This window comes from Lolium rigidum, chromosome 7 (genome assembly GCF_022539505.1).
Source record: "Lolium rigidum isolate FL_2022 chromosome 7, APGP_CSIRO_Lrig_0.1, whole genome shotgun sequence".
Lineage (NCBI taxonomy): Eukaryota > Viridiplantae > Streptophyta > Magnoliopsida > Poales > Poaceae > Lolium > Lolium rigidum.
In genome coordinates this window covers 299,252,669-299,324,757 of record NC_061514.1, presented here as the reverse complement: position 1 = coordinate 299,324,757, position 72,089 = coordinate 299,252,669, and the positions used below count along the sequence as shown (strand labels likewise).

Here is a 72,089-nt window from a genome sequence, read left to right as displayed (position 1 = left end):
TGTTCTTCTCTAACAATATGTATGCTCCAACCATTAAGGTGGTAGATCTCTCTTACTTCGGACCAGACGGACATGCATAGCAACTCACATGATATTCAACAAAGAGTAGTTGATGGCGTCCCCAGAAACATGGTTATCGCACAACAAGCAACTTACTAAGAAATAAAGTGCATAAGTACATATTCAATACCACAATAGTTTTTAAGCTATTTGTCCCATGAGCTATATATTGCAAAGGCGAATGATGGAATTTTAAAGGTAGCACTCAAGCAATTTACTTTGGAATGGCGGAGAAATACCATGTAGTAGGTAGGTATGGTGGACACAAATGGCATAGTGGTTGGCTCAAGGATTTTGGATGCATGAGAAGTATTCCCTCTCGATACAAGGTTTAGGCTAGCAAGGTTATTTGAAACAAACACAAGGATAAACGGTGCAGCAAAACTCACATAAAAGACATATTGTAAACATTATAAGACTCTACACCGTCTTCCTTGTTGTTCAAAACTCAATACTAGATATTATCTAGACTCTAGAGAAACCAAATATGCAAACCAAATTAGCAAGCTCTAGGTGTTTCTTCATTAATGGGTGCAAAGTATTATGCAAGAGCTTAAACATGAGCACAACAATTGCCAAGTATCAAATTATCCAAGACATTTTAGAATTACTACATGTAGCATTTTCCAATTCCAACGATATAACAATTTAACGAAGAAGAAACTTCGCCATGAATACTATGAGTAAAGCCTAAGGACATACTTGTCCATATGCTACCGACGGAGCGTGTCTCTCTCCCATACAAGATGAATGCTAGGATCCATTTTATTCAAACAAAACAAAAACAAAAACAAACCGACGCTCCAAGCAAAGCACATAAGATGTGGCGGAATAAAAATATAGTTTTAGGGGAGGAACTCGATAATGTTGTCGATGAAGAAGGGGATGCCTTGGGCATCCCCAAGCTTAGACAGCTTGAGTCTTCTTGAAATATGCAGGGGTGAACCACCGGGGCATCCCCAAGCTTAGAGCTTTCACCCTCCTTGATCATATTGTATCATACTCCTCTCTTGATCCTTGAAAACTTCCTCCACACCAAACTCGAAACAACTCATTAGAGGGTTAGTGGACAATAAAAATTAACATGTTCAGAGGTGACACAATCATTCTTAACACTTCTGGACAATGCATAAAGCTACTGGACATTAATGGATCAAAGAAATTCATCCAACATAGCAAAAGAGGCAATGCGAAATAAAAGGCAGAATCTGTCAAAACAGAACAGTCCGTAAAGATAGATTTTATTGAGGCACCAGACTTGATCAACTGAAAATGCCCAAATTGAATGAAATTTGCGTACATATCTGAGGATCACGCACATAAATTGGCATATTTTTCTGAGCTACCTACAGAGGGGCAGGTCGAAATTCGTGACAGCAAAGAAATGCATGAACTGCGCGATAATCCAAATCTAGTATTCACTTTACTATCAAAGACTTTACTTGGCACAACAAAACACAAAACTAAGATAAGGAGAGGTTGCTACAGTAGTAAACAACTTCCAAGACTCAAATATAAAATAAAGTACTGTAGCAAAATAAACACATGGGTTATCTCCCAAGAAGTTCTTTCTTTATAGCCGTTAAGATGGGCTCAGCAGTTTTAATGATGCACTCGCAAGAAATAGTAGTTGAAGCAAAAGAGAGCATCAAGAGGCAAATTCAAAACACATTTAAGTCTAACATGCTTCCTATGCATAGGAATCTTGTAAATAAACAAGTTCATGAAGAGCAAAGTAACAAGCATAGGAAGATAAAACAAGTGTAGCTTCAAAAATTTCAGCACATAGAGAGGCATTTTAGTAACATGAAAATTTCTACAACCATATTTTCCTCTCTCATAATAACTTTCAGTAGCATCATGAGAAAACTCAACAATATAACTATCACATAAAGCATTCTTATCATGAGTCTCATGCATAAAATTATTACTCTCCACATAAGCATAGTTATTCTTATTAATTGTAGTAGGAGCAAATTCAACAAAGTAGCTATCATTATTATTCTCATCATCAAATATAGGAGGCATATTGTAATCATAATCAAATTTACTCTCCATAGTAGGTGGCACCAAAAGACCACTATCATTATAATCATCATAAATAGGAGGCAAAGTATCATCAAAGTAAATTTTCTCCTCAATGCTTGGGGGACTAAAAAGATCATGCTCATCAAAACCAGCTTCCCCAAGCTTAGAATTTTCCATATCATTAGCAACAATGGTATTCAAAGTGTTCATGCTAATATGTTCCATGGGTTTTTTAATTTTCGCATCAAACCATCCATGTCTTAAATCAGGAAATAGAATAAGAAGCTCATTGTCGTCCATTATGCCAAACTAGTGTAAACAAGAAACAAAAAGATGCAATTGCAGGATCTAAAGGAAATAGCTTCGAGTACTTACAACGGCGAAAATAGCTTAGTAGCCGAGATCCGGAGTGTGAGTACCTTTTAGCTTTCCTCCCCGGCAACGGCGCCGAAAAATAGCTTGATGTCTACGGGTGCTTCTATTCTTGTAGACGGTGTTGGGCCTCCAAGAGCGAGAGGTTTGTAGAACAGCAGCAAGTTTCCCTTAAGTGGATCACCCAAGGTTTATCGAACTCGGGGAGGAAGAGGTCAAAGATATCCCTCTCATGCAACCCTGCAACCACAAAGCAAGAAGTCTCTTGTGTCCCCAACACACCTAATAGGTGCACTAGTTCGGCGAAGAGATAGTGAAATACAGGTGGTATAAATAAGTATGAGCAGTGGCAACGACACTAGAAAAGTGCTTTGCCCAGGACAGTAAACAAGCGTAGTAACGCAGCGATAGTAACGCAGTAAAACAGTAAACAAGCAGCGATAGCAGTATTAAGGAACAAGGCCTAGGGATTACACTTTCACTAGTGGACACTCTCATCATTGATCACATAACAGAATAGATAAATGCATACTCTACACTCTCTTGTTGGATGATGAACACCACTAATTGCGTAGGATTACACGAACCCTCAATGCCGGAGTTAACAAGCTCCACAATATTCAATGTTCATATTTAAATAACCTTAGAGTGCATGACAGATCAACACAACTAAACCAAGTACTAACATAGCATGCACACTCGTCACCTTCACACCATGTAGGAGGAATAGATCACATCAATACCATCATAGCAATAGTTAACTTCATAATCTACAAGAGATCATAATCATAGCCTACGCCAAGTACTAACACGGATGCACACACTTGTCACCATTACACCGTGCGGGAGGAATAAACTACTTTAATAACATCACTAGAGTAGCACATAGATAAATTGTGATACAAAACACATTGCAATCATAAAGAGATATAAATAAGCACTTCACTACGCCATTCATAACGGTGAATAAGTATTCCGTGAAATATAGCCTAAGAGACCCACACGGTGCACACACTCGTCACCTTTACACACGTGGGACAAGGAGTCTCCGGAGATCACATAAGTAAAACCCACTTGATTAGCATAATGACATCTAGATTACAAGCATCATCATATGAATCTCAATCATGTAAGGAAGCTCATGAGATTATTGTATTGAAGTACATAGGAGAGAGATGAACCACATAGCTACCGGTACAGCCCCGAGCCTCGATGGAGAACTACTCCCTCCTCATGGGAGACGAGCAGCGTTGATGGAGATGGCGGTGGTGTCGATGGAGGAGCCTTCGGGGGCACTTCCCCGTCCCGGCGGCGTGCCGGAACAGAGACTCCTGTCCCCCAGATATTGGCTTCGCGATGGCGGCGGCTCTGGAAGGTTTCTCGTACCGTGGCTTTTTCGTATCGAGGTTTTAGGTCTGGGACCTTTATATAGGCGAAGAGGCGGCATCAGAAGGTCGAAGGGGCGACGACACCATAAGGAGGCGCGGCCAGGGCCTGGGCCGCGCCGGCCTATCATCTGGGGCCTGTGTGGCCCCCTCCGGCGACTCTCGGGTGTTCGGATGCTTCCGGGAAAAATAGGAACCCGGGCGTTGATTTCGTCCAATTCCGAGAATATTTCGTTACTAGGATTTCTGAAACCAAAAACAGCGAGAAAACAGAAGCGGCACTTCGGCATCTTGTTAATAGGTTAGTTCCAGAAAATGCACGAATATGACATAAAATGTGCATATAACATGTAGATATCATCAATAATGTGGCATGGAACACAAGAAATTATCGATACGTCGGAGACGTATCAGCGACCTGCAGGATTGCTGCAGCCACTGCAGATTCCAGAATGGAAGTGGGACACAGTAGGAATGGACTTTATCACTGGTTTGCCCAAATCCAGCAAAGGAAATGATTCAATATGGGTAGTTGTTGATAGATTAACCAAGGTAGCCCATTTCATCCCCGTCAAGACCACATACCAAGGCCCAAAGTTAGCTGAGTTGTACATCTCCAGAATAGTCGCCCTGCACGGAACCCCGAAGTCAATTGTGTCAGATAGAGGATCTCAATTCACCTCAAGATTCTGGCAGAAAGTGCATGAAGGACTAGGAACCCGGCTGAATTTCAGCACCGCCTATCATCCGCAGACCGATGGACAGACGGAAAGAGTCAACCTGATACTGGAAGACATGTTGAGAGCATGTGTACTGAAATATGGATCCAAGTGGGAAGACTGCCTGCCTTACGCAGAATTCTCTTACAACAACAGCTACCAAGCCAGCCTACAGATGGCCCCCTTTGAAGCCTTGTACGGAAGGAAGTGCCGTACCCCTCTGAATTGGTCGGAAGTCGGAGAAAGCCAAGTCTTTGGACCAGATGTTCTTCGTGAAGCCGAAGAGAAGGTGCACAAGATTCGCGAGTACCTCAAGACGGCGCAATCAAGACAGAAGAGCTACGCCGACAAGAGACGCTGAGAGATGACCTTCGAGATCGGAGACTTCGTCTATCTCAAAGTATCCCCCCTGAAAGGAATGCAGAGATTCCAGCTGAATGGAAAGCTTGCGCCCCGATATGACGGACCCTTCAAAGTTCTGAGTCGCCGAGGCGAAGTATCTTATCAACTGGAGCTACCAGAAGAAATGTCGGCTGTGCACGACGTGTTTCACATCTCACTCCTTCGGAAGTGTCTAGAAGTGCCGGAGAAGACCGAAGTGTTCAAGAACATCGATCACCGATCGGTGGATATCAACAAGGACTTGACGTACCGCGAAGTGCCGATTCGCATACTGGAGGAAGCTTATAGAACAACTCGCACCCGAAGCATCAATTTCCTGAATATACAATGGAGCAACCATACCGAAGATGAAGCCACTTGGGAACGCGAAGACTTTATGAAGAAGGAGTACCCAGATCTCTTTAGTACCTCGAGATCTTTTGTAAGGGGGAAGGGTTTGTAACATACCAAATTTCAAATAAAGGAAGAAGAAGAATTTCCAAGATCCAAAATTTGGAACCAACAAAAACTGTTATTTGCATATAGTGCTATGCATTGTGCATTTTTGTGTGATATGCCATGATGAGTGCTTATGTGTTTATGTACTAAACCCTAAAGTGATCAAGAGAGGATCACAAAGCAAATCCAAGAAAAAGAAAAGAAATCAAATAAGAAAAACCCTAAAACCCTCACATATGGCTTATGCCATTTTTGCAAATCTTTACCCTAGACCAATTTGACTTCCACCATTAGTTGTAATATGTTACTAAACACTTATTACAACTTTTAGAATCAAAGAAATTCAAATCAAATCAAGTTTGAACTCAAATTGTGATCACATGGAATAATGGTCAAATCTGCCATTTACAATCTGGTCACTACTTTGAGCCCCTGGTTTTCAAAATTTTCAAACCAAACAAATCCAATTCTTTGCACCACCTCCAAGTACACATCAAGGTGAACAACTTTTGTAAAGACCACCATGTCAAATTCACCCTGGATCAAAATCTATGCTCATGCAAAGTTGAGACTTTTTAACAGATTCAACAATCTCACACTTTGCATTTTTGCATTTCTTTTATTTTTAAAATTCCACCACCACCTATGTTTGTCTCTGGTCATTTGCAACTCATCCAAACAAACCAAATTCAAATTTTGGAACCACATTGCATAGATCAAATTTGGCACAAATTTGAAATTGCAAATAGGATCAAATCTCAAACACTATTTCAAATAGTGTTTGGCCCAACCCTACTGCCCCACTTGAGCTCTACTGGTTCCCTGGTCCCCTCTCCTCCAACACCAACCATAGCAACCCTAAGAGGGAGAGCACACATGGCATAGCCATGGCCATGCCGGCCATGGGCACGTGCATGCCCCTCCCCTCTCTCCCTTCTTCACCAGCCAGGGCCACCATGCCAAACGTCGACACCTCACTCCCCTACACCAGCCTACGCAAGCCATGGTCGAGGAGGAGGCCGACACTCGCCGGGCAACGCACGCCCAGAACAGCCAGGACATGCCGATGGCGTCGCGCGTGCACGCCGCAGACGCCCATTGGCCACCTGTCGCCTGGCCACCTCGAGCATCCCCTGGACCCCCTCTCGACGCGTTGAGCATCACCGCGCCACCACGAAGCCGCCAGACACTCGCGCGACCACGACCCGTGACAGCCGCCGCCGGAGACGAGGAAGAAACCCCGCAGTTGCCGCGCCAGACGTCGAAGCAACCCGACCAAGTTAGGCACCGCCTGGGCTACCTAGCACCGCCTATCGGACCTCCTGGACACACTGAGCAGTGTGCCGCCCTCGCCTAGCCCAGTAGCTCGCCGGAGAACCCGCGCCCATGTCGAGTTCGCCGCAGCACCACGGCCTCATCGCGCAGCTATAAAAGGAGCCTTCCTCTCTTCGAATTCGACACATCACCGCTCCTCCCTCTCACGACTGATCAGTTCTAGCCACTCCCTCCTCCACATTGGCCACTCCCTCGCCGGAATTTGAAGCTCGGTGCCGCGGAGGTGCTGAGAAGGGCACTACTGGCGTGTAGTCGACACGTCCGTTGAGAACCCCAAGAGGAAGGTGTGATGCGCACAGCAGTAAGTTTTCCCTCAGTAAGAAACCAAGGTTATCGAACCAGTAGGAGTGATGGCGTGTAACTCACACGTTCGTTGGGAACCCCAAGAGGAAGGTATGATGCGCACAGCAGCAAGTTTTCCCTCAGAAAGAAACCAAGGTTTATCGAACCAGGAGGAGCCAAGAAGCACGTTGAAGGTTGATGGCGGCGGGATGTAGTGCGGCGCAACACCGGGGATTCCGGCGCCAACGTGGAACCTGCACAACACAACCAAAGTACTTTGCCCCAACGAAACAGATGAGGTTGTCAATCTCACCAGCTTGCTCGTAACAAAGGATTAGATGTATAGTGTGGATGATGATTGTTTGCAGAGAACAAGTAAAGAACGAGTATTGCAGCAGATTTGTATTTCGAGTATAAAAGAATGGACCGGGGTCCACGGTTCACTAGAGGTGTCTCTCCCATAAGATAGCATGTTGGGTGAACAAATTACGGTCGGGCAATTGACAAATAGAGAGGGCATAACAATGCACATACATGACATGATGAATATTGTGAGATTTAATTGGGCATTACGACAAAGTACATAGACCGCTATCCGAGCATGCATCTATGCCTAAAAAGTCCACCTTCAGAGTTATCATCCGAACCCCTTCCGGTATTAAGTTGCAAAACAACAGACAATTGCATTAAGTATGGTGCGTAATGTAATCAATAACTACATCCTCGGACATAGCATCAATGTTTTATCCCTAGTGGCAACAGTACATCCATAACCTTAGAGGTTTCTGTCACTCCCCCAGATTCACGGAGACATGAACCCACTATCGAGCATAAATACTCCCTCTTGGAGTTAAGAGCAAAAACTTGGCCAGAGCCTCTACTAATAACGGAGAGCATGCAAGATCATAAACAACACATAGGTAATAGATTGATAATCAACATAACATAGTATTCTCTATCCATCGGATCCCGACAAACACAACATATAGAATTACGAGATAGATGATCTTGATCATGTTAGGCAGCTCACAAGATCCGACAATGAAGCACATGAGGAGAAGACAACCATCTAGCTACTGCTATGGACCCATAGTCCAGGGGTGAACTACTCACTCATCACTCCGGAGGCGACCATGGCGGTGAAGAGTCCTCCGGGAGATGAATCCCCTCTCCGGCAGGGTGCCGGAGGTGATCTCCAGAATCCCCCGAGATGGGATTGGCGGCGGCGGCGTCACAGTAAGGTTTTCCGTATCGTGGCTCTCGGTACTGGGGGTTTCGCGACGAAGGCTTTAAGTAGGCGGAAGGGCAACGCGGGGGGCCACACGAGGGCCCCACACACCAGGCCGGCGCGGCCAAGGCTTGGGCCGCGCCGCCCTGTTGTGTCGGCGCCTCGTGGCCCCACTTCCTTTCCCCCTCGGTCTTCTGGAAGCTTCGTGCAAAAATAGGACCCTGGGCGTTGATTTCGTCCAATTCCGAGAATATTTCCTTTGTAGGATTTCTGAAACCAAAAACAGCAGAAAACGAGCAAGCGGCTCTTCGGCATCTCGTTAATAGGTTAGTGCCGGAAAATGCATAAATACGACATATAATGTGTATAAAACATGTAGATATCATCAATAATGTGGCATGGAACATAAGAAATTATCGATACGTCGGAGACGTATCAGCATCCCCAAGCTTAGTTCCTGCTCGTCCCGAGCAGGTAAACGATAACAAAGATAATTTCTGGAGTGACATGCCATCATAACCTTGATCATACTATTGTAAGCATATGTAATGAATGCAACGATCAAAACAATGGTAATGACATGAGTAAACAACTGAATCATAAAGCAAAGACTTTTCATGAATAGTACTTCAAGACAAGCATCAATAAGTCTTGCATAAGAGTTAACTCATAAAGCAATAAATCAAAGTAAAGGTATTGAAGCAACACAAAAGAAGATTAAGTTTCAGCGGTTGCTTTCAACTTGTAACATGTATATCTCATGGATAATTGTCAATGTAAAGTAATATAACAAGTGCAATATGCAAGTATGTAGGAATCAATGCACAGTTCACACAAGTGTTTGCTTCTTGAGGTGGAGAGAAATAGGTGAACTGACTCAACATTAAAAGTAAAAGAAAGGTCCTTCAAAGAGGAAAGCATCGATTTCTATATTTGTGCTAGAGCTTTTATTTTGAAAACAAGAAACAATTTTGTCAACGGTAGTAATAAAGCATATGTATTATGTAAATTATATCTTACAAGTTGCAAGCCTCATGCATAGTATACTAATAGTGCCCGCACCTTGTCCTAATTAGCTTGGACTACCGGATCATCGCAATACACATGTTTTAACCAAGTGTCACAAAGGGGTACCTCCATGCCGCCTGTACAAAGGTCTAAGGAGAAAGCTCGCATTTTGGATTTCTCGCTTTTGATTATTCTCAACTTAGACATCCATACCGGGACAACATGGACAACAGATAATGGACTCCTCTTTAATGCATAAGCATGTAGCAACAATTAGTGTTCTCATATGAGATTGAGGGTATGTGTCCAAAACTGAAACTTCCACCATGATTCATGGCTTTAGTTAGCGGCCCAATGTTCTTCTCTAACAATATGCATGCTCTAACCATTAAGTGGTAGATCTCTCTTACTTCAGACAAGACGGACATGCATAGCAACTCACATGATATTCAACAAAGAATAGTTGATGGCGTCCCCAGAAGCATGGTTATCGCACAACAAGCAACTTAATAAGAGATAAAGTGCATAAGTACATATTCAATACCACAATAGTTTTTAAGCTATTTGTCCCATGAGCTATATATTGTAAAGGTAAAGAATGGAAATTTTAAAGGTAGCACTCAAGCAATTTACTTTGGAATGGCAGAGAAATACCATGTAGTAGGTAGGTATGGTGGACATAAATGGCATAGTGGTTGGCTCAAGGATTTTGGATGCATGAGAAGTATTCCCTCTCGATACAAGGTTTAGGCTAGCAAGGTTTATTTGAAACAAACACAAGGATGAACCGGTGCAGCAAAACTCACATAAAAGACATATTGTAAACATTATAAGACTCTACACCGTCTTCCTTGTTGTTCAAAACTCAATACTAGATATTATCTAGACTTTAGAGAGACCAAATATGCAAACCAAATTTAGCAAGCTCTAGGTGTTTCTTCATTAATGGGTGCAAAGTATATGATGCAAGAGCTTAAACATGAGCACAACAATTGCCAAGTATCAAATTATTCAAGACATTTTAGAATTACTACATGTAGCATTTCCCGATTCCAACCATATAACAATTTCACGAAGAAGATTCAACCTTCGCCATGAATACTATGAGTAAAGCCTAAGGACATATTTGTCCATATGCAACAGCGGAGCGTGTCTCTCTCCCACACAATGAATGCTAGGATCCATTTTATTCAAACAAAAACAAAAACAAAAACAAACCGACGCTCCAAGCAAAGCACATAAGATGTGATGGAATAAAAATATAGTTTCAGGGGAGGAACCTGATAATGTTGTCGATGAAGAAGGGGATGCCTTGGGAATCCCCAAGCTTAGACGCTTGTGTCTTCTTAAAATATGCAGGGGTGAACCACCGGGGCATCCCCAAGCTTAGAGCTTTCACTCTCCTTGATCATATTGTATCATTTCCCTCTCTTGATCCTTGAAAACTTCCTCCACACCAAACTCGAAACAACTCATTAGAGGGTTAGTGTACAATAAAAATTAACATGTTCGAGAGGTGACACAATCATTCTTAACACTTCTGGACATTGCATAAAGCTACTGGACATTAATGGAACAAAGAAATTCATCCACCATAGCAAAAGAGGCAATGCGAAATAAAAAGGCAGAATCTGTCAAAACAGAACAGTCCGTAAAGATGGATTTTATCGAGGCACCAGACTTGCTCAAATGAAAATACCCAAATCGAATGAAAGTTGCGTACATATCTGAGGATCACGCACGTAAATTGGCTTAATTTTCTGAGCTACCTACAGAGGGGCAGGTCGAAATTCGTGACGAGCGAAAGAAATGCAGTAATCTGCGCAGTAATCTAAATCTAGTATTCACTTTACTATCAAAGACTTTACTTGGCACAACAAAACACAAAACTAAGATAAGAAGAGGTTGCTACAGTAGTAAACAACTTCCAAGACTCAAATATAAAACAAAATTACTGTAGTAAAAACATGGGTTGTCTCCCATAAGCGCTTTTCTTTAACGCCTTTCAGCTAGGCGCAGAAAGTGTATATCAAGTATTATCGAGAGATGAAGCATCAACATCAGCGGGGTTTGGAGTTTTCTCAACCATGCATAGTATATTGGATACATAAGTTTCAGCGGCTCCCTTTTCATTATTCTTGGGCTTGCTACTCTCATCAAACAAATTTTCAGGAACAAGCCAAGCATAGTTATTTTCTAGCGCTTCATTCATCGCTAGGAGCTTACATGGTATTGGTGCTTTGATTTCCCCACCATCATTAATATTATTAGTGTACCTTACTCTCTCCATGTCCATATTTTCAAGGATACTAACAAAATTGGTATAAGAACCAAGCATCTTATATTTAATAAAGACCTTTCTAGCCTCTCTTGTTATACCACCAAATTCTCTAAGAAGGGTTTCTAAAACAAAATCTTTCTTTTCCCCTTCTTCCATATCACCGAGTGTAAGAAACATGTGTTGGATTATATGATTGAGATTAACAAATTTAGTTTCCAATATGCGTACTAAAGCAGCAGCAGCAATTTCATAAGTAGGAGCAAGTTCTACCAAGTGTCTATCTTCAAAATCTTCAACGGTACTAACATGATTGAAAAATTCTTCTATATTGTTTCTCCCAACTATAGACCCACGTCCTACTGGTATGTCTTTTACGGTAAAATTAAAAGGAAACATGTTGAAATAAGTACAGCAAATATAAGTAACTAATTTTTTTGTGTTTTTGATATAGAGTGCAAGACAGTAAATAAAGTAAAGCTAGCAACTAATTTTTTTGTGTTTTGATATAATGCAGCAAACAAAGTAGTAAATAAAATAAAGCAAGACAAAAAAAAGTAAAGAGATTGGATTGTGGAGACTCCCCTTGCAGCGTGTCTTGATCTCCCCGGCAACGGCGCCAGAAAAAGAGCTTGATGGCGTGTAACTCACACGTTCGTTGGGAACCCCAAGAGGAAGGTATGATGCGCACAGCAGAAAGTTTTCCCTCGAAAAGAAACCAAGGTTTATCGAACCAGGAGGAGCCAAGAAGCACGTTGAAGGTTGATGGCGGCGGGATGTAGTGCGGCGCAACACCAGGGATTCCGGCGCCAACGTGGAACCCGCACAACACAACCAAAGTACTTTGCCCCAACGAAACAGATGAGGTTGTCAATCTCACCGGCTTGTCTGTAACAAAGGATTAGATGTATAGTGTGGATGATGATTGTTTGCGAGAGAACAAGAAAGAACGAGTATTGCGAGCAGATTTGTATTTCAGTATAAAGGAATGGACCGGGGTCCACAGCTCACTAGAGGTGTCTCTCCCATAAGATAGCATGTTGGGTGAACAAATTACGGTCGGGCAATTGACAAATAGAGAGGGCATAACAATGCACATACATGACATGATGAATATTGTGAGATTTAATTGGGCATTACGACAAAGTACATAGACCGCTATCCGAGCATGCATCTATGCCTAAAAAGTCCACCTTCGAGGTTATCATCCGAACCCCTTCCAGTATTAAGTTGCAAAACAACAGACAATTGCATTAAGTATGGTGCGTAATGTAATCAATAACTACATCCTCGGACATAGCATCAATGTTTTATCCCTAGTGGCAACAAGTACATCCATAACCTTAGAGGTTCCCGTCACTCCCCGGATTCACGGAGACATGAACCCACTATCGAGCATAAATACTCCCTCTTGGAGTTAAGAGCAAAAACTTGGCCGAGCCTCTACTAATAACGGAGAGCATGCAAGATCATAAACAACACATAGGTAATAGATTGATAATCAACATAACATAGTATTCTCTATCCATCGGATCCCGACAAACACAACATATAGAATTACGGATAGATGATCTTGATCATGTTAGGCAGCTCACAAGATCCGACAATGAAGCACATGAGGAGAAGACAACCATCTAGCTACTGCTATGGACCCATAGTCCAGGGGTGAACTACTCACTCATCACTCCGGAGGCGACCATGGCGGTGAAGAGTCCTCCGGGAGATGAATCCCCTCTCCGGCAGGGTGCCGGAGGTGATCTCCGGAATCCCCCGAGATGGGATTGGCGGCGGCGGCGTCACGGTAAGGTTTTCCGTATCGTGGCTCTCGGTGCATCGGGGTTTCACGACGAAGGCTTTAAGTAGGCGGAAGGGCAACGCGGGGGGCCACACGAGGGCCCCACACACCAGGCCGGTGCGGCACAGGCTTGGGCCGCGCCGCCCTGTTGTGTCGGCGCCTCGTGGCCCCACTTCCTTTCCCCTTCGGTCTTCTGGAAGCTTCGTGCAAAAATAGGACCCCGGGCGTTGATTTCGTCCAATTCCGAGAATATTTCCTTTGTAGGATTTCTGAAACCAAAAACGAAGAAAACGAGCAATCGGCTCTTCGGCATCTCGTTAATAGGTTAGTGCCGGAAAATGCATAAATACGACATATAATGTGTATAAAACATGTAGATATCATCAATAATGTGGCATGGAACATAAGAAATTATCGATACGTCGGAGACGTATCAAGGAGTCAAGGAACACTTGAAGGTTGTTGGTGGCGGAGTGTAGTGCGGCGCAACACCAGGGATTCCGGCGCCAACGTGAAACCTGCACAACACAATCAAAGTACTTTGCCCCAACTTAACAGTGAGGTTGTCAATCTCACCAGCTTGCTGTGAACAAAGGATTATATGTATAGTGTGGAAGATGATGTTTGTTTGCGAAGAACAGTAAAGAACAGAGTTTGCAGTAGATTGTATTTCAGATGTAAAGAATGGACCGGGGTCCACAGTTCACTAGTGGTGTCTCTCCCATAAGATAAATGGCATGTTGGGTGAACAAATTACGGTTGGGCAATTGACAAATAAAGAAGGCATAACAATGCACATACATATATCACGATGACTACTATGAGATTTAATCGGGGCATTACGACAAAGTACATAGACCGCTATCCGGCATGCATCTATGCCTAAAAAGTCCACCTTCGAGGTTATCATCCGAACCCCTTCCGAGTATTAAGTTGCAAACAACGGACAATTGCATTAAGTATGGTGCGTAATGTAATCAACACAAATATCCTTAGACAAAGCATTGATGTTTTATCCCTAGTGGCAACAAGCACATCCACAACCTTAGAACTTTCCGTCACTCGTCCCGCGATTCAATGGAGGCATGAACCCACTATCGAGCATAAATACTCCCTCTTGGAGTTACAAGTATCAACTTGGCCAGAGCCTCTACTAGCAACGGAGAGCATGCAAGAACATAAACAACATATATGATAGATTGATAATCAACTTGACATAGTATTCCATATTCATCGGATCCCAACAAACACAACATGTAGCATTACAAATAGATGATCTTGATCATGATAGGCAGCTCACAAGATCTATCATGATAGCACAATGAGGAGAAGACAACCATCTAGCTACTGCTATGGACCCATAGTCCAGGGGTGAACTACTCACACATAAATCCGGAGGCGATCATGGTGATGAAGAGTCCTCCGGGAGATGATTCCCCTCTCCGGCAGGGTGCCGGAGGCGATCTCCTGAATCCCCCGAGATGGGATTGGTGGCGGCGGCGTCTCTGGAAGGTTTTCCGTATCGTGGCTCTCGGTACTGGGGTTTTCGCGACGAAGGCTATAAGTAGGGGGAAGGGCGGAGTCGGAGGGCTGACGAGGGGCCCACACCATAGGGCGACGCGGGCCCCCCTCTGGCCGCGCCGGCCTATGGGTACGGCGCCTCGTCGCCCCACTTCGTAACCCTTTCGGTCTTCTGGAAGCTTCGTGGAAAAATAAGACCCTGGGCGTTGATTTCGTCCAATTCGAGAATATTTCCTTTGTAGGATTTTCGAAACCAAAAACAGCGAGAAAACAACAACCGGCTCTTCGGCATCTCGTCAATAGGTTAGTGCCGGAAAATGCATAATAATGACATAAAGTGTGTATAAAACATGTGAGTATCATCATAAAAGTAGCATGGAACATAAGAAATTATAGATACGTTTGAGACGTATCAGGCACCGTCGATCCAAGCCGCCGTTGGAGCCGCCGCTGCTTCCATCTGCTTCCCCATCGTCGACAACCTCTCCGCCGCTCGTCGCCGATCATCGCCGCGCCGCCGGTGAGCCTCCCACCCCCTAGCCTCGCCACGCCAGTGGCAGGATCTCGCCGGAGACGACGACGCTTGTCGTCCGTCCGATCCGCGTCTAATCCAACGGCGCGGAAAGGAGTGTACCGCTTCGCCTGTTAAGACCCGCTGATGCGTGGACCCCACGCTGTCAGGCGGCCCGCTGCGCTGGACGCACTGCTAGGCCGGCCCACTTCCTCTTCCACCGCGTAGCCCGTTAAATTTTCCCGCCAGGCCCTTTTAATTCAAATATGAATTTGCTGATTTTGTTCAAATTACAAACTAGCTCCCACTTTCAATTTAATTTCCGGAAGATCTACTTGGCCAAATTTAGCAAATTTGATATTGTTGGAAATCTAAGAAAAAGATCTACACAACTACACTGGTCTCACTGTGAGATTCTTTGTAGAAATAACGTGACAAAAAGAACAATTCAGGGACTTTTGCACTTTCAAATAATTATTAAAAATCAACCAAAAGTGATATTAAGTTGATTTCAACTCTCATAGCTCACATTTCACTTACACTAATTGTTTCTGCAAGAATATGGCATGGTTACTTTGAGTGATCATGGCCTAGTTTAAATATAGGACTATATGGCTAGTTTAGTCAAGTGATATTATCCAAAACCATTATGTAAATCATATGAAGTGTTTTGCTTCATTTAAATCTTGTCCCAAGTACTTTCATATGAAGTTGTGACCCTGGTCTAAATGCTCTCACATGAAATACTTGGTGATATTAAATCATAATTGGTATTGTTAAATGGTATGAGGTATTCTACCTCATTTAAATCATTTTCCCAAATAATGGTGATGAATGGTTGACTTAGGTCAACATGATTTCATGCATGATTGTTTGAGGAAATTAAATCTTAAGAAGATTCAATGAGAGGAAATTATTTCCTCAAAGAACTAAATGGAAACTATCATTTACATATGTAATGAGAGGAAATTATTTTTCTTTAAGAAAGAAAACTAAACTCAAATAATATGGTATGTGTGTCATGAGATTAGAATAGTTTGTGTGAAGCCATTGTGTGCTTAGTATAGCTCTTGAACCTTGTTTGGTGATTGCTACTTCGTATTCGTTTTTAGACGCTAGTACCGGAGAATACCAAGAGGAGGAAGGCTTCTACCAAGAAGAGGAAGAAGAGAACTGTGATCACTACCCCAACCAAGGCAAGCTAATATTCTTGCAAGTGCAAAGCCCTTTGGGGAAAGGCACCATTGATCTTACCTTACTTACCATGATCCCATCCCAAGTTTTTACCTTACAAGTTTTTACTTGGTTTATTAAGAAGTTACTTTTATAGTTAACTTTGGTCTAAGTTTAGAATGTTACTTGAGTAGCAAAGTTAGTCTCAAAGGTGGCCAAGCAAGATAGCACCCCTCATGATTAGTGCTAGTGCTAATGATTAAAATTGACTACTCTAGATGGGAACTTGTGTTTTGAAATGAATTTGAAAACTTTGGAATGATGAGTCATTCCATTGAATGATTTTTGAAGGTGAATATGACTTGAATGAGATGGTGAATTTTGACTAAAACTGATATTGGTTTGGATGCGATACCTTTCCAATTTTTGAGTACCCCCACAATACCTGATTATGGGTAGGGCTTAACTGGAAGTTTATACATCTTAGTATGGGTTCCCTCTGAACAAGCATCATAGGGGTTATGCCGAGGCTGCCTCCGTTGTATGAGAAATGATGTGAAATGAGGTGAATTGTACGGCCAAGCCCTGTGCAGTTCCCAGGTTGACAGTTGATCTTCACTGGGAGGCCAAGCTCATGGGGAGAGGTACCTATACTAGGGTATGTAAGTGAAAGGTTATGGTTGATGATCCGCGTACTGTGTTACGATGATTCGGGGTTATCCTCGACGGATGCAATCAAATGTTGTGGCACAAGTGTGCAACCTCTGCAGAGTGTAAACCTATTCGAATAGCCGTGTCCACGGTTACGGACGGTTGGAAAGGCCATACAGTTTCCGGTGTCAGATTTATAAAAATGTTGATTAAGTGGTTGGTGAATTGAACTGAATTGTTTTTGAATCACAACTGAGTTGTGGGAATGACACTAATGTTCCCACTTGAGTTAGTTAGCACCTGAAAGAGTCTTTATCAAATACTTGTGAACTAAAACTGGCTTTATGCAAAATAAACTAGAGCTTAGCACCCCAATACTAGAATTGATAGCACTTACACTAGTATTAGTTTACGAGTACTTAAAGTACTCACGGCTGTGTCCCTGGCTATTCAAATGGCCAGAATATGAAGAGGAGCAGAACTACCAAGGTGACGACCAGCAGGACGCCTACAACAACTAGGAGTCTTCCGACGTCAAGCGTTGGCCTGTGGACTAGAGAGTCCCCTTTTATTTACGCTTCCGCTATGAACTATGTTCGTTGATCAATAGATCAACTATTTGTGTAATATGGATCATGTGATCTGAGTTTGTAAGACAAGTATGGTTTGTAATGAATGATGACTTATGATATTCGACTATTATGTCTCGCAACAACATTATTCCTGGGATTGCGATGAATGTCATGATAGGCATCTGGACTTAAAAATCCAGGTGTTGACAGACGGGTTACGAAAGGCTCCGCTGGCGATCTCCCATGAGCACTTCATGCCTGGAGACTGCTGGATCGGGTAGGATTCGGTCGTGCGCACCCGTGTTTTACTCTGGCCGTTTGGTTTGAGAGGGAGCGCTTCGTAGCTCTTTTGGCTGTTAATATCATGGGGCACGTTCTCGTTCCATGGTGCTGGCAGAGAATGTCATGAAGGCAGAGATCTGAGGACTAGCAATGGAGGGTCCAATCTTTGGGGCGATGAGGAATTAGTTTGGTGATTCATGACTTGGAGCGGCGGCATGCAAGTGGGGGCGATTTCATAGGAGAAGACAAAAGTCATACCTTTCAGGGTGAAAATTCAAGGTCTGGCCTTAATTGGTTATGCCTGGCAATGGCCTTGTTGAAGACATTGTTTTGAGAGCGAGGACCTTCTTCAGGGTGAAAACACAGATCTTTGATCGGGCGACGACGGTGCTTGTGCACTATTCCCTTATTGAAGGCGCCGCTTTTGAAGAAGTTGGACTTATGGTGCTATCTTGGTGGTGATAGTGCTGTTGTTTCGAGGAATAGACCACCGTAGCGGGACTTTTATTTTTGTAATCCTTCTTTCTTTTTTGGCTGTGTGCATCTGTAATGCCGCTAGGACAATGCGTTGTTGCAGAGGCTGGGTGTAATTGGTATCTCCGCAATATTAATATATGCTCTTTGTCGAAAAATGTACCACATAATACAAACTGTCCCTATCGAAAAAATATTGTCTGTTATATGTGTTTAAATGGGTGTAATGGTGAATGTGAGATGTACATAGAATTTCAGTGGCATTTTTCGAAGGTTGAAAATTATAGTGGTGTTTAATATCCGAAAATTGTAGTGGCGTTTATTTAATTAACCCAATCTTAAACTTGAGATTTACATACTCTCCTCCTTTTCCTCTTCATAGAATTATATGGTTTGTTTGATTTCTTAGGCCTAAACAACATTCTTGAAAAATTTTCAAATCCAAACCTCAAGAGTGCATAGATCACTTTAAAATGGCAGAATGGATATTTTGGTTGCAAGCATTACAAAACATGTGAATAGGAAATGTGAAACATTGAGATGTTAGTATGTCACACAGTTCGTGATTTGATTGTGCAATCTTTCTTTTTTTCAACTGGGACTTCTTCCCATTTCCATTACAAATACACATCATTTGTTCAGTTTTATCACAAACAAAGCAAAGGAAACAAGGAAATGGAAAAGATGACTAACGCCCAGCTAAAGGAAAAACAAGATGGTAGGACAACCCGCTGCTCAACCTCGGCATCGAAAGATAAGCTACTGGGCAAAAAAACCTACCCTACACTACATAGTTCAAGGCATCAACTGCAAAACACATCCTACGAGATTAACAAAGTATATTACAACCACAAACACGAAACTGCATCCAACATTCAGGTTTTCAAGCACCCCCGTTTGTGAGCATCAGGACCCCCGGTCTTGCCTTTGGAGTCACAGGCGCCATAGCTGCATCGAAGTGAAGAGAAGATCAGCCCCGCTCTTGATCGTCCCATCGTCCTCGGGTCCGTACAAACCTGCCCAACAATGTAAGAAAGAGAAAATCGTAGCAATCGTTACCAAAGGGGAACGGACAACAACCTCATCAAAAGTTATTTTGTTTTTGCCATTCCAAATGCCCGAGCAAATGGTTGCAAGAAGGAGCATGTGAAATTACCTCCCATTTGGATAAAAACAATAAAACCAAGAAATACTTTGCCACAGGGAAGTAGGGTAGACCGTAGTTCCCAAAATTCTCCCCAAATTTCCCCAGACCACCGTGGCATTAGCACACTCAAAGAACAAATGACTTGCAGTCTCATGTTGACTACAAAAAGAACAGAGAGGAGATCCAGGCCATTTACGCTTTTTCAAATTATCTCTGGTCAAGATGGCTTTTTGAAAAGCTGCTAAAGGAAAATTTTAATTTTTCGAGGGGTTTTGGCCTTCCATATCCACTTGTTATGAGAACTTTACACATTTCTCTCGAGGTGCTGATATATGGTTTTAGTTGAGAATGCACCATTAGCACTCAAGCCATGGGCGGACGCAGCGGGTGGGCCGGGGGGTGGGGGGCGTGGCCCACCCAAAAATTCTTGGAAACCATTTTTTATACCACTGCTATTTTGCGCTAGAGTAGAGAGCCCAATCGGCTTGATTAGGGGTTTCTTCGTTTCCTGGTCAAAGCGAGGCACCGGCTCATCCAAGCCAGCACAGGACCCGACTTTTACTGCCCCGCCGCCATATTGCTCGATGGTCGATGCGACTTGGCCCCCGCGCTGCGCCGCTGCCCGTCTCCCTCTACCGCCGCTCGGCCCTCGGCGCCCTCTGTGGTCCGGTCGCCGATGTCCGACCATCGCTGCTCCCTCTCCCTATTCCCACTGCTCAGTTCGCTGGGCGCTCAAGAAAAAGCAGGCTTGGGCTCGGCCGCACTGTTGCAGTCCGCTCCCACCTCCCTATTCTCTATTTCTCTATGTTACGGTGTAGACTATGCTACCGTATGTGTTACCGTTAACTGTTAAAAACTAAAAATTGCCCTGATCTCTATGCTTCTGTTCAAATATTAGTAGAAATGAAGAGGAATACATGTCACTTTTATGTTTGAATGTCTATTGTGTAAAAATGATGAGAGATAGCTAAATTTGTGGCACATTTCGAGAAAAAATGAAGCAATTAATTTTTTTTTTTTGCATTTTCTTCAACACCTTTGTAGTAGGTGATGAACAAATCGAAGATGGTAGGCTTTCGTTGGTGTGCCTTGATTCTGCACCTTCGATCCAATTGTAGTCTTGAAATCAAACACTCTTAGATGCTTGATATCTTCGAAGGCGGAACATAGGGGCAGAAATACAAAGGATTAATTGTATTGAAATTCAATGTTGACAATCCATTGGCTATATATATTTTACATTTATCAAACTTTTATCACAAATGGGGGGCGATAAAAAAATTAAAGTGTGCCCAACCTCTTAACTTTTTCCTACGTCCGCCACTGACTCAAGCACCATGTAACTAAATCCAGGACACTTGACATGGGCCGATAAAGAGCATTGGTTTTAACAAAGTCCCACTGTACCACCATGTCAGGTAACAACCTTTTTCTAAAGGGAACGGGTAAACTCGCAATTAAGCACTTCCTCAAAAGTTCAGTCATGTCCTTGACAAATATCGAAAAGGGCCAGGAAAGTTTCGAACAAATGAGTATTATTAACCAGGGGTCAATCCAGAACCTAAATAGCCCCCCTTGTTTAGGATAATTTTCCTCCCCGTAAAATAGTGCTCTTTCACCTTTAAAAAGGTCTTCCAACTAGGGGAATCGTGCACACAAAGTTTAACCGAAGCAATAGATTTGGTTCTCAAGTTTTTGGCTTTCACAATTGGTTGCCACAAACCACTTTGTGTCTCTAACTTCCACCACCATTTACAAAGAAGACTAATATTTTTCTTCCTAAGATCCTTGACCCCTAACCCGCCTTTAGACTTGGAACGGCAAACTCTTGACCACTTAACCATATGATTTTTTTTCTTTTTTTCTTCTTAACGGTCCAAAAGAAACTCCTTCTATGTTTGTCCAGCATCTCCACAAAAAATTTATTCAATAAAAACATAGACATATAAAAGTAAGGAATACCAGAGAGACTAGAGTCCAGAAGGATTAAATGCCCTCCTGAGGTTGCAGACTCCCTAATCCAGGAATCAAGATTTTTCAACATTTTAGCGTCAAGAAAATCCCAATCAATTTTTTTTTTCAACTTTGCAAAGCTTACCGGCATACCTAGGTATCTCATAGGAAGTTGGCCAACCTGGCAGTTGAAGAGATCATAATAGAATTTCATAACCTCATTATCAGCATTGTTAGTAAAAATCTTGCTTTTAATGAACTTTATTTTTAGGCCAGACATAAGTTCAAACATGTAAAGCCACATTTTCATGTTCAAAGCGTTCTCAGGGTTATGTGCTAAACAAATGGCTGTGTCTTCAGCCTATTGTAAGATGGCAACACCATTATCAACCAGGTCGGGGGGCCAAACCACAAAACAAACCATTTTGTGGTGTCTGTAGCACCATTTTAGTCAAGGACTCACCCACCATGTTGGAAAAAAAAGGTGCCATTGGATCCCCTGCCTCACTCCTTTAGCACTCTGAAAATACGGTCCCACTTTATCATTAATCTTCACACTCACTGTTCCATTATGAAGCGACTGCCTAACCCAAGAACACCAAAGGGGACAAAAGCCTCTAGCCTCATGACAACTCAAAAGAAAATCCTAATTCATCTTGTCATAAGATTTTTCGAAATCAAGTTTCAAAATCATGCCAACTTGTTTCTTAACATGCACATGATGCATAATTTCATGCAGCGAAAATACACCATCCATAAGATATCTACTTTTTATGAAGGCATTTGTTGGACACTGAAAAGCTTGGACGAATATATATGGATCTAGTCTGATAGTTAGAGTTTTAGTGATCAGCTTATAAATGCATCTAAGCAAGCAGATAGATCTAAATAACGGATGAATTTTATTAGCGTTCCCCATCTTAGGAAGCAAGGTTATCACCCCATAATTGAGCCGCTACACATTTAGATTTCCATTATGAAAATTAAAGAAAAGATTCATCACGCCGCCTTTCACCACCTCCCAGCAATGCTGGTAGAACTCTATGGGAATATCATCCGGCCCAGGAGCACGATTACTCTCCATAGAAAAGAGAATAACTTTTACCTCCTCAGTAGTAAAAGGTCTGGTTAATTCGATATTGTCACCCGCATTCAACATCTCATTATCACTCCAAAGGTTTTGTGATAATCTGAACATGTTAGAGCATGTCTAACAGGCCCCGTATTTTTTAGCCCCTTAAAATGCGAGTAGAGGGCCCTGTATTCACTTTTCGCCGGCCAAAAACTCGGACGAGCTAGCAGACCCCGTATCCCTACCCCGTAAAACAGAATATTCTGTTTTACGGGGTGGAGATACGGGGTCTGCTAGCTCGTCCGGGTTTTCAACCCCTCAAAACAGGGTTTTTTGACAAATTGCATATTAGAACCAACACACCATTCACATAAAATAAATATTTTACATCACACAATAATCGTCATAATTATTACAATAATATTTTTCGGAAATGTCAACAAATGTTCTAATGGAAGAATTAAACAAATAACAAATGTTTCACACATACAACAATAGGAAATGAATGTTGCACACATACAACAATGGGAAATGAATGTAATAAATCATTGGCCATGCAACTGCCAATGGTGATCAATCAAATCTTGGGTGAGCTGGTGATGAGTCTCGGCATTTTCAATGCCTCGATGAGCTGCAAGAAAAGCTTCAATCCGATCAGGCTTCCTCTCGGGCTGCACTCGGGTGCCAACATTGTCATAGAAACATGGCAAGTTCAAACCTATTTCATCTTCAATGATCATGTTGTGAAGAATCACACAACATGTCATGACATCAACAAGAGTTTCCTTGTCCCAAAACCTAGCAGGACCCCGGACAATTGCAAACCTTGCTTGCAAGACACCAAAAGCTCTCTCAATATCCTTGCGGCATGCCTCTTGATTTTTGGTGAAGCAAGCTTCCTTTCTTGTCAAAGCCCTGTCCTTTTTCTCTTTTATGGACTTGACAAGGGTTGCATAGTTAGGGTAAATACCATCTGTGAGATAGTACCCCATGGTGTACTCATTGTTCATAACTTTGTAGTTACAAGGTGGAGCTTCACCCTTAACTAGTCTTGCAAACAAAGGGGGTCTATTCAAGATGTTGATGTCGTTGAGTGTCCCCGGCAATCCAAAAAAAGCATGCCAAATCCATAAGTCTTGAGAGGCCACAGCTTCAAGAGCAATGGTAGCATCACGGCTTTTGCCACAATACATTCCATGCCATGCTTTTGGACAATTTTTCCATGTCCAATGCATGCAATCCAAACTACCAAGCATCCCCGGCCACCCCCTCTTTTCATTGATCTCCATGAGCCTTTTTGTATCATCCTCATTTGGAGCTCGGAGATACTTCTCTCCATACAACTTGATCACCATCTTGGCAAACATACGCACGCAATCCGTGGTTGTTTGCACACCAATGCGAAGGTACTCATCGGTATAATCTGCTGGTATACCGTATGCAATAACCCTCATGGCGGCAGAATTTTTTTGATATGGGCTAAATCCCATGACTTGGGCAGCATTTCTTCTTTGCTTGAAATAATCGCAATTTGCCTCGCAATCTTTGACGATTCTCTCGAACAAAGACCTACGCATTCGGTACCGTCTACGGAAGAGGCGGGGAGGATAGGTCGGTATCTCGGTGAAATAATCTTGCATCAGCCGTTCGTGGCCGAGCGCGCGGTTCCGCGGAATGCACATACGCCCCATCACGGATCCTTTCCGCTGATCCATCAGCTTCATGCGGTCCTCCGTTTGCTTCAAGCCGAACAGGAGCAGCATCATCTCCGTCTCGTCGTCGTTGAGCAACTCGTCGATGTCCGAATCGCCGGAATCCGACGACGACCAATCGGTCGATGTCGCGTCCAAATCCGCCATGTGCACATCCTCCGAAGCCATCTACCACAGTGTACCATACATCAGCCCCAAATCCGACCAATTTACCGGCGGCAACGAAGAAGAACGCGGCGGAATACTCACCGGCGACAAACGGCGGAGAAGACCACAGCGGGAGGGCGGCGGCGCGCGCGGAGGGACGCGGAACTTCGGCGGGGGTGCGGCGGAGGTGCGGCGGGCATCGACGCAGCTCGGCGCGGCTCGGCGGACGGCGGAGGGGCGCGAATCTGACGGATTCCGGCGGCGGCGCGCGGGTGGCTGCGGCGGCGCGCGGGGGAAAATGGGTGGGGGGAACTGAAATGTCCGCGCGCGCTTTCGAATTGGGATACCGGTTTCGCCCACTATCCCCGCTCCCACCCCGCACAAGTAGGGGGCGACGACCCGCCCCGTACTCGAAAACAGCAAAAAAACGATGCGGGGGCCGTTTTTACGGGGCGTGCTAGACGGCCGGGTAGAGCCGAAACCCTCAAATCGGCGGTTATTATACGGGTTCGCCCCTTTTACAGGATCTGTTAGACCTGCTCTTACCATGGGCTGGCCCGAATGTTTCAATCTGAACGTACCAAGCCTAAATTGTTCAGCCGTGGCAACAGACGAGCATTTTTCCTAGACTTAGATATTTGTGTACCTGTTGTTTAAAAGTCTCTACGATATTTGATAAGCAAATTGCATTGTTCTGAAAGAGTACAACAAGCAGGACGCGCAGCCGTTCTACATACGCGCATCGTATCGTCCCACGCGCTGCGACGGCATCGGAGAAACACACGACGTGGCCAGCAGGCAAGTACAATTAGCTGCTCGCGCATGTATTAATCGCGCCTCTTGTCGAGGAGTCGATGCCTTCCGACCGGAATAATCAAGCTAGAACTCGTGATCGTGACCCGTTTACTTGGGTAGCTACTTTGTTGGAACCTTGCAGTTTACCGCTGACCGTGTGCTCAGCTCAGCTGCTGCTAGCTGCTCTGAATCTTCTTGCAAGAAGCTAGTGGCTTGAATCACTCTTACGTCTGCTATCACCATCAGCCTAAGCCCACGTACGTACAGCGTGTATGTGTATATAACAGAGGTGGTCATCACTGTTCCACCCACAGAATCGCCAAGGTAAACCTAGCCTGGATCGAACACAAACCTTTCCGAACATCCCCCCTCGATTGTTGGCATCTCACGAACAGGGAGCACCGAAATGAAGGTAACGAACTTCTTCGGTTTCTGCATGCCCCCTATTGCATCTAATTCATACCGTTCCCTTGCTTAGCAGCTTAGTTTTGAGCAATTACTACCTCTTCAACTGAACCATGCGATGGACTGATCGATAGCTTTTCTCTGCGTGCCCTTGTCGTTGGTGCGCAGCAAAAGATTGTTATCCAGGTGAGCGTGTCAAGCGACAAGAGCCGGCGCAAGGTCATGACGACGGCCGCGAAAACCACCGGTATCCACGCGTAAATTGATTCTTCACCACGATCTCCCTTGATCTGTGCGACTGTGCGTTAGTGGTCGTAACATGCATGCATGGATGCAGGTGTGATCTCGGTGGGGATAACTGGTGACTCGAGGGACATGCTGGAGGTGGTGGGCAACGACGTCGACACGGTGTCCCTCGTCGGCCGTCTGCGCAAGAAGCTCCTCGGCCGTCTTCTCCTCGGCCGTCTGCGCAGGAGGCTCCTCGGCGCACGCATCGTGAAGGTGGAGGAATTTAAGGACAAGAAGAAGAAAGAGGAGGACGAGAAGCTGCCGTACTGGTATCCCGGCTACTACTACCACCACCAATACCCCTCGCACATGGTCGTCGCCGACCAGCCCAGCTCCTGCGCAATCATGTGATTGCCTATTCTTGCCAGAGACTGATTTTACCATATATTTTGGTCAACAACAATATCAGTATTTACTATTATATATGAGTATGTAAGTTGGAGGAAATAAAGAGAACATGAATATATATTCGTATATGTGTAGGTCTTCAATTGGTTTCAAGTTAGATATCGAGCCAAACGCCAACACATTACTTAAAACTGTAAGCTGGGCTGTGTAGGCGTGTGTTGAGATGGTCTAGCGAGCGGAATGAACAGTACCACACGTGATGAACAGTTCCCGTGCCGGCTTGGTCAACCGTGTACCTACTTCCATGCGATGCTTTGGAAGGGCGAACAGCGGCAACCAAAACGCGGCGCTCCCTCATCAACCGCTGTTCCACTCGCGGGCTAGGGTTTCGTCTGTTGACGCCGCTGCGACGTCAGTTGGCACCGACAACTCCGGCGGTTGTTGTTCCGTCATTGAGGAAGAACGGGGTTCGTGGATTGGGTGGCTCTCCTCTTCTTCTTCCTGAGGAGATTGGGTGCGGAGACCCTTGCGGTGGTCTCGCATTGGTCGGGATCCAACAGGAACTACCTGGATATCTCTGAAGGTGAGGCACCTTTTCGATAAGCGTTCTCACCTTCTTCTTGGTGGCCTCACACCTTCACTTCCCCTCTTGGCAATCCTCGGTGGCGAGAGAGAGGGTGGCGGTGCATGCGTTACTGCGGTGGTGTGGAGGTGGCGCTGGAGGCCCGTGCAGTATGCGACCTTGGCAGCAGTTCCCAAGCGGCGGCGAGCTTCTGTCGCCGCTAGCCGTGGCGATGAGGATGGCCTTGCTGTGCTTGGCATTGTAGGCTCGAACTCTTTCTTCCTCGTTTAGTGGAGGATCTTCTCCGATCTCGATGTGGCAGACAGCACTACTGCTTTCCCAAGTGGTTTCGTTGCCAATGGAGGTGACGTCGGTTGTGTCTAGAGGTCCAAGTTCTTCGGTGTTTGTCTTGATTGCATTTCCGTGCTTTCTGCGATTTTTAGTGGGGTGCTATATGTAGAAGTTAAGGACTTTGTTGTAGTTTCTTATTTCCTTGGGGTCGTTCCTGTTCAAACAAAAAAAAATCTTGAGTGTAGCGCAAAAGACACGTTGTGCAACAACACCAAGAAACGGCGCGCCAAAACTCGCTTGTCTATCTAGCCCTAATTACATCACGAAGCCTAGGTGGACTCTATAGTCAGTTTTCTAGATACAGGGAGAAAACATGATGCAGTAAATTAGACTGCAACATCGCAGTATTAACTATTCCCCCCTCCACAAATAAATGTACATGCGAATTTTCCAAAATAAATTATGAAGTGAAGTAAAAAATGCATTGGGGGTAAACAGTTAAACTGTCACCACTCATGTCGCCAGTTGTTTCTCTGGGTACCATGTTGCATATTTTCCTCTCTACCCTATTAGTCAGCTCCACGTGCTTTGCGCGTTAAAATTAGTCATTATAACTAATAAACTCTCCGAACTGAAACCAAAATGGCGTTTGAGATTTTCAAATATGAGATAACTATGTCTTGCTGAAATATTGACACGTCTTCTCATGCTGAAATAGTGAAATGTAAACTGATGCTATGTGCTTGAACTTTTCACCTCTTACTCTTCTGTACCAACGGGAGCTCTGGCCGCATGGGCTCGGTCGCTCGGACATTGGCAGGCACATGGGCCGTGAGTTTGTAGCCTAGTTTCCGTACTATGTGAACCCGGTAGCAGAGTGGGAAAACCCTATTTCCCGTCCACTAGCGGGACGTATCACAATAATCCTAGACATATGGACGGGTTGGCTTAGGGCATATACAATGGTGATACTGGTGATACTGTAAGAGGTAGTTGTAGGTGATTTTGGTGATGTGGAGGAAAAAGAATGAGGAGAGAAGGAAGATGTCTGTAAAATTACAAACAGTCTATAGGCTTCTTACAGACAGTTTACACACACCATTTTTGTTGTTGTATGAAGGGTGTCTATAACTTATACTCACATATAGTTATGACTAAAAATAGATAACTTATAGACAGACTATTGTATACACTATCTATATCATCGTCTATAGATGATACGGAGTAGTATTAGAGACACCATCCGTCTAAACGAATGTACATGCCCTTATGGAGACTTCTATGGACGGACGTGTGGTGAATTGGTTGACTTTTGTTTCTCCCCTTAAATCACGGGCCACGTCCTGATGCTTTACGGGTTTTCCTATTTCCCGCTCCTTAGCGCGTCGAAACAACGCATCGCCTGAAGCGGAAGCAGGATGGACCAGCCTATTAGTTCGTTCCGTGAATAAAGTAGGTACTATAAAGTTTTCTTTCGTTTCTGTTAAATACATAAGACATACCGTAGTGGTGTCAGCTCCTCCGCTGCTTGTGGAGACCAGGCAAATCCCCGTATAAGAACATATTTTTTCCGAACTTAAACAAATATCAAAACTGAGCAAAATTTAAATCTGAGCGAATTTCAAAACCAGGCAAAATTTAAAATCTAAGCAAATTCCAAAAACAAGCAAAAATTAAATCTTAGCAAATTTCAAAACTGGGCAAAAATATAAATCTAAGCAAATTTCAAAACCGAACAAAAATTTAAATTTGTTTCAGTTTAAATTTGCTCGAATTCGAAAGTTGCTCCAACTTAAAATTTGCTTAAATTTAAAATTTGCTCCAATTTAAAAAAATATTCAAAACGGGAAAAGAAAAAGCAGAAAAAACGAAAAAAGAAAAAAAATGAAAAGAAAAAATGGAACCGAAAGAAAACCAACCGCAAGAGAAAAAGAACCAATAAAACGCAAAAAAATAGCAAAAATTAAATTTTAGCAAATTTCAAAATTGGGCAAAAATATATATCTAAGAAAATTTCAAAACTGAACAAAAACTTAAATTTGTTTAAGTTTAAATTTGCTCGAATGCGAAAGTTGCTCCAACTTAAAATTTGCTTTAATTTAAAATTTGCCCGAATTTGAAAAATTTATTAAAAACAGGAAAAGAAAAAGCAGAAAAAATAAAAAATAAAAAATAAAAAAACCAATGAAAAGAAAAAACGAAACCGAAAGAAAACCAGTCGCAAGAGAAAAAGAACCGATAAAATGCAAAAAACAACAAACCAACCTAGATGGGCCGCGGCCCCCTCACCCCCGCACGCGGGCGGGGGTTAATCCGGCCCGCAGTTGGGCCTTAACAACTTTTTCGGAGGTGAGGTGTAGCATTACTCCGCGTATCAAGCCCCGCCCTCGCTCGCGGAGACAAATGGACCGACCCAAGTACCTGGTGACCGACGGTTTTTTTTCTTTTTTCAGCTCTCTTTTTCTTATTTCTAATGGGGTTTCTCAGTTCGATCTGGTTTCTGTCGGCTTTCTGCTTTTTGAACTTTTTTTGAATTTGAAATTTTCTAAAATTTCAATTTTCAGATTTGATTTTAAAAAAATTGAATTTTTTAAATTTGAACTTTCCTAGATTTGTACTTTTTTGAAATTCAACCTTTTCTGAAATTTGAACTTTTTCTAAATTTTAACTTCCCCAGATTTGAAATATTTTGAAATTTGAACTTTTTCCAAATTTGAACTTTCTTCAGATTTGAACTTTTTTCAAAATTTGAACTTTTTTTATTTTAAACATTTAGAAATCTGTACAATTTTTGAAATCTAATATTTTCCCGAAAATAATAGAAAAATAAAAAACAATACAGAGGATTGCTTACCCATGCCGGCCCAAGAGGGACGCACGCGGTGGACGGAGCGACTGAGCGAGGCATCGCTTTCCCTTCCTAGCGATATGTGTGGTTGCTCCCACTAGCGAGCGGGCAATAGGCGTACCCAGCAGAGTGCCCTGCCTCGTCGCGGGAAAAACCTTCAGATCTCCCGTTAAGGGCTCGTTTGGCTGTTCGGACCAAACTTTCCTAGGTAAATATTTCCGGCGGGTAATAGGCAGAAACAGCAAACTCCCGGGATTATTTTTCCGACCTCCGGACTAGGGAAAAATCTCCCCGGGAAAGGCCGGGATCCCGCCGGGTTTCCAGTAACCAAACGAGCTCTAATGGGGTACTTGGTCACGGCCCATTAGGGCGGGTTTTTCGTTTACATGCGGTTTTTTATTTTTCTGTTTTTTCGGCTCATGCGGTTTCTCACCTGTTTTCTGTTTTTTCCTTTTTATGTTCTTCTTTTCTGATTGTTTTTTCAACATTTTAAAAAAAAGTGAATATTTTTAGAAATATGAACATTTTTTTAATTCTGAACTCTGAATAATTTATTTGAACAAAAAGTTTATAGCAATTTTTTTGGAACAATTTTTATTTAAACATTTTTTAAGTTTGAACTTTTTTTTGCTACAAATTGATTTTTTTCAAAATTGATTTTTTCAAATAAAAAAAAGAAAAAGAAAATCTGGAGAAGAGGGTTACCTAGGCCGGCCCACCAGGGAAAGCTTCCAGTGCGTGCGATATTTCCTCACGCACTGGAGCGATGCATAGACGCGCCTCTCGTAGCGAGAGGAGGGGCGGGCATGAGAAATGAAAGATCGTAAGTTAGGGCCGCCTAAGTAAGGCATCTAGGTTTGAATAGATGGAGCTATATCTAATTGTTTTTACACCCAGAGGCAACAACTATTGCTTGACATATGATGAGCTCAGTCAAGTTCACATGATCATTTTTCTTTTCTTTTTTGATAAAAATATTAATATCGCAAAGATAGTAATTACACATAGCCTCTATAACAACTACATAACATTATAGCTAAAAGAGAAAAAAAAGCTAAAAGAAGAAAAATACAGCTATAGTGTTCCTATTTTGACAACAGCAACACAAACACCACCATGACAACACCTTAAATTCAAGTTTTCCAAAAGCGACGACTCCAAGAAGGAAATAGTGTACAAGCGTCGTCCTCATTCGATCGTAGATCTTAGGTTTTCACTCTGAAGAAAAGTCTCCGCTCTCAAAACAATGGCTTCAACAAAGCCATTGCAAGGCACAACCAGTTAAGACTAGACCTTAGATTTTCACCTTGAAAGGTGGGACATTGAACTTCTGTGGTGGTGACACCACCGCTCATATGATGTTTCTATGAATTCCAAAACTCCAATCAAGTTCACCATCGATGCAAAGCCTCGAACCACTAACACTAGTCCTCAAAACTTGGTTTCCATACCATTATCCGCATCTGACTTCACCACGGAACCAAAAAGATGTGTCCCATTATGGAAATTGATAGCAGAGCTTCGCCCCATTCCCTCCTGAAACTAAATGGTCAGAAAAACATGGGAACGCAAAACCCAATACCATCTGATCCAGCAATCTCCATGAATGACTTGGCCAAGGGAGTTCGCCGGTGGAGCCTTCCAAAACTCGACACTCCGGCCCGATCAAACATGATAAGCATTTAGTAGATCTTCATCTTGAAGCGAGAGGAATACTAGGACTGTCAACTTACTTCTTTGATGCAGACGAACATACCCCCACGCCTCCATCCGCTGCACATCGACAATGAAGGATGTTCAGAATCTCCACCATAGTAGGAAACAACAAGCGCACCAGTGACATATGAGCAAGGTGGTCCCCACTATCTCCGCACAACCAGCCATCACCACAGGGCCGGCGATGTACCTGCAGCAGTGGCGGCCTGCACGACCCAGATCGAGCTAGCACGCTGCACAGATCGAGCCCGCCCAACAGGACGCTGACGATCGTCGTGAATCCACGGTCTAGACCATCACATCCAGTCGCTAGCCTATCGCATTCGTTGATCGCCGAGAGCGCCACCACTGCGCATCAACTGGAGCTTCACCTCCGCAAAGAGAGGATCCACCTTCTACGCCTCCCCTCCGGCTTTCGCAACTGGGCGCCACCACCATCGCTGGCACCAGCGGTGGCAGTGGCCTGAGGAGCCACGGGAGGGAGGTCTTGCGCTGGGGCTGTTGCCCTCCGGAGCCACCGCCGCGCAGGCGACCACGAAGGAGGGAGGGGTGGCCCGGGAGGAAGACAGAGGGGGCGACTAGGAGTGAGAGGATGCTTGGAATTAAACTTTCAAAATTGTGCAAATGGTATCCAATCAATGGTAGAAATTTGTTTCGGGTCATCTCTCTTGCCTACTTTTCCCTCCTTCTTTACACTCTCTTTCTTTCCTTTTTCTTGTGAGGTAGTGACCTCCTCTGCAAGCTACAACTTCACTTTTAAGGCTACTAAGGGCATGAGCAATGGTGGCATACACAACTAGCTGCTCCATGTAAAAAAGTTGTAAGAAGCAATATGGTGAATTTTATCTCTCCAATGGAAGCTACAACTTTAATCAGAAAAAAAAGAGAAGGGACCCCACAAATATGACACTATGTATCTCTTTCTCTCTCCAAAAAGCATGTTTTTAGGGCTTAAGATCCCACTTCTTGAAGAGGAGGCTACTTCCTCATCCGAACCTACTTTGGACCACCCGAACCTAACTAAAGGTGTGAAGCAGCACCTTTAGGGCAGTGCATTGGGCATGCCCTAATTTCCTACCTTCGTAGCATCCGAACCTATGTGGACCTTTAGAGAAGTATATTGAGGCATATCATCGACCATGCCCTAATTAAATTCGTGCAAGTTATTGGAATGACGTAGAAAAAGGTACATGCTACTGAATCCTACTATCTTGGGCCGTCAGATGGTGTCCAATTAACGATAGAAATTGGTTTATGATGCTTGGAATAAAACTTTCAAAATTGGCACACTATATACACGGAAATTCAATTCGGCTCCCGGGTGCGTATGCTCCCTCTACCAACAAAGCATATTTCGAAGTGTGGAAAAATTTTGACAAAAAATTCTACATGTACATCTCCATAATATATGTGTATGCGTCAAGTTTCACGGAAAAATAATATTTTTTGTGCCCTATGTAAAAAAGAGAAAACTTATCCTGTGAAAAGCATTGTTTTCAGCACTGAATTTTGTCTTTTTTACACACGTCACATGATAAGTTCATATTTTATGAAACGACTTTGTGAGCGCGTAGCACGTGAAGATGTACGTGCGGATTTTTTTTTTCAATTTTTTTGAAATTTAAAATACATGTAACATGCATTTCAAAATATAGGGAGCATATGCTCCCATGTTCCAAAACACCACTCCCATCTATAAGATGTTGTAAAGTTTTACGGAGAATATAGAAAACAATAAAATTTTCCACGATATCAAATGCATACAATATGAAAAAAATATTTCTTGATAATTCAAATAATATAAATTTGGCATGGTATATATTCATATCTTTTGTTAATATACATGATTACTCTTTATAAAGATTGATTTTGGCTAAATTTGTATGCAACCTATTTTAGGTAGGAGGGAGTACCATTTTCTTATCTCTTGATTTTGATTTTAATGACGTCACCAACTTGGAAGCTTTAAATGCTAAAATAATGATGGTTCAAATCTTACCCACTTAGGCTGGTGCCATTGCAGGCGTTAGGGAAGGCGCTACCGCCCGAGGCGGGGCGAGAGCCAGGCGAGAGAGGGGCGAGAGGGCAGCGCGGGGCGGTGGCGCGGGCGCCCGGCGCTATCGCCCGCTACCGCCCGCGCTGGGGGCGAGAGCGAGGCGATAGGCGGGCGAGAGGCAGGGCGGCGCGCTGGCAGCACGGGGCGAGAGGGCGGGCGAGAGAGCGGGCCTAACGGCTAGCTGAGGTGGCGCGATCTGATTCGTCCACGTCAGCTAGCCGTTGGGGTAGTCGTTGCTTGGTTCAAAAATCCGGAAAAAATGCCAAAACCCCCTATAAATACCCCCCATATGGTTTCACTCATTCCACACCTCACTTCATCTCCTCCACTCTCCATTTCCACTCCTCTCAACGCCATGTCTTCGTCTAGCAGCAGTTCGAGCGACAGAATGGAGGGTGATATGATCGCTGCATTCCAGACGGAGTATGAGGAGGAGATGCTCAACGAGGAGCCGAAGCCAAGACGGCCGCGACGCCGCCGAGAGTTCATCAGGCGTGATCGTCTGGGTACCCACGATCGGCTCTTCGAGGACTACTTCGCCGACGCAATTATCCTCCGAGCTACTTTCGGCGAAGGTACCGGATGAGACGATCCCTCTTTCTGCGCATTATGGATAGATTGGGTGAATACTCTCAGTATTTCACCCAAAGAGTTGATGCTCTCAACCGTGCTGGTTTTTCTCCCCTGCAAAAGTGTACTGCGGCTTTGCGTCTGTTAGCTTATGGAGCCGCTGCAGATACAATAGATGAGTGGCTTAAGTTAGCTAGACAAACTTCATCAGATTGTCTAGATAGATTCCGTGAATGCATCATTGACCGTTACGGGAGACGTTTTGTCGTCGACCAACCGTCGAGGATACTCGGCGTCCGTTAGCGAAAGCCGAGGAGCGTGGCTTTCCGGGCATGTTAGGGAGCATCGATTGCATGCATTGGCGGTGGAGGAACCGCCCGATGGCTCATGCGTCGGTCAATTCACAAGGGGAGACATCAAGCACCCTACCATAATCTTAGAAGCCGTTGCGTCGTATGACCGTTGGATCTGGCATGCCTTTTTTGGATTGGCCGGGTCCAACAACGACATCAATGTACTCAACCAGTCGCCGTTGTTCACTGATGTGCTTAGGGGAGAAGCACCCGTAGTGAACTTCACGGTGAATGGACACGAGTACAACTATGGTTACTACCTTGCCGACGGCATCTACCCCTCCTGGCCGGTGTTCATGAAAGGTGTTACTCTTCCACAAAGTGAAAAGCAGCGAGTGTTCACTGCTCGCTCAATCGGCTTGGCGCAAAGATGTTGAGTGTGCCTTTGGAGTGCTGAAGGCTAGGTTCAACATTCTAGCAGTTCCGGGACGCTCCTACTCGAAGCGTACTCTTGGGTTGATCATGCGTGCATGTATCATTCTGCACAACATGATCATCGACGATGAGCGTGGTACAAATTTGGAGAACAACTATGAGACAGTTTAGTCCAATGTCGGTCCTGCAATACACAACCATGCACCACCAAGCCTAGCAGCCAGGATTCAGATGGACAACGAAATGAGGGACTCACCGATGTATACATAGCTCCAGCATGATTTGATTGAGCATGTGTGGGCTAATGCCTCGATTATGTAATTTTTTCAAATTTTTATGTAATCTTTTCAAATTTTTATGTAATTTTTTTATGATGTAATCGGTAACAATTTTAGTTCAATAAAATAATTTCCTTGTATTATTTTTAATGTTGTAATCTGAAAAAGAAATGCTGATGTCGAGGAGACAGAAAAGCTGATGTGGAGGAGAGAGAAGTGAGAGCTGGCACTATAGCCCGTGCACTGGCACCGTGGGGTGAGAGTGGGGTGAGAGTGGGGTGAGAGTGAGGAAAAAAGCTGACGTGGCGGGTGAGAGTGAGGCTATGCATTGGCACCAGCCTTAGTAGGAAATATGAAAAACTAATGCTATGAAACACTTTAAATGAAAAATCTATTTGGGTCGTTCTTTACATGTCCTGCTAACTAACCAAATTATATTTAATAGTTACATGTCTAACATATGATACTGACGAGATTATATCATACCGTTGAATCCACAATATTATTCTTATATGCAAAAAACCATATTTTCTATTAGTGCACCGAGACACAATAATATTTTCATTTTTAAGAAAAAAATAAAGTTTCTCTTTTCATAATCTCTGAAAGTGTATGCGGAATTATTATGAGTTTTTTTTGTAGAGACTAAATGTATTAGTATTTCGAAATAAACAGAGAGAGACCAAGTCGTCGGTAATCAAATGGAAATGATAAATGACTAAAGATACACCTGATTAGCAAATTATTAGATGCAAAAAGTCACTTGTAATGACATTGCAAAGAAAGGTGAGCCAACACAAACTTATTCACCACTTACAAACACCCAAAATAATAATTAAACATTCTAATCCTGGAGAAGTTGCCTCACTCCTTTAATCATCTCAACCAGCATATTCTCCCAAAAAAGGTCAATTTGTAAAAAAAATTGCTGAAAACTTTCCATGGATCACTCATGCCTATCCACCAAAAAGCCCTCCAAACCTCGCTAAAGCCCTGCACAAGGGCCCCCTCACCCCACATCGCACAAGGTCATTATCACCAGCATCTCACTCTGCCTCGCACTCCCTCCTCACTCCCAAATCCCAGATTCCCCACTCAACTCAACAATGGAGGACGCCCAGCTCCTCCTCTGTGGTGTTCTCGTCCTCCTTGTAAGCCACTCGCTTGCCAATGTCAATGGTGACTCCGACGTCTCCACCAGCAGCAGCAGCGGCAGCGGCACCAAGACCTACATCGTGTACATGGACCCGTCGAGCATGCCGGCGGCGCACCCGTCCCCGGCACATTGGCACGCCGCGCACCTACAGTCCCTGTACATCGACCCGGCGCGCAGCCTTCTCTACTCCTACTCCTCAGCTGCCCACGGCTTCGCGGCGGCGCTGCTCCCGCACCATCTGCCGCTCCTCCGTGGTAGCCCCGGAGTGCTGCAGGTCGTGCCGGACACACTGTTCCAGCTCCACACCACGCGCACCCCTGAGTTCTTGGGGCTGCTCTCCCCGGCTTACCAGCCGGCCATCCACAACCTGGACGCGGCCTCGCACGACGTGGTCATAGGGGTTCTTGATACCGGCATCTGGCCGGATTCGCCGAGTCTCGCGGACGGCGACCTCCCGCCGCCGCCCGCGCATTGGAAGGGGGTGTGCGAGGCCGGCGTAGACTTCCCGCCGAGCTCGTGCGGGAGGAAGCTGGTGGGCGCACGGAGCTTCTCGCGGGGCTTCCGCGCCGCGACCGCCGGCCGCGGGAGAATGGGTGCCGGGAGGCGGTCGGCGCGAGACAGGGACGGGCATGGGACGCACACGGCGACCACTGCGGCTGGCGCGGCGGTGGCGAACGCGAGCCTCTTCGGGTACGCCACGGGCACGGCACGCGGAATGGCGCCCGGGGCACGCGTAGCGGCGTACAAGGTGTGCTGGCCGGAGGGGTGCCTCGGCTCTGATATCCTTGCGGGCATCGACGCCGCCGTCGCCGACGGGGTGGGCGTGCTGTCCCTGTCTCTCGGCGGCGGCGCCGCGCCATACTTCCGGGACACCGTGGCGGTGGGCGCCTTCGGTGCGACGGCGGCTGGCGTGTTCGTGGCCTGCTCGGCAGGCAACTCTGGCCCGTCCGGCGCCACGGTCGCGAACTCCGCGCCGTGGGTCGCCACCGTCGGCGCGGGCACGCTGGACCGCGACTTCCCGTCGTACGTCACGCTCACGACCGGGGCGCGTCTGGCCGGCGTGTCCCTCTACGCCGGTCCCGCCCAGTCCGCCCGCCCCGTCATGCTCCCTCTCGTTTACGGTGACAGCCACGACAATGCGAGCAAGCTCTGTCTCTCGGGCACGCTGGACCCGGCCTCCGTGCGCGGCAAGATTGTGCTCTGCGACCGCGGCGTCAACGCGCGTGTGGAGAAGGGCGCCGTCGTCAAGGCCGCTGGCGGCGCCGGGATGGTGCTGGCCAACACGGCGGCGAGCGGGGAGGAGCTCGTGGCGGACAGCCACCTACTCCCGGCCGTGGCGGTGGGGAAGCTGACCGGTGACAAGATACGGGACTACGCCGCGCGCGGTGGCAAGCCCATGGCAATGCTAAGTTTCGGCGGCACCATTCTTGGCGTCCGGCCGTCGCCCGTCGTGGCGGCATTCAGCTCTCGCGGGCCGAACACCGTCGTGCCCGACGTCCTGAAGCCGGACATGATTGGTCCGGGGGTGAACATTCTGGCAGGGTGGACCGGCGTCGCGGGGCCCACCGGGCTCGCCAAAGACGGCCGCCGGACTCGCTTCAATATCATCTCCGGTCAGTGTCTATCGCGCCCATGCACTTTCAAGATTCAGTCTTTTCTCATTGGGAATTGTCATGTTGTTATTATGTTTGGAAGAGCGCTCTGTTTGGAATTACTCATTTGCTGCTCCCACAAATTGACAATTTAGGTCCCTTCGGGGACATCCGACAAATTGACAATTTAGTCAGGAAGAAATGCTACCCGCAAACGACGCCTTTAAATTTAAACATGTACCACCCTGTTGGAAAAGGCTCCATTTCATTTCAACTTTGGTTTGTTGTTGGAAGAAACAGAGAGCACTTGCTTTCACTGCCTTTTGTCAGGAGTGCACATGTAATGGTCTAGACTAGATGTGAAATCTTTCAAAGGCGACATCAGCAAAGACAAGTTACTTTTTTTACTTTAGCTCCTTTCGAGTAAAAGTAAGACACTGCATGAGCCAAGGAGATACTCCTGGCAGATCTTGTGAAATTGGTAGCGGTTTCATTATCCACACTCGAGTTTCGTGAGATATCATTGAATAGTAGTCTGAATAATGCAACTAGTTGCGGAATGTTTCCTCTCAGTTGCTGCTTCAGTTTTTCTCTTCTGGCTCAGCTGTTCGATTCTGAATTTTAATGCTGTGTGTTGCATCGCCGTGATATATGCTTGATGTGGAGGGGGTATTTTATTGTAGCATGCTAGTGCTTAAATAATCCGTATGTCATGTGGTACATGTAGTTCATTATATAGTGTTACACGCTGATATCAGCTAAGCAGAAAGCCTGGAACTGATATGTCTCAGCAATATGGTTATGTTCTTCAGTAATGATATGGTTACTATATAAAGACCTGTTATTTATTTGATCTTGATCAACGCTTTTGATTCATGCAGGGACATCGATGTCTTGCCCTCACATTAGTGGAGTTGCTGCACTCCTCAAAGCCGCACACCCTAACTGGAGCCCTGCCGCCATCAAGTCGGCACTGATGACCACCTCATACATTGTCGACAACACAAACTCCTCCCTTCGGGATGCTGCAGGAAGCTTACCTGCAACCCCATTTGCTTTCGGTGCGGGCCATGTCAACCCACAGAAGGCGCTCTCTCCGGGCCTTGTATATGACATTTCTACCAACGACTATGTTGTCTTCCTCTGCTCTCTGGACTACAGTGAGACACATATCCGAGTAATAACCAAGATGTCCAACATCTCATGTCCACGAAAGTCCCGTCCAGGTGATCTCAACTATCCATCATTTTCAGTCGTTTTCAAGAAGAAACCAAAGCACGTTATGAGGTATAGGAGGGAGCTAACCAATGTTGGTCCAGCAATGTCAGTTTACAATGTGAAGGTCAGCAGCCCTGCATCTGTTAGTGTTACAGTTACACCATCAAAACTTTTATTCAAGAAGGTGGGGCAAAAGCAGAGGTACTACGTCACCTTTGAATCGAAGGCTAGCCCAAGTCACGCGAAACCAGATTTTGGTTGGATATCATGGGTGGGTAATGAACATGTCGTTCGCAGTCCTGTCGCGTATACATGGAAGATGTGAGGACAGCAAGTTCAAGTCTTCATGATGTTTTAGTCATGTTCAGGAGAAGATGAAAGATAGATAGCTTGATGTAATTTGCCGATGGCTTCACAAAGAGAATCTGCGTGAAGCTCCCAACTGCAAACCTTGAGTTCTTTCTTCCTAGTGCCGGTCACTCACCGAACTTCACTTTCCCTTTAGTTACTAGTTGCCCGGCGAGAAGCTCGTGTGCTAATAACATGTGAGGTTTCTATTTCTTTTTTCTAGTTGATGCCTGGAAGCACCCGAACTGAAATGGGTCGATTGTTTGATTGAAATGTGTAATTTATGCCCATCCTGGTGCTCGTGAACTAATGCAGAATAACATGATTTGATTTCTCTGGTTATGAGGTTAACTGGAACTGAATGTTTGCATCAACATGTTTTGTTTGGACTATTTTCATCAGATAAGCATTTGCATGCAAATCCATTGATGGCAGTTGTGAGTATTACCAGTTACCAGAAGTTCAGAACCCAGTTGGTCTCAAACAGAAGGCCTGAACTCTGGAATGAGGTCAAGTAGTCTGGTAGCAAGAAAAAAAATCAGGAAATTCTTCTTGGAATTTGTTGAGTGTTGAACTTTGAATTTTGTTCGGCTAGGCATTAGATTCTGAATCGAAGTTGCCATGGCTGTGCTTGAGCAGAGTTAATCTATGTGATCTTGACAAGTGACTATTCAGCTTCATGAGTTTTGAAACACCACATCCTGACGGAAATATCTCTTTTTGTAAGAAATTGGAAGCTTCATCATCCCTGCATCAGAGATGCACATGTCCAGCAAACATAGCCACAACGACAAATGTCACTCAGGACATCTCTATTCGTCAAAACTTGTCATAAATATATACCAGAAATGTTTATCATTGGCATTTTTGGAATATTAAAGATATGGTTATGTTGCCAGTCCATGTCGCTGTGGGCAGGGGGGGTGCTCAGGAAAACCCTAGTCGCCACCATCCCCATCTCCCCTCACCCCCACTGACTGCCTCTGCAGGGCGGCGCTAGGTAAAGGCCGCTCGGTGGATGATGACAACTGGCTCTTTACCTCTCCCAGTAGTAAATTCAATTCTCTATTCACCAATAAATACATTGTTTAGGTGTTAAGTTTTTCAACAAAGTGGTGTTATTTTGGGTAGTTCTAGATTTACCATATATGGAGATAAATAACAGATTTTGATAGAAGGGATAAAATTACTGCACCTAGTGGATGCATACAATGAATAAGTTAGTACTATTATTTTATTTATTTTTCTAAAATTATTGTATGCTTAATTAAGTTAATTAATATGCATAGACACGTATAAAGTGTAACCGATGAGATGTTACACGTAATCATTAATAGTCATTTTTTCTCCGGTGAAAAACCTGCCATAGGGGATGTCTTAGGTAGGGAGAGAAGTTCTCACGATAGCTGCAGAAGTAGTAAATCAATTGACACCAATCCTTTTTACGTGAATAACTTCTCAACTTGGAAGAAAAAACCACGGGCTGAAGTCAACCAAATCTTCTTCCACTATTATTAATTGGGGATATAACTTGTTCTTCCCTAGAGAGCATTAGAGGATATCATACATCAAGATATACATGGATTTTGGGTGCCAGCCACAAGATTTAGAACACAAGACTTAGAGATAGAAGCAATCTCACCAAATACGGTGGAACTACAGCTAGAAGGAGATATCGTCTTGACAACCTTATGGGAAGCGCCAAGTAATTGATTTGAGCTTCCTCCTTCATTTTTTTTTGTTTTTCTGTTCTAGTCTAACATGAATTTTCGTCACTTCATCTAATGATGACTAGGTGGGAGGCTTAATTATCCTCTCTCTCTCTCCTCTCGTGTGCAATGTACAAAATGATCCTCGGTCATATCCCAATGAGGAGTGAGCTCTTGCACCTATTTGGACCACCTCGAAGGGTTGATAAGGCCACTTCTCACTGCCCACATGAGGAGGACACCCAATACTTAATGAAGTTAACATGCATAGACTAATTATATAAACTGTATCTGATGATATGTTACACATCATCGTTAAAAGTCATTTGTTCTCCGATGGCACAATGTACACGAACGGTTCGATGGCGACATCGTCCATGGCGAGCAACAGCTCCAGAGCCTCCACGACGGCCGACATCTGCGGCCGCGACTTTGGGCTGACACTTAGGCACTGATACGCCATAGCTGCGGCCTTCTGGACAGCTAGACGCGAGTATTGTCCATCTAGGCTCTTATCGATGGCACGGTCTAGTCGGCGTGAGGAGTCATGCAATAAGTACGGCTGTGCCCACTCGATGAGGCTTTGCTCTCGGGGTGGCCGGTTCTTGTCAACCACCTTCCGCCCCGTCAGGAGCTCCAACAACACCACACCAAAGCTATACACATCGCTCTTCGTTGTAAGATGACCTAGCAAAAAAACATGTTTCCAAGAGTTATGCACCCTTTTAGTTTTGAAGTTGGTTTTATATGAATCTTAGACATACACAAATTATACATAGTTTCAGCAGATATATGTACCGGTCATGATGTACTCTGGTGCAGCGTAGCCTTGTGTACCTATGACTCGTGTGGAGACATGTGTCTCTTCTCCGTCGGGCCCATCCTTGGCTAGACCAAAATCAGAAAGCTTCGCATTGTAATTCTACAAAATTATACAAGTCATTTGCCACTTCTTAGAAACGTTGCATTCTTTGTGATAGTATGTCCCCATATTCACTTTTTTATTCTTAGGTAGAAGCTTTTATTGATTTTCTTGTGTCAAAGTGATGCAAGGCGATTTTCCTTATGGTCGTAGTTTAGTTACAGTCGAAGCTTGCACATATAATCGATTAATCACGTACGTACCGAGTCAAGCAGTATGTTGGAGGTCTTGAAGTCACGATAGATGACGGGCTTGGTGGCGTCATGGAGGAAGGCCAAACCTTTGGCGGCTGCAATGGCGATCTTCAGCCGTGTTGACCACGGCAACGACGCAGAGTACTCTGCAGTATCCCAACGACAGAAGCATTGCCATTAGAAGCAACGAATGGAGAACTAAACGTGATTTCAGCATTAATATTTGATTAAACATGAACAAATTAATAGCTAGTTCTCCAGTATCATTATTATTAATTTTAGAGAACTTATGAATTAAGCGGTTATAATACGGAGTAAGATTCTGTAGAATTGGACTTACTCTTGAACAGATGCTTCTCGAGACTGCCTCTTGCCATGAACTCGTAGACGAGGAGTCTGTGCTCATCCTCGTAGCAGTATCCGATCAGCTTGACGAGGTGAGGATGCCTCAGTTGTCCCAGAAGAACGACTTCAGCCTGCACCATTAGGACAAAATCATGTGTCAATTTTTTTTTTTGCAAGAGGTAATCATGTGTCCACATTTAGGTTAAGCAATACCATGCGGCCTGAATTTCGTAGCTACGGCAAACAGCTGCTAACCCCTGCTTCTGTGCACTACTTCGTTCGTTACATAAAATGTATCTTAGATTTATCTAAATTTAAATATATCTATATATTACATTGGATTCTAATACATTTAAATTTTTAAAATAATTTTCATGAAATGAAAGGGAGGAAGTATAATTTATTCTGTCCAGCTTTGAGGAGTTTGAATTAGGATATGCCCAAAAGCCAAGTCAATTAGTGTCCTGAAAATCTGTATTATGGAAGGAACATTGCGGAAAAATAGGAACTATTAGTATACACCAACATGATGCAAGGCTTGCTGTTCTCAACTGGGCCTAGCAATCTCCACTTTAAAACTTTAAATTCAAGGTTTTAAAACTTTGGTGTCTAATGAAAGCTTAATATTATTTTAGTGGGACGTGACAGTCCTTTCGATAGCGAGGCACCGACAGTGATTTCGTCGAGACCCGCTGAGTTAGTTTCTTAGACACAGTCTTTTGAAGGTGCTCATAAAGGTAGAATATGTGTGTGTTTATAGTTGTGAGTATATGTACATATTTGTAAGCGTATGTGTATGTACTATGTTTCGAGAAACAAAACAGAAATTTACGATTTTGAAAAGAGGATAGAAATTTATATCTCGTGCAAATATATCACTAAATTGAAGGAGAAAAAAATCAAAAGGAAGTTATCTCTTTTGTGGAATTTTATCACTTTCACGACACCACATGGAAGACCACGTTTGACGGGCGTTGGGAAACTGTAAATTAGTCCACGAGCAATATCGCGTTTGTACCTCAAAACAAATTGCATTTAGTAAGACGGGTGAGTAATTGTGTAGTACTCCATACAGTACTCCATGTACATAAGTAATTGTGTAGTACTCCATGTACGTACATAAGTAGACAAGTAGAACTGAGTATAGTATGGAAGTAGTAGTGAATTTACCAGCCACTCCTTGTGCCCCTGCGAGCCCTCGAGGTCGAGCAGCTTGACCGCGACTGCCTGCGCGCGCACGCCGGGCTTGAGCCGCTCGTCGACGTAGCCCTTGTAGACCGGGCCGAAGCCACCCTCGCCGACGAAGTTGCTGGTGGAGAAGTCCCGCGTCGCCGTCCGGAGCTCATCCACCGTGAACGCCTCCACGCCGGACCCCGCCAACGACATGGACAGGTCCTCCGGCGACGGCATCATGCCGCTGCCGGCCGTCTTCATCGGGCCGTCGACGTCATCGTCTGGTAGCGGCGCCGGTTTGGGCGGCCGGCCGGAGTCGTCGCCATGGTGCGAGCTGAAGCAGCCGAGGCCGAGCAGTGCGCTCCACGACGTCTTCACCATTGCGCGTGGCCAACGGCGCTTGAACGCGTTGACTGGATTGGCTGGAGGGGCTAATAATAGAGGGAATTTGTAGGAGTGGTTGCTTCAGTTGTCATCGGCATCAATCAAGGGACTGAATGGTTTGGTTTTGTTCGGTTCGGTTGGGGGAGAGTAGAGTAGTAGGATGGCCTTTTGACCCGGCGAAGAATGATCGATCCACATGGTGATGCAGCACTAAGGTCAATTGTGCCAGAAAAAAATATGGAGGGGTCTATTTGCAAAAGCTACAATGCCACGTGTTGGCTTCTGATTGATTTGGGACCTGTTTGCATTCATAATGAGATGCCATGGTATGTAATGCCACGTTCATATAGTACATTACTACAGTATCTTTCTTTTCCTTTCAAATATATGGGAAGCAACATAGCCTAGGCCTCTACATCGACTACGCGGAGTAATTTTTTCCTGCTCCCGGATTACAAGGACGACTAATTATTGACAATGTAGATCAACATAAAAGGTAGGATAACAGCGGTATGGCGTGATGAGTCTCTATTGTTGAAGGGTTGACTGTAATTGGTATTAGCTTAATATTAATATATTTTTGTTAAGAAAAAAATAGTGCCATTGATACAAAGTCGGGCCATGGATGTTAAGAGTATGTCCTAGTCACACCACAGCGCAGTTCGAGCGGAATAGCAACAAAAGAATGGTCTAGAGACCGAGCATTTTAATTCCTACCCTTGGTCATAGTTTGACCGGTCCTTCAGCATTTTAATTCCTAACCTTGTTAAGAAACAAAATAGTGCCATCGATACACGGACTGTTCGACTAGAATCTCTACTAGTACTCATTTCGGAAATTTTAACAAAATGGACTACATATCTCAATGAATTGTCAAAAAGGACCACGTGTGAACAAATTTGCCAAAAAAGATCACCTTACCGTGGCGGCAAGGCCTGCCAGGCGACACGTGCCACTTGCCGCCATAGCTCGGCCCTGCTGCCACAGCTCCTGGCGGCAGGATGTCATGGTAGGGTGGCAGGCCTTGCCGCCATAGCCCGTGGCGGCACCCCTGCTCAGCGTCCTCGTCGGAAGCATCATCAGCCAGCGCCGCGGATACTGTTCTAGCGCGAGCCGACCGTCTGCTTATCCACTAGTGATCGGTGGTTGCTACTTGCTAATGTTTACGTTGATAATGAATGAGCAGCTCGCTTTTGCTGATCGATCTTCTCCCACTGCAAGACAACCATGCATGAGAAGCAGATTTGGTCTGTCCAGCACTACGTAGACAACTCTGTAATGATAGCGGCAGTGCACATTTTGCCAAACCGGGTTCTTGCATGCGATATTCCGCCCCTCGCGCTCGAACAGTTCGTGGAGCAGGGGTGCCGCCCCACGCCATCCTGCCGCCAGGGGCTGTGGCGGCAGGGCTCAATCCGTCCGACGTCGACCGCAGCTGGCCTGACGTGCCGCCACATGCGACGACGGCAGGGCCTGCCGCCACGGGCTGCGGCGGCATGTGCCACGTGTCGCCTGGCAGCCCCTGCCGCCACAGCAAGGTGGTCTTTTTTGATAATTTCATTCACGGGTGGTCCTTTTTGACAATTCATTGGGGGCATGTGGTCCATTTTGTCAAAATTTTCTCATTTCGTTCTTAAGAGCATCTACACTCATTAGGCTCTCGAGGCCAAAATCCGGCGCTAAATAGGATCGGATGGATGCAAATTTTCGTTTGGGGCGGCCTAGTTTTCCAGCGGCGAGTTCAGGAAAATCCTGGCGATATGGCGAATTCAAACAGAACACGACTAAAATCGTTCAATCTTAGCCTAAATTAAGAGATATTTAACATATAGGCGAGTTCGTACATATATAGACCGAATTCGTAATATATTTGAATTCGGCTAGAGGAAATATTAACTAAACATATAAACACGGTGTTCTACATGCCGAAATGGCGGTAGAACGCCGTGTAGTCGCCGCCGTCGTCGTCGTAGTCACCGTCATCCTCGGGCGGCGCCTGCTGGCTGCTGCTCGGGCCGGGGGCTCCCCAACGGCTAGAACCCTGGCTAGGGTCGCCGAAGCATGGCGGCGATGGCGTCGGTCGATACCACTGGTTGTCGCTGCTATCTTCCAGCTTGATGAGTGGCGCGGGTGCGGCGCCGCGCCGCGCGGCCGCCTCCTCCAGAAGCCGGTGCTACTGCTCCGCCTCCTCCCTCTCCCACTCCTGCCTGGACCAGGCGAGAGCCGCGTCCATGGGGAGGGCGTTGTCGGCAAATCAGCTTTATAAGGAGTTTTAGTAAATTTAGAGAAGTTAAACTCATAAGATTCACCAGCAAATTTAGTCAAAATTTTCTCTTTCTTGCAATCTATAATAGCTCCACAAGTATTTAGAAAAGGTCTACCAAAAATGATAGGACAATAATCACTAGCAGCGAGAACCAAGTACCAAAAAGTCAGCAGGATATTTAATCTTACCACATAGAACTTCCACATCTCGAACAATACCAATTGGAGAAATAGTTTCTCTATTAGCCAGCTGAATAACCACATCAATATCTTCAAGTTCACAAGAATCAATTTCGTGCATAATCTCCGTGTATAGCTCATAAGGTATAGCACTAACACTTGCACCAATATCACATAAACCATAATAGCAATGATCACCAATTTTAACGAGATAGCATAGGAACACTAGCTTGTTTGGGTTTATTAGGATGTGAAACAATATTAGAAGCATCTTCACAGAAAATAATATGACCATCCTCTACATTTTCAGTCACAAGATCTTTAACAATTGCAACAGCAGGTTCAACTTTTATTTGTTCTTCGGGTTCTCTAGGTTTCTTTTCACTTTTATGAACCGCACTATTTATAACAGAGTACTCCCTCATTTTAGCAGGAAAAGGAGTTTTTTCAATATAAGCTTCAGGAATAACACGATCAGCAGTTTCAATTACAACACACTTATTAATAGATGAATCAATTTTATCTTTGTACGGTTCATGATACTTATCAAAATTCTTCTTAGGCAATTCATAATGAGAAGCAAAAGCTTTATAAAGGTTTGCAAGCAACTTGAGAATCAAGACCATATGTAGCACTAATATTACGAAATGTATCAGTATCCATAAAAGCTTCAATGCATTTATAATCATAAATTATACCTGATTCTCTATCTTTGTCGTTCTCCCAACCTTCAGTATTTTCTTGGATCCGATCAAGAAGGTCCCTTTTAAACTCTTCTTTGTTGCGTGTAAATGATCCAGAACAAGAAGTATCCAGCAAGGTCTTGTCTTGAAAAGAAAGTCTTGCATAGAAATTATCAATAATAATATTACCAGGAAGCTCATGAATGGGGAATTTGAGCATTAAAGACTTCAATCTCCCCGGTTCTTGCATGCGATATTCCGCCCCTCGCGCTCGAACAGTTCGTGGAGCAGGGGTGCCGCCCCACGCCATCCTGCCGCCAGGGGCTGTGGCGGCATGTGCCACGTGTCGCCTGGCAGCCCCTGCCGCCACAGCAAGGTGGTCTTTTTTGATAATTTCATTCACGGGTGGTCCTTTTTGACAATTCATTGGGGGCATGTGGTCCATTTTGTCAAAATTTTCTCATTTCGTTCCTAAGAGCATCTACACTCATTAGGCTCTCGAGGCCAAAATCCGGCGCTAAATAGGATCGGATGGATGTAAATTTTCGTTTGGGGCGGCCTAGTTTTCCAGCGGCGAGTTCAGGAAAATCCTGGCGATATGGCGAATTCAAACAGAACACGACTAAAATCGTTCAATCTTAGCCTAAATTAAGAGATATTTAACATATAGGCGAGTTCGTACATATATAGACCGAATTCGTAATATATTTGAATTCGGCTAGAGGAAATATTAACTAAACATATAAACACGGTGTTCTACATGCCGAAATGGCGGTAGAACGCCGTGTAGTCGCCGCCGTCGTCGTCGTAGTCACCGTCATCCTCGGGCGGCGCCTGCTGGCTGCTGCTCGGGCCGGGGGCTCCCCAACGGCTAGAACCCTGGCTAGGGTCGCCGAAGCATGGCGGCGATGGCGTCGGTCGATACCACTGGTTGTCGCTGCTATCTTCCAGCTTGATGAGTGGCGCGGGTGCGGCGCCGCGCCGCGCGGCCGCCTCCTCCAGAAGCCGGTGCTACTGCTCCGCCTCCTCCCTCTCCCACTCCTGCCTGGACCAGGCGAGAGCCGCGTCCATGGGGAGGGCGTTGTCGGCAGGGACGAGGTCGTTTAGCGACCTCGCGATCGCCTCGCGGATCGCGGCATCCACCGCGGCTGCGGCCTGCTCGGCGGCGTGGTCGGTCGCCGTTGTGGCCTCCCTCAACATCTTCGCTTCCACCTACGTGACGGAGACGAGGCACGCCTGAAAGTGCATGGAGCCCCCATGTGTGGTTTTGGTAATTAATGACAATCCATATGGACTAATGTTTGCATTGAGTTATATTTGTAGGAGTTGTCCATAGGCAATTCTTGAACCATATGTTGGCTTCAAGGTTGCAATAAGAAGAAATTGATGAAGGATATCAAGTGTCAAGTATGTCTTGAAGATGAAGATGAAGTGAGCCCTCAAGTTACTTCAAGACATCAACATGATGAAGAATGAAGAAATGAAGTGCAAGTTCAAGATGAGCCAACTCGAAGAGTTCATAAGCTTGAAGCTTGCCATGGAGAAATGATGTGCAAGTTCAAGATGAGCCATCTCGAAGAGATCCTTTGCTTGAGTCTAGCCATCAATATGGTGATCATGGATATGTGAAGATGCGCCGAAGAAGAAGCTCTCCCATGGTGGATTATGGGGGAGCAATCCACATGGTGGTCATGGTTATGTGAAGATGCGTCGAAGAAGAAGCTCTCCCATGGTGGTTTATGGGGGAGCAATCTACAAGACTTCGTCAAGCAAGCACAAGCAAGAAAGGCGTTCCATCTTGTTGAGGTCAAGATCGTCGTCATCAAGCTCAAGTGGAATGCGCAAGTATAAGGTTTGCTCTTGATAGGGTTTCTTTCTCACCGGTCTCATAGTGTAGTTGGAGACCGGTTTATAGTTTAGTTGCCGTACTATCAAGAGGGCTCTCGAGTGAGTAACTCGATCGTATCGTTCGGAGAGAGCTCAAACCTTTGCATCCTTGCATCATCTTTCTTGGTTGTTATTTGGACCTTATCCATGTGATGTTTTAGAGCTTGTGCTCATTCTCATGACAAGCTCTAGTTCATCGAAAACGGATTTTGCATAGATCACTTGTTGCGTTTTCGAGTTTGGTTCATCATCTTTCTTGGTTATTATTTGGATCTTATCCATGTGATGATTTAGAGCTTGTGCTTATTCTCATGACAAGCTCTAGTTCATCAAGAATGGTTTTTGCACCGGCAACTTGTTGCATTTTCAAGATTGGAGGTTTTACCGGTATGTCTTTTTTAGATAGGTCAAACCTTTCATCATTTGTTTCTATCCTCCCTTGTTGGACTATGATGGTTTCCTGCATGATCTTGTAGAGCTTGTTCCTAGCTTTAAAACAAGCCCAAGATCATCAAAATCGGAGTCCGGATGCTAAAGTTATGCCCGTTTCGGCTTGATGTTTCGCTAGTTTTTAGGGGGCGGATATTCCGGCCCAAGTTTGGGGCGGATAATCCGGCCCCCGGAAAAATCCGGTTTTTGGACAAATCCGGGCAAATATCCGGCCAAATGTCCGGCCCCCATCCCGAGAGCAGTTTTCTCATGTCCTTAGCCGTTTTTGGGGCCCGGATATTTTGCAAATATCCGGCCCGGAAAATCCGGCCTGAACACACCCAAACGGTCATATTTCGATGGGAGGGGGTATTTAAGCCCCCTTCTTCCTCCTTGGGCAGCTACCTCTTCCCCTAAGTGCTCTCCACCATTGTTGACCTTGAGAGCTTCCCTTTCCCTCTACTCCTCCTATGCTTCTTGAATCTTTTTGAGGGAAAAGGAAGAGGAGATCTAGATCTACATTCCTACCAATCAAATCCCTCTCTTTGTGAGCGGAATCCACTAGATCTAGATCTTGGAGAAATTTGGTGTTCCTCCTCTTATTTGTTCTTCCTCTCTTATTCCCCCAATAGCTTTTGTAGCTTTGTTGGAATTTGAGAGAGAAGGACTTGAGCATCTTTGTGGTGTTCTTGCCATTGCATTTGGTGCATCGGTTTGAGTTCTCCACGGTGATTCGTGGAGGTGAAAGCAAGAAGGTTGTTACTCTTGGGTTCTTGGAACCCTAGACGGATTCTAGGCCTTTGTGGCGGTTTGTTGGGAGCCTCCAATTAAGTTGTGGATGTGTGCCCCAATCTTTGTGTAAGGCCCGGTTTCCGCCTCGAAGGAAATCCCTTAGTGGAACCGTGACCTAGGCCTTTGTGGCGAGGGTCACCGGAGATTTAGGTGAGGCGCCTTCGTGGCGTTCGGTGTGTGGTGTGAGTACCGCATCTTGGGGTGAGGCCTTTGTGGCGTTGGTGTGCATCGAGCAACCACACCTCAAGGTGAGCCTCTTGTGGCGTTCGGGAGCACTAAGCAACCGCACCTCTCCACCGGAGATTAGCACTCGCAAGAGTGTGAACTCCGGGATAAATCATCGTCTCCCGCGTGCCTCGGTTATCTCTATACCCGAGCTCTTTACTTATGCACTTTACCTTGTGATAGCCATCGTGCTTGAAGTTATATATATCTTGCTATCACATACTTGCTTGTATTGCTTAGCATAAGTTGTTGGTGCACATAGGTGAACTCTTGCTTAGAATAAGTTGTTGGTGCACATAGGTGAACCATAGTATATAGGCTTTGGGCTTGACAAAGTAAACGCTAGTTTTATTCCGCATTTGTTAAGCCCATCTCGTAAAAGTTTTAAATCGCCTATTCACCCCCCTCTAGGCGACATCCGTGTCCTTTCAATTGGTATCAGAGCAAGGTCTCTCATTCTTAGGCTTCACCGCCTTGAGAGTAAAGATGTCGGTTAGGGGATTAGCGCACAATAACTTGTTTATATTTGATGGCACAAATTATGATCTATGGAAAATTTATGTGCTTAATATTTTACGGCGTATGTCCCCGGACATGGAGCGATTTCTTGACATGGGTTTTTCTTCTCCTAAGGATCCACAAAATTTATCTCTTGAGGAGGAGAAAAACTCTTGTCTCGATGCTCTTGCTTCTCATGTGTTTTCCATTGTTGTGAGCAATGTAGTTACTTCTTCAATCATGCCTTTTGGGAGCGCTCATGAATTATGGACAAAGCTTCAAGATAAATATGATGTGTCCACTATCATTGAGGATGATTGTTTTGCTTCCACTTCCGGCCGTGATGAGTTCTCATCTTCATCCACTTCACCAAAGTGTGGTAAGACACAAGGTAATGATATGGTGAGTGGTGATGAAAATTGCAATATTGATATTGAGCTTACTATTGATGATTCTTCATCTCTATCTCATTGCAATGCTTCATCTTTGGACTTAAACACATCTAGCACTAGAAATGATTTACATGCTTGTGTTGATAGTCCTTGCATATCATGTGTAAGTTGCTTCAAAAAATCTAATGATGATATGCTTGCATTGTCTTGTGGCCATGATAAAAATGATTCTATTTCCTCTAGTTGTTGTGTGTCTAACAATGTAGAGGAAACCAAAGATTCTATTGGTCAAGACAAGATCTTGAAAGGAGCCTCAAGTAACTCCTCATCTTTATCTCACGGTCCTCATATATGCCTTATGGCCAAGGGTTCCACGGTACCTCCTACCATGGAACCTAATATGTCTCGTGGTGATAAGAATGAGGATGAATATGAAGAAGAGGATTGGGTTGTCTCTCTACGCGATAAAGGTGAGAGTGTATTCAAGGTTCTTTACAAAGATAAAATTGCTAGCTCTCACTTCTTTGAAATCTTGACTACCGCTATTGAGAGCCAAAAACTTATTTGGATGCATGAGAACACCATTGATAAAAAGGGTGCTCTTGAACGAGAGTATGCCGATGATGTAGCATCATTAAAGAATGATCTTGAAGAAGAACAAGAGACCGTAGCCTCTCTTGAGGAGCAACTTCAAACCCTTGAGGTGTCTCAAAATGAAATATTTGCTAAACTCACTAAAGAAAGAGACCATGCTAAAGCTAAATTAAAATTGCTTAAAAATGAAAAGTTCAAAGTTGGTGTTGGTCATGATAAACTTGTTAAGGATCTAGATGATCTAGACAAGGCCCACAAGGCCTTGGAGAGCGAACACTCTATCCTCACCAAGTCATATGAGCAACTACAAGCTTCATATTTAAAAGAGCATGCTATGTTACCCTCTCTTCTTAATATGTCTTGTGATGATGCTTGTGCTACTAACTCTACTTCTTGTGAAGCATCTATCTTGAAGGAGAATGTTGAGCTAAGGGCTCAACTTGAATTGCTAACTAGCAATTATGGGAAATTGGAAGAAAATCATGGAAAGCTTTCTAGCTCCCATGAGGATCTTCTAGCCTCCCATGATAGGCTAAAGTTAGCTCATGAGGCTATCATATCAAAGGCAACACCTTGTGAGCCTCATGTGGATACTAGCACTACTACCCAAAAAGCTATATTGCCATGTGCTAGTCCTAGTAATTCATCCACTCATAGTATTGCTAAATCTTGTGATGAATTATCTTCCTTGCCTTGTTGCTCTAACAATGAAGGTTCTACTTCCTCTAGTACTTGTGTTGTTACTAACCATGTAGAGGAAATCAAAGAGCTCAAGGCCCAAGTTACTTCTTTGAAGACCGACTTGGTAAAGAGTCATGAAGGGAAATGCAAACTTGACACGATGTTAAGTGTGCAACAATCCCCCAATGACAAGAGTGGACTTGGATTCAAATCCAACAACAAGAACAAGTCCAACAACAACAACAACAACAACAACAAGAACAAGAACAAGAAGGGCCAAGTACAAGTCAAAGACCCGGCCAAGATTGTTTGCTTCAAGTGCAAAATTGAAGGGCACCATGTTAGATCTTGCCCTTTGAAGAAGAAGCAAAAAGGGAAGCGGCCTCAAGCTCAAAGTCATATTCAACCTCAAGTTGAAGAAATTCCACTTCCCAAGAAGAATCAAGCCAATGCTCCCATTGTGGAGAAATCTAGTGAGAAGAAGGAGAAGAAAAGAACTTGCTACATATGCCGTGAGAAGGGCCACATCTCCTCCTTTTGCACTATTGGTACCTCATCCTACTCTATCACCATTGATGATGTTTATTCTCTTCGTAAGGATGAGGGTGGCAATGTGTTTGCCAAATTTGTTGGTGCCCAAAGTGGTGTCAAGAAAAGAACCATTTGGGTTGCCAAGCCTATTGTGACTAACCTCTTAGGACCCAACTTAGTTGGGGACCAACAATCCAAAACTTGATCAATAGGTGCTTGTTGGAGGGCATTGGAGACTTGGCTACATCATGAAGAATTAAGGGATCTTCATCATTTATATTATCTCAAGCCAAGTCTTTTGGTTATCTTGCTTCTATCATATATTCAATGTTCCTCCTTGCGGTAACATGTTCTCAACTCATTTATATTGAAAGTTACTCGCCCCTTTGCATATGTTAGTTTTGTTAATAACATGTGTTTGTATATGGTGTGCTTCCTACTTGTTTTTGCTTGAGAAATCAAGTCTATGCATGTTGGGTTGCACACCATGTATTTGTGTTTGTGTTGGAGCCTCTTTGCATCTTGTTGTATCTTATATGGCTCTTATGAGCGATTAATGGACTATCCCATTTTGGGGGAGTGATATTCCTTTGGGAATTTCATGATCCTAAACAAAGTGTGTACATGAGGAATATCACTTAGAATTGATATTGCGAGATTATCTAGACTCTATGTGGTATGTCATCTTCATGAGAAATTCAAATTCTAATGTCCATTAATATCTCTACTTGGATCCTTTTTGCCTCTTGTGAAAATAAATTCCTTATCACATTATGGGGGAGTAATAAACTTTGTGCATATTACAAGCCTAGAAAATGTGAACATTTGAGGTTGTGTCACATAGAATTGATACCGTAAATTATCTCTCTCCTATGTGGCATGTTTGCTCAAACAAGCTCCAATTTGCTTAAATGGCTTCATTGCTAATATCTTTGTGGATCTTCTTTGTGAAAGTTTTTCTTGGCATTGTTTTTCACAACGTGTCCCTCAATACATTTTTGGAAAACCATGTGCTTCAAGTCATACTATTAATTGCTTTGCATGTTGGTATGAATACTATTAATTGCTTTGCATGTTGGTATAAATACTATTAATTGCTTTGCATGTTGGTATGACTAATTGAAGCTATCAAGAAACTATCTTTGCATGATGGTTAACTCTTATCTTTTACCATATGCTTTGTTCGTTGTAAATATGATCTTATGTATACTTACAAACTACCACCGGGAAATATTTCCTAATACCTCTTGTCCTAGGACAATTGGTAATCAATTATGAGGTAGATATTTATTGATCATATCTACATTGGCTCTTGTATTTATATTGCCTTATTTATTGCCATGAATTTGTTGTGCTTTGACTCCCATGTGTCTTCCTTGCATCTTATGGATCTAATTTGTCTATTCAAACTTTCTTAGCATTTTTAGTAGATATAGGTAGCGTGATGATCCTAGTTTTGTGCATTTTGTATCCATATACTAAATCCTAGATAATGCACTAATCTTGGGGGAGCTCTCCTATATTTGTTATAATGCTTAAACTTCTCTTGATCTTTATCAAAAATTGGTTTTGGGAGACATAATTTTTTTTGGTACTTTGTGCCATCATAAAAAGTGTCGAGGGTTTGGTTTATTTGTTGGAACCTTGCTCTCTTGGGAGTTGGTTATCTCATTCCTTTGTGCTTAGGTTTAATTAGCTTCTTATAATGAGATAAGTCTTTGGAGTCAATCTTGTGTTGATTTGATTCTTTGATATAATTTGGACAACCATTGTCTCTTGGTTTATTTGGTGTTTTGTCCAAATTGTATCTTCCTTTGGTTCTTGAAAGTATTGTGCATGCATATTTAATATATGTATATCTTATGGCATGTGTCACTTTCTTTGATCCAATATATAGGGTAAACTCCATCAAATCCTAATTTGACTAAGATGTGCATGAAATTCAATTTCATATCTATATGCACATAGAATTGTGGAGTTTGTCCTATATGTTGTAGTGTGTCTAACTACTTCGGACCCAATTAGTTTGGGGACCATTTTGTACTTACCTTTGTGTTAGGTACAATGGATATGCATTGGATGCTTGTCTCACTCTTGGAAAGAAGTGGTGACTCAATGGTAACTTGAGGCAAGCTAGGATGATCAACGAACACATATCTACTACATCCACACCAATGCTATCTTGGTAACAAGTATCTTCTCATGCATACTTTTCTTGTATCCAACCTTATGGTTGCATCTTGGCATGAATCTCTTGATTTGCAAATGTTGTGCTTCTTGCAAAAGTCTTAATGAAACCTCTTTATTGTGAATGTGAGTAATTTGAGATGAGTGCATTTGTTGGGAAGTATTTTAAATCATGCTCATGATTCATCCATCCCAACTATGCCTATCTAGCAATTTTGTTGCATATCAATTCCTCAAGGCTCTCACATGTGCAATATAGATGAAAGTGCAAATTTAGTTACTTCTTTTGGTATCCCCGTTTGTGATACTTGTTGCCTTTCTCAAATGCATCCCAACTATCTTCTATCCCTTGTTGATATTTGTGATGTATTTTAGTTGTTTGTGGTTGAAGTTCATGAATGTACAATAAGATAAAATTGAGCCTTTGGCCATGCTATTAAGCAAAAATTCTTATTGGTATATTGCATGACTTCGTCTTGGATATCATACTATTTTTCTTGCGTATCTATTTTATGTGTGCATGTTTCTTTGTGGATAAATATCTTTGTGATATTGCCCACTTAGAGAAACTTATACACATAAGAGATGATACATCTCCTTTTGATATCTTATTTATTTATTGCGTGTTGATTGGTCATGCTAAGCAATATAATTCATTGAAGACTATGATGATGCTTTTTGCTCATCCTTGTAATAGTCTTATAATATGCTTTATCATGTCTTTCACATATCCTCTTGGTTGAGCCTTTTTATTATGGTGCCTCTTACTTGTTGCTCAACTATTTGTTTGTTGCAAGTGTTTAGCTTACTTTTCTATCTATGATCTATTACAAATGTTTGTGTTTTAAATGAGGGAGTGAGGATTCCATGTTATGCATATTGTATTCAAATGCAACATTTTATTTTATGCATGTACATTGGGGAGCTTCCTCATTTGATTTAGAGCACTATCTTGTGGTGATCATTAGAGTTTGATTCACTTGGTATCTTTTGTTTTTGAATGATATTATGGGAGTGATGATTCCATGTTTGTGCACTTTATACTCCAATGCAAATTGTCTAGTTTTGTGCACAAACCTTGGGGAGCTTCCTCATATTATTTAGAGCAATCTTCTTGATCTTATCATAATATCTATCTTTCTTTTGGTATCCTCTTTGTGGTTCATTTGGTTGCTTGCTTCATTTGTTGAAGCTTCTTGACTTTGTTATCTTTTTGCAATCTTTGATCCTATCTATAGTGTGATTCCTTCCGAATATTCGTCATTGGATATGTGCATTTGATTCCACTCAAATTATGAGAAATGCACACGCTATGGAGGAACTCTCACTATATTGGCCTTCTAAATTTTTCACCCATTTCGGCAATTGGTGCCAATGGGGGAGAAGTTTGGAGGGTTTAAGGGAATTTGGTTATGTCTTTGCTTTGTGCTTAAGCATGTGCCTTTATTGCATTGCATCTTGTTGCTTTGCATAGTTGAATATTTAGAGGAAACTCCACTAGGATTTGAATGCCAATATATGCAATGAAAGTCAAGATCATTCACACATGCATATATTATGGGGGAGTTTGCTCTATATATTCAACTTATTTGTTACTTAAATTCCTTATATAAACCCTCTCAAAGAGATTGTCATCAATTACCAAAATGGGGGAGATTGAAAGTGCATGGAGCCCCCATGTGTGGTTTTGGTAATTAATGACAATCCATATGGACTAATGTTTGCATTGAGTTATATTTGTAGGAGTTGTCCATAGGCAATTCTTGAACCATATGTTGGTTTCAAGGTTGCAATAAGAAGAAATTGATGAAGGATATCAAGTGTCAAGTATGTCTTGAAGATGAAGATGAAGTGAGCCCTCAAGTTACTTCAAGACATCAACATGATGAAGAATGAAGAAATGAAGTGCAAGTTCAAGATGAGCCAACTCGAAGAGTTCATAAGCTTGAAGCTTGCCATGGAGAAATGATGTGCAAGTTCAAGATGAGCCATCTCGAAGAGATCCTTTGCTTGAGTCTAGCCATCAATATGGTGATCATGGATATGTGAAGATGCGCCGAAGAAGAAGCTCTCCCATGGTGGATTATGGGGAGCAATCCACATGGTGGTCATGGTTATGTGAAGATGCGCCGAAGAAGAAGCTCTCCCATGGTGGTTTATGGGGGAGCAATCTACAAGACTTCGTCAAGCAAGCACAAGCAAGAAAGGCGTTCCATCTTGTTGAGGTCAAGATCGTCGTCATCAAGCTCAAGTGGAATGCGCAAGTATAAGGTTTGCTCTTGATAGGGTTTCTTTCTCACCGGTCTCATAGTGTAGTTGGAGACCGGTTTATAGTTTAGTTGCCGTACTATCAAGAGGGCTCTCGAGTGAGTAACTCGATCGTATCGTTCGGAGAGAGCTCAAACCTTTGCATCCTTGCATCATCTTTCTTGGTTGTTATTTGGACCTTATCCATGTGATGTTTTAGAGCTTGTGCTCATTCTCATGACAAGCTCTAGTTCATCGAAAACGGATTTTGCATAGATCACTTGTTGCGTTTTCGAGTTTGGTTCATCATCTTTCTTGGTTATTATTTGGATCTTATCCATGTGATGATTTAGAGCTTGTGCTTATTCTCATGACAAGCTCTAGTTCATCAAGAATGGTTTTTGCACCGGCAACTTGTTGCATTTTCAAGATTGGAGGTTTTACCGGTATGTCTTTTTTAGATAGGTCAAACCTTTCATCATTTGTTTCTATCCTCCCTTGTTGGACTATGATGGTTTCCTGCATGATCTTGTAGAGCTTGTTCCTAGCTTTAAAACAAGCCCAAGATCATCAAAATCGGAGTCCGGATGCTAAAGTTATGCCCGTTTCAGCTTGATGTTTCTGCCAGTTTTAGGGGGCGGATATTCCGGCCCAAGTTTGGGGCGGATAATCCGGCCCCCCGGAAAAATCCGGTTTTTGGACAAATCCGGGCAAATATCCGGCCAAATGTCCGGCCCCCATCCTGAGAGCAGTTTTCTCATGTCCTTAGCCGTTTTTTGGGGCCCGGATATTTTGCAAATATCCGGCCCGGAAAATCCGGCCTGAACACACCCAAACGGTCATATTTCGATGGGAGGGGGTATTTAAGCCCCCTTCTTCCTCCTTGGGCAGCTACCTCTTCCCCTAAGTGCTCTCCACCATTGTTGACCTTGAGAGCTTCCCTTTCCCTCTACTCCTCCTATGCTTCTTGAATCTTTTTGAGGGAAAAGGAAGAGGAGATCTAGATCTACATTCCTACCAATCAAATCCCTCTCTTTGTGAGGGGAATCCACTAGATCTAGATCTTGGAGAAATTTGGTGTTCCTCCTCTTATTTGTTCTTCCTCTCTTATTCCCCCAATAGCTTTTGTAGCTTTGTTGGAATTTGAGAGAGAAGGACTTGAGCATCTTTGTGGTGTTCTTGCCATTGCATTTGGTGCATCGGTTTGAGTTCTCCACGGTGATTCGTGGAGGTGAAAGCAAGAAGGTTGTTACTCTTGGGTTCTTGGAACCCTAGACGGATTCTAGGCCTTTGTGGCGGTTTGTTGGGAGCCTCCAATTAAGTTGTGGATGTGTGCCCCAATCTTTGTGTAAGGCCCGGTTTCCGCCTCGAAGGAAATCCCTTAGTGGAACCGTGACCTAGGCCTTTGTGGCGAGGGTCACCGGAGATTTAGGTGAGGCGCCTTCGTGGCGTTCGGTGTGTGGTGTGAGTACCGCATCTTGGGGTGAGGCCTTTGTGGCGTTGGTGTGCATCGAGCAACCACACCTCAAGGTGAGCCTCTTGTGGCGTTCGGGAGCACTAAGCAACCGCACCTCTCCACCGGAGATTCGTCATCTTCGTTCGCCTCCGTGTACATGCCTGGAGTCCATCCGGTACAGCGGTTGGTCTTCCGAACACCGTCCGAAACATATGTCCTTCCAGTTGGAATATAGTCTGAGTCGGACGAAGTGCCGAGACAGAGATCTGTCATGCTGAAATAGCTGGACAGTGACTCGTATGTATCCCCAGTAGGATACACACCTCCCTCATTCGCCATCCATGAAGGGTTTCTATCGACTTGCCCCCTCATCTTCTTCTTTTTCTTCTTCTTCACTCCGGAACTTTCACCTACCTCATACTGAGATGTCTTTGATACCCCCATCTCCAAATCAAGAGAAATGGAGTTGGAATCTTTCTCTTCCTGCCCGTAGTGTCGGTTAATATACTGGTTAACCTCGCCTCCTTCATCTTCCGTATCACACGGGATAGGTTCTTCTTCATCTCCAAAGGGTTCCCCGAAACGCCAACCAGTCGAGTTCTCGATTGGTGACTCCGAGCAAGCTAGGTTTCCCGAAGCGTCTCCCCCATATCCTGCATCATATGATGCTGACACATGTGGATAATGTGGAACAAAGTTGGGTGTGAGTGGTTCTGATTTTGGCACCTGGTCACTCAAATCTACGTAGCTGTTTAGGCTGAAGAAAGGTGTTGTATGTTGGGGTTGTTCCCTAAGATCATGCATTCGAGCCTAGACTTTGTCAGGGTCCGTGAACTCAGCTAACATGTGTGTGACTTCCTCCACCATCTTCATGTGAAGTAAATACATCGTAGTCAGCAAGGACTTGCAGCTGTCCATGTGTTGTGCTGCTACTTTAGGATGTTTATGTGCCATGAGTAGATGATTCAGAGAAGGATCCTCATCTTCCTCGGCATGAGGCACATGAGAATATTCTCAACACAGGAATTCTACGGATTCGTGTTGCCTAAGTTCGAGAATTGTCTTGAAGATAGCCATGTGGTACGCCGTTGTGAGTGTTTTGGCTTCTCCATACGGCATAATGCGACTCATCTCCAGTTGCTTAGGTAGTTGGACTGAAACTCTGCACTTGGCAACTATCTCGCCATCATAGTAGATGTACTTGAGAATAGGAATCCTCGTTTCGCAACGAAGTTCCTTCAGCATCCCTCGCAGGAGATCTGTAAGACTTCCCTCATAATCGCCAAGCCAGCCTTCAACCTTCCTTAATGTCCTCTTTGGAAAAGTGTACACCATTTTGGATGTATACATAAGTAGAATATTAGTAGTGATGATGCATCATCATAGTTATAATAAAGAATTATCGCACTAAAACATATGATTTTGCTATTCTCAAGTGAATAAACACCATATTTCTAGAGAATTCTTTACTATTCCTATTTGACTCCTACAGGTTTTTTCCCTTTACTAGGTTTTTCCAACCTAAGGTCGCAACAGTTGCTCCGATACCAGCTGCGTTACTTTTCCCATAAGAGAACTTATCCTTGATACCAACCGAGACGCGTTTCTCGTCCACACTTCCTTGGTGTGGGGCCAGGTGTAAGATCCAAGCCAATCACTGCCTTCTCCGCGACCCTGCATACCCACCCTTTTGTCCATCCGTACATCCCCGGTAGACATCTCCCGATCATACGGCTTTACCCCCGATGTACTATGGACAATCCCTCATAGACGGTAGAGCCTCTCATCCACAAGGATGGGGATTTTAAAGGATTTCCCAACCTACTGCGGTGTTATCCCAACACCCAGCCAGGCTCTATCAAGTCCGTTGATATGCAAGAGGGAAAAGATACAGCTGACTTCCCCAGAGCCATTATAGATCTCATGGTTAACGCGAATTGTACGGCGCTAGAATCACTAGACGGCATTGGTGATTAGTCCTATATTAGTAGAACCCTTGCAATGGAACCTCCACCATATCAACACATACCATGGTTCCATTGCCCACCACATAGTCATATTCATAATTGGAAAAGTAACATTTGATTTTCAATGCAGGAATGATAAGTATAGTACTTTTGCGGGTAAATTGATATAAAATAATCAAGATGACATGAGCAAGGGTGAACTTGCCTGGTGACTGCGAGATAATGCAGTTCGATGTGTTGGATGGAACCTGGACCTCGGGTTCTGTAAAGAAGCATCATTGTCTGATAAGGACAATGTTATAAAATCCAAATAATGCATGCATGGGTGTATTATTTCATGTTGAATCTCTTACCCCGGAATATTGGTTAAGATTTAGGTTGAGTTAAGTATTATGCCTCTGGCGGTAATTTATAAATTCTTTAAATCCTTTGACATTGTTTTCTTCTCCTAAAAAGAAAAGGATTTAAGAGTAATAGAATTTTCCTTTGGAAAATATTTATTTCAAATAAAGAATTTGAAATAATAGAGTTTTCCTCCTTTTTGGAAATAAAAGGAATTTTGGAATATTAAGATATTTCCTTTTTGGAAAATCTTAAATCTTAAAAAGAAAAGACTTGGAATAATAGAATTCCTTTTGAAAATATTTGAACAACAAATATTTGAAGTCATTTGGAATTTTCTATGATTTTTAGATCAAAGGAAAATTGCAAATTTAAAATCCCAAGTTCATATTTAAATTCAAAAATTGCAAAATTTGAACTTTTGTAGTAAATTCCATTTCTTATTTTATTCTTGTTAAGAATAATTTTTAATTCATTAACCCCATTTTTCTTGGATTTTTAGAGGTATTTATCATTATTTAGAATTTGGTAGAATTCAAAGGTTTTTTTAAAAAAATAAAAAGACTAAAATACCCCTCTGGCCCAATTGGCCAGCCCACTTGGGCCTGACCAAAACGGCTCGGTGGACACCGACCGAGTCAGCCCACCCCTCACTCGCCTCTCTTCCTCACGCTCGCGCAAACCCTAACCCTACTAGCGACTCCCACAGCGATGGCGTCGCCGCCATGGTCGCCGCTTTGCTCCGGCCGTCTCCGATGGTGCTAGGGATCGCCGTGGGTCGCAATCGACGCAGCGCAAGACGGCGCACCTCCTCATCCGCGTCGATCTGGCTTCCTCTTCCTCTGCGGCTCGTGTGCGTGCTCGACCCTCGCAGACGCCGACGGGTTCCTCGGCGATCTCCGTCGATCTGCACCCCCTTGACACTCCTGCGCATTCGCCGCCTTCCACGCTGGTGGTGTGTGGTCTGGCACTTGCCTGGCCGCGGTTTGGTGCCGCCGTGGCTGGCCTGTGCCACCGTGCCGCCATGGTTGCCTCCATGACTCACCAGGTAACCTCCTCCTCTTCTGCTACCCTCTCAACTTCATCCTCTCCATCTGCTCGATCTGTGCCTACTGGCCCCTCCTATGCGTATGCTGCTGATGTGCTGGCTGTGCTTGCCGTGCTTGCTGTGCTTGCTCTCTAAGCCTACTGATGCCATGTGCTTGCCTATCCATGCCTACTGGTGCTATGCTAATGCCTGCGTAGTTCTTACTGGTCCCCTGTGCTAGGCTTACTCTGTCTATTCATGCCCTGGTGCTATTCATATGCTTACTGGTACTTTGTTTCATCCTATTCGATCCAGTGATGCTTCTGTGCTATGCAATTGCTTGCTAATGGCTTTGCTAGTAACCTAGGTTAGCACTGCTGACACTTGTGGTGTCAGTGATACTCACCTGTGCCCTGTGTATTATCCAGTTGATGCATTTTTGGATCACTACATGCTTGTGATGCTTTGCTGTGCCTTGTGCTTGATCTAATTGATCCAATTGATCAACAGATGCTAGTGGCTAACTATTGGTTTGATTCTTAGCTAATTGAATGGATTAGCCTAGCTACTGCTGTATCTTATACTTGCTCTAGCTGATGCACATGTGTGTATGTGCTACTGTTGATGTCCATAGCTCATTGGACAAGATCCAATGGCTAGGATGCAATAGTTCATGCTACTATTGCCTCCCAGTGATGCTATTGCATTGTTAATGCATGGATTACTGTGTATGTATGCTTTGGTGGATTATTTATACATGAACTGCTTATGCAGTGTTGATCATATGCATTGTTGTATATGATTTGATATCTCCATGATCAATTTGGAGATAATTAAAGTCTGAATCCATTTCTGGATAGTGATGGCTTATTATTTTGGTTTAATGGATGGATTTGTGGTTGATGTGACCACAGTAGCCTTGCTACTGCTTGGTTGCTCACATAGTTTGGCTAGTTCTTGTTGGCTACTCATCTTTGCTTGCACAGTAGGGAATCATACATGATATGAATGCCACTATGCTTGCCTGTGAAGAAATAAAGGGTTAATTTGATGGTTTCCTTGGCTAGGATCTCACTAGGTGGTTTTTGGTAGCTTCTAGTACCTGTAGATCCTCTACTGGTTGCTATCTGTGCATCTATACTTGTCTATTTGCACATGAATAGTATCTAGATGATTTTGGGCTCTAGCTGCTCCACTTCTGCCAGTAATCCTTGGTCAACACCAAGTGATGACAACCCCATGAGCATCTGCTCATCTTATGCCTTGTGTCATGCTAAAGAATGGATTTGATCCATTGGATCCTCTCCAGGTATATGCTATACCTTGTTCCAGCTCCTAGATGGCTATGCTCAGTTGCTGTTGAACTGTTGCTTGATGTTTCTGGTTACTTGCCCTGCTCCTCCTAGCTCCTGGTGATCTTGCTTAAGTTCCCATGTCTCTGTTGGGTTTTGGTTGGTTGATTTGGATGGATGGATGGTTTCAGTGGTTGGTTTTGTTGTTCTTGAGCAAGAACAGGATGAACTATGCATTGTTCCTTGCTGGTTGCTTGGTGACTGCTTATCTGGTCAACTTGTGAAATATTCCTGATGGTTCTACCCTTATATACTGTCTCATGTTTCTCTCTGGCTGTGACACACAAGCCTGGCCAGACTTGGTGACTAAGCCATGGCTTGGCTTGCTATTGGATGCACAGCAGCCTCCGTGAGTCGTGTGTGTACTTTGGTGAAACTTGAGCCCATGAGTGGCTCAGGTTTGGTCTGCCGGTGTCTATCTTGCTTCGGCCAAGTTTTGGACGATGGACAAGTGTCCCGGACACTTGGTTGAACCCCCTGTCTAGTTCTTCTTCTTATTTGCAGGTTTCAAGCTCAAGATGATCCAAGATCAAAACCTTCCAAGACATTTAGTTTAGGATCTAGGATAAAAACCAATTCTTGTAATCTTCTTTTATTTTGTGTATTATTTCATTCAATTCTTGTATGATAAATATTGTAAAGACAATGTAATGTGTGTGTATGATCAATAAAGCTCAAGTTTTTGGTTATGAGCTTATTTGTAAATTTATCATTCACTTATGAATTATTTGTGTATATATATAATGTGATTTGAATTATGTGTGTATATATGATGTGATTTGAATTATGAATTCATAATTCATTTATATATTGTTCATCTATTATTTCTTTTGTTTGAATTCAAATATGAATTGCCAATTCAAATCATCTCCCAAAATTAATAAGTTACAAAAGAGATCATGTCGAAATTCTTAACACTCACATTGCCTAACCCTAATTGCAATGAGAGAGAACCTCGATCCCTCTTATGTTTTTATGCAATAAGGCTCGAAAATTTCCCTCGTTTTGCAATGAAATGCACATCCCATTTCTAAATCTACCCTTCGATGTTCCTATGTTATGGGTTATTACATAACAGCACCAGCATCAGCAAAAGGATCGAAGGCACCTTCTTCATCCGGGGGAGATTCTTCGGCTGCAAGTTTGGACGCGGCAGAATCTGTGACATCATCTCTCATCCTCTTGGCGCGCCCATCAGGAGAAGTGGCAAGAGGAGGAGAGATGGAATGGCCAGACTCAGAATGTTGGTCTAACCTTGTTTCTTTTTCGGAGGAACCCGCGGATTTTTGGGATTCCGCGGCTTCACTCTCAGGAAGAGATTCTTGCGAATCATCGGTGACAATGACTCGACCATCCACCTCTCCACCTTCAGGTAAGGGGGGAAGAGAAGACAGAATTTGGTGACCCTACAAAGCGCAAAACAAAGAAGAGGCAAAGAAAGTGAGTATACAAGGAAAACAAAATAGCAGTCGAAAAAATAGTTATACAACTCGAAGATAAATTACTTACTTCGGGAAGAGCGTGGCTACCACTGAAGGGCACCACGCGACAGGAAGAAGGGACTTCGTTGTTCTTGCTCAACGAAGTAAATCGGCGGACGAGTTTTTCCAAGTCCTTCAAAGGAAGCTCGGCAGAGACTCTGTCAGAATCTTCGGGACCTGAATACATCCACATGGGATTTTTTCGGGCCTGAAGAGGTTGGATACAGATGTGCAGAAAATATGCAATAATCTTCACACCCGACAATTCTGCCCCATCGGTGTTTTGCAGTTCTTGGATGCGGGCGGTCAGAGCTTCTGTAGCCACCTTTTCTTCGGCTGTTACTTCAGCATCCCAAGATTTGCGCCTTTGAATTTCTTCATCAGCGTCAAAGGGCGCAATGCCGTATTCTTGGGCGACAGAAGACTCATCTTTGATATAGAGCCACCTTTTGCGCCAACCTTGGACGGAGTCAGCGAATTTGACGTCAAAATAATCGACATCCGGGCGAACACAGATAACAACGCCACCTACATTGTAGGCGACGTTTTTCGAGTTGTTGCGTCGGAGATAGAAGATGCATTTCCAAAGGCCCCAGTGAGGGTGGATGCCCAGGAAACACTCGCAGAGAGTGATAAATATCGAAATGTGAAGAATGGAGTTGGGGGTCAGCTGGTGCAGCTGAATCCCATAGATGAAAAGCAAACCACGAAGAAATTCGTGGACAGGGACAGAAAGGCCGCGGATGAGGAAGTCAATGAATGTTACCCGGAAGTTGACAGGAGGATGTGGAGTACTCTCGTCTCCAGGAAAGTGCACGGTCTCCTTGTCGAACCGGCCCAGCTTCTTCAGCATCTTGTGGTCCTGAGCAGTCAGCTTCGAGTGCTCCCACCCAGAGATCTTGGCCTGTTCCATGGGTTCACCAGCGTCAGGGGCGCGAGATGTGCAACGCTTGGTGCGTGGAGGCATGCGGCAGGTTGCGAAAGGAAGCAGTAGCAGTAACAGAGCAAGTGCGTTTGGAGCTCTAAGGGACGGCAATGGCGGAGAGAGAGAGAGAGAGAGAAGGAGCAGATGTGCGGCGCAACGAAGGGGACGAATGAGGAAGACACGACGAATTTATAGAGGGAAGCTGATACGCCGAGCCGTTGGATGATAAGGGCGACCGTTCCAAGCCCTACGCGTGTCCAAAGGTTAAAAGGGTCTTGTCAGTCTGAAATTACTGGACGGAAGTTACTGCACGCATGCCGGAAATTGCGGAGGACGTGTGTCCCCCACTTGCGCGACGTGTCGATGGCACAGAATTTTGGACCCACAACCCAGTGACGTGACAGGAGTCATGGCTTTCCAAGGCGGGAGTCGTGGCTATCGTCAGCAGCGACGTCATTCAAGAAAGTTTCGAGTGGTTTCACTACATATAGTGACAATAACACTTCGAGTGCTCCAACAGAAAAACTTCGGGAGCCTATGATCAAATGCAAGCATCTGTCCATATGCTCAGGGGCTACTCTTATCAGAAGCACTGTATATACTTCTGATAAGAGAATAAGGTGAAAAGGGAAAATATAGAGTTGTTCAAAATAGCAAAAGCTGAGCCTACAACCAAGTGCAAACACTCGGCTGTAGCCTCGGGGGCTACTCCCATCGGGAGCGCTGGTCGCACACCCGATGAAATAAATAAAGAAAGGGAGCAGCAAGTTTGACTTAAAAATATAGAGTGGGTGGATAATAGAAGTTGAGCCTACAACCAAGTGCAAGCACTCGGCTGTAGCCTCGGGGGCTACTCCCATCGGGAGCGCTGGTCGCGCACCCGATGAAATATGAGAAAGAAGAAAGATTGGAGTATCAGGACAATATACAGTTACAATCGGAAGATTTTCATCGCACATCTTCGAGTTATACATAACTCATCATGTACTCCCATCGGGAGATCAAGATATTATGTCATCATGTGACTCGAGTAAATACACCATTCTAGCAGCCGACAAAGGCACTCGACAGTATATTCTGAGAGCGCGTCCGCCGCGGTAAAATCTCTGAATGCCGTAATATTTTACGAAGGTAAGTCCCCAGGATCCATCCTGTGTGGCGTGGTATCGTACCCGAATGCGCTCTACTACTTTATCTGTGTCAACAGACACGAAGAAAAATCCGAGCGGACGCGTTAGGTACTCGATAAAATATAACTGGAATTCGGTTTATGATAAGTCCTTAAGCGGCGCGTGTCGAATTACACCAGTATCCCGAGTTTAAGTCCAGGGACTTGAGCTTGAAGTAGGTTTATGCGGGTTTGCCACAAGGGCAGTTAACTGGTACCTGATCCGTCAGACGAACCAGCCCCATTTACCAGCATCCCTGTACAAAATAGACGTTAAACAGAAATAATCTCGGGGGGCTACTGACATAGGCATCCCCAATGGGCCTACCGAATAAGGTACCCGAGGTTATCTGGAGGCCCACGACCCGAAGATTACAAGGCCCGGAAGCCCAATAAACATCGAATATGGAAGTTAGAGATAAATTAGGAATAAAGAGTCTTGTAATAATACGGGAAGGACTCAAATGTCTCCCGCTGTTTGTAACTTGTACGATACGAAAACCTCGGCTCCGCCTCCTATATAAAGGGGAGCCGAGGGAGAAAGAAAGGATCGAAATCATTGTCAACACAAACCCTAGTTTTTCATAGTCGAGCACCTTTTCGGCTGAACCTTCGAGATCTACTTGCCCTCTACTTTCCGCGAAACCCTAGTCTACAATCTGTAGGCATTGACAAGTTAAACCCTTGTCAGTACCAATGTGAAACTTTAATTTGGTGGTTGCTTCACAAAACACCCCCTTTTCGGCACCTCGAAAATGGAAAATGGATTTTTCGTGCGATGAAAAGGAAAACTTCCTCCTACAACATTGTAAGACATCCCAACATGCACATGTGTGCACAATATCGGCACATTATCACAAACTATGTCGCGATTCTAACAGTAACATTGGTCGTTTGACCTAAATGCCATGAAACCTCGAACACGATAGGTCATATTGTGAAGGATTTTTTGTGATGTATGCAATTCTCCAAGTTTATTATTTTTCCTTGCAACTATGACACATAATATGATAGCACGCGAAGGTTTCACGTTGTTTGGATCATTTTTTAATTTTTTATGCTCGTTTCAAACTATATTTACAACGGCGGGCATGAAGATCCTTCGCTCGGGGTGGAGTTTCGCTAAACTTGCACTGGATCTCTGATGAAATAGCATGTTGTGAACCCAATAAATATTTTTACAAAAAATCTTGAGCATTATATCATGTGCCTGTAGTTCAAATCCGTCGGCCTCCTACCGATTCGGCAGGAATTTGTCTTTTTCACGAGGGGTGGACGGAAAGGTTCCAGATACACCAGCTGGGAAATTATCCATCTTAGGTGGTCTAGTATTTTTGAAAAATGTGTTGGTACCAATGTGAAACTTTAATTTGGTGGTTGCTTCACAAAACACCCCCTTTTTGGCACCTCAAAAATGGAAAATGGATTTTTCGTGCGATGAAAAGGAAAACTTCATCCTGCAACATTGTAAGACATCCCAAGATGCACATGTGTGCACAATATCGGCACATTATCACAAACTATGTCGCGATTCTATCAGTAACATTGGTCGTTTGACCTAAATGCCATGAAACCTCGAACACGATAGCTCATATTGTGAAGGATTTTTTGTGATGTATGCAATTCTCCAAGTTTATTATTTTTCCTTGCAACTATGACACATAATATGACAGCACGTGAAGGTTTCACGTTGTTTGGATCGTTTTTGAATTTTTTATGCTCGTTTCAAACTATATTCAAAACGGCGGGCATGAAGATCCTTCGCTCGGGGCGGAGTTTCGCTAAAATTGCACTGGATCTCTGATGAAATAGCATGTTGTGAACCCAATAAATATTTTTACAAAAAATCTTGAGCATTATATCATGTGCATGTAGTTCAAGTCTGGCCAGCCTCCTACCGATTCGGCAGAAATTTGTCTTTTTCACGAGGGGTGGATGGAAAGGTTCCAGATACACCGGTTGGGAAATTATCCATCTTAGGTAGTCTAGTATTTTTGAAAAATGTGCTGGTACCAATGTGAAACTTTAATTTGGTGATTGCTTCACAAAACACCCCCTTTTCGGCACCTCGAAAATGGAAAATGGATTTTTCGTGCGATGAAAAGGAAAACTTCCTCCTGCAACATTGTAAGACATTCCAAGATGCACATGTGTGCACAATATCGGCACATTATCACAAACTATGTCGCGATTCTATCAGTAACATTGGTCGTTTGACCTAAATGCCATGAAACCTCGAACACGATAGGTCATATTGTGAAGATATTTTTTGTGATGTATCTAATTCTCCAATTTTATTATTTTTCCTTGCAACTATGACACATAATATAACAGCACGCGAAGGTTTCACGTTGTTTGGATCGTTTTTTAATTTTTTATGCTCATTTCAAACTATATTCAAAACGGCGGGCATGAAGATCCTTCGCCCGGGGCAGAGTTTCGCTAAACTTGCACTGGATCTCTGATGAAATAGCATGTTGTGAACCCAATAAAGATTTTTACAAAAAATCTTGAGCATTATATCATGTGCATGTAGTTCAAATCTGGCCGGCCTCCTACCGATTCGGCAGGAATTTGTCTTTTTCACGAGGGGTGGACGGAAAGGTTCCAGATACACCGGTTGGGAAATTATCCATCTTAGGTGGTCTAGTATTTTTTAAAAATGTGTTGGTACCAATGTGAAACTTTAATTTGGTGGTTGCTTCACAAAACACCCCCTTTTCGGCACCTCGAAAATGGAAAATGGATTTTTCGTGCGATGAAAAGGAAAACTTCCTCCTGCAACATTGTAAGACATCCCAAGATGCACATGTGTGCACAATATCGGCACATTATCACAAACTATGTCGCGATTCTATCAGTAACATTGGTCGTTTGACCTAAATGCCATGAAACCTCGAACACGATAGCTCATATTGTGAATGGTTTTTTGTGATGTATGCAATTCTCGAAGTTTATTATTTTTCCTTGCAACTATGACACATAATATGACAGCACGCGAAGTTTTCACGTTGTTTGGATTGTTTTTGAATTTTTTATGCTCATTTCAAACTATATTCAAAACGGCGGGCATGAAGATCCTTCGCTCGGGGCGGAGTTTCGCTGAACTTGCACTGGATCTCTGATGAAATAGCATGTTGTGAACCCAATAAAGATTTTTACAAAAAATCTTGAGCATTATATCATGTGCCTGTAGTTCAAATCTGGCCGGCCTCCTGCCGATTCGGCAGGAATTTGTCTTTTTCACGAGGGGTGCACGAAAAGGTTCCAGATACACCGGTTGGGAAATTATCCATCTTAGGTAGTCTAATATTTTTGAAAGATGCCTAAGATGGCTGGCCATCTAAGACATCTTCGAGAAGCTCCGCCGGAGAGGCTCTTTACTTCCTGGTCGTTGCCTCTCCTCTCTTTGCTCTCGGGCTGCTCTCTCTCTGCTCTCCCCGGAGGGGCTATCTATAGCGGTGTGCCTCCAGATAATCTCCCCCCCCCCCAGATTAGGCCCCCCCAGATAAGGCAAACACCAGATAAGCCTCCTCCAGATTAAGCCCCCCATCTTTAGCACCGGTTCCAGCCACGAACCGGGATAAAAGGGGTATATAAACTAACCCACCATCTCAGATAAGGCTCACTCAGATTACTTTTACTAAATTTAAACTAAAACAACGACAACGACTTTATTGAAATTTAACAAGATACATTAACTAAATTTAAACTAAAACAACGACAATGACTTTATTGAAATTTAACAAGATACATTAACTAAATTTAAACTAAAATAATGACTTCTACTAGTTCTTACGCGCATCCGCTGCTGCCCTCCTGGCTGCCGCCTCCTGCCGCAGCTGCTGCTGCAGCTCCTCCTCACGACGACGCTTATGCATCTCCTCACTATCCAGATCCGCCACACGCGACCGCTTATGCAGCTCCTGGAGACTCTGCCTCTCAAATGCTTCTATGGTAGCCGCTAGCGCCGCCTCCTCCCACTCCTCTATCTCCACGAGCTGCGGGTCTACCTCATCCGCTATTGCCCTCCTGGCTGCCACCTCCTGCCGCAGCTGCTGCTGCAGCTCCTCCCACTCCTCTATCTCCGCGAGCTGTGGGTCCACCTCCACCGACGGCGGGTGCGGCTTTGGGGGCATTGTGAAATGGGCTAGCGTTCGGTGAGTGAAGGGGGAGACGGGGACGTACTATTTATAGAGGGTGTGTAGGCGGGAAATCTCCGCGCTGCGCGTCGTGGCGGGAAACTATCCCGCGCGGCGTCGTGGCGGGAAAATATCCCGCGCGGTGTCGTGTGGCGGGAACCTATCCC

General features: G+C 44.1%; 3 protein-coding genes across 3 annotated transcripts; 2 read left to right on the top strand and 1 right to left on the bottom strand.

Moving 5' to 3' along the window:
- The first annotated feature begins 25,659 nt into the window (after positions 1-25,659).
- LOC124670281 lies at positions 25,660-26,470 on the top strand. The gene is made up of 3 exons (XM_047206783.1): positions 25,660-25,752; positions 25,914-25,992; positions 26,083-26,470. Exons 1-3 carry the CDS (start codon positions 25,747-25,749, stop codon positions 26,382-26,384), a joined length of 387 nt encoding a protein of 128 aa, XP_047062739.1. The 5' UTR covers positions 25,660-25,746; the 3' UTR covers positions 26,385-26,470.
- A 10,066-nt stretch (positions 26,471-36,536) lies between these two features.
- LOC124676572 (subtilisin-like protease SBT1.8) lies at positions 36,537-40,054 on the top strand. Its single transcript, XM_047212615.1, has 2 exons — positions 36,537-38,199; positions 39,060-40,054. Exons 1-2 carry the CDS (start codon positions 36,537-36,539, stop codon positions 39,719-39,721), a joined length of 2,325 nt encoding a protein of 774 aa, XP_047068571.1. The 3' UTR covers positions 39,722-40,054.
- A 1,652-nt stretch (positions 40,055-41,706) lies between these two features.
- LOC124674776 (serine/threonine-protein kinase RIPK-like) lies at positions 41,707-44,468 on the bottom strand. Its single transcript, XM_047210835.1, has 5 exons — positions 44,085-44,468; positions 42,910-43,045; positions 42,579-42,715; positions 42,252-42,375; positions 41,707-42,140 (listed from the first exon to the last, which is right to left on the bottom strand). Exons 1-5 carry the CDS (start codon positions 44,466-44,468, stop codon positions 41,776-41,778), a joined length of 1,146 nt encoding a protein of 381 aa, XP_047066791.1. The 3' UTR covers positions 41,707-41,775.
- Positions 44,469-72,089: the final 27,621 nt, after the last annotated feature.

What these genes read in the sequence shown, in the direction of transcription:
- LOC124670281 (XM_047206783.1), top strand. An exon ending in GACGGCCGCGAAAACCACCG is followed by an intron (nt 25,993 to 26,082) that starts GTATCCACGCGT and finishes GCATGGATGCAG; the next exon opens with GTGTGATCTCGGTGGGGATA.
- LOC124676572 (XM_047212615.1), top strand. Translation starts at nt 36,537, where the DNA reads ATGGAGGACGCCCAGCTCCTCCTCTGTGGTGTTCTCGTCCTCCTTGTA. An exon ending in TCGCTTCAATATCATCTCCG is followed by an intron (nt 38,200 to 39,059) that starts GTCAGTGTCTAT and finishes TGATTCATGCAG; the next exon opens with GGACATCGATGTCTTGCCCT.
- LOC124674776 (XM_047210835.1), bottom strand. Translation starts at nt 44,468, where the DNA reads ATGGTGAAGACGTCGTGGAGCGCACTGCTCGGCCTCGGCTGCTTCAGC. An exon ending in CGAGAAGCATCTGTTCAAGA is followed by an intron (nt 42,716 to 42,909) that starts GTAAGTCCAATT and finishes GGGATACTGCAG; the next exon opens with AGTACTCTGCGTCGTTGCCG. An exon ending in ACCAGAGTACATCATGACCG is followed by an intron (nt 42,141 to 42,251) that starts GTACATATATCT and finishes TTTTTTTGCTAG; the next exon opens with GTCATCTTACAACGAAGAGC.